General features: G+C 37.0%; 4 protein-coding genes and 5 long non-coding RNA genes across 10 annotated transcripts; 4 read left to right on the top strand and 5 right to left on the bottom strand.

Moving 5' to 3' along the window:
- Positions 1–11,346: 11,346 nt before the first annotated feature.
- On the top strand, positions 11,347–14,334 carry LOC136278119 (uncharacterized). Its single transcript, XR_010716205.1, has 2 exons — positions 11,347–11,517; positions 14,064–14,334. It is a non-coding gene; the product is annotated as an uncharacterized lncRNA (long non-coding RNA).
- A 394-nt stretch (positions 14,335–14,728) lies between these two features.
- Positions 14,729–15,614, bottom strand: LOC131797234 (uncharacterized). The gene is made up of 2 exons (XR_009341202.2): positions 15,359–15,614; positions 14,729–14,912 (listed from the first exon to the last, which is right to left on the bottom strand). It is a non-coding gene; the product is annotated as an uncharacterized lncRNA (long non-coding RNA).
- A 13,302-nt stretch (positions 15,615–28,916) lies between these two features.
- LOC131797233 (uncharacterized) lies at positions 28,917–31,337 on the bottom strand. Its single transcript, XR_009341201.2, has 3 exons — positions 31,080–31,337; positions 30,014–30,262; positions 28,917–29,046 (listed from the first exon to the last, which is right to left on the bottom strand). It is a non-coding gene; the product is annotated as an uncharacterized lncRNA (long non-coding RNA).
- A 7,664-nt stretch (positions 31,338–39,001) lies between these two features.
- Positions 39,002–39,846, top strand: LOC136278124 (uncharacterized). The gene is made up of 2 exons (XR_010716209.1): positions 39,002–39,247; positions 39,635–39,846. It is a non-coding gene; the product is annotated as an uncharacterized lncRNA (long non-coding RNA).
- A 2,179-nt stretch (positions 39,847–42,025) lies between these two features.
- On the bottom strand, positions 42,026–60,040 carry LOC131797179 (QRFP-like peptide receptor). Of its 2 annotated transcripts, XM_059114803.2 has the most exons (3): positions 59,890–60,040; positions 53,610–53,684; positions 42,026–43,514 (listed from the first exon to the last, which is right to left on the bottom strand). In XM_059114803.2, the coding sequence occupies exon 3, from the start codon at positions 43,372–43,374 to the stop codon at positions 42,313–42,315; it is 1,062 nt and encodes a 353-aa protein (XP_058970786.1). In that variant the 5' UTR covers positions 43,375–43,514; positions 53,610–53,684; positions 59,890–60,040; the 3' UTR covers positions 42,026–42,312. The 2 variants fall into 2 exon arrangements, with proteins under 2 accessions (XP_058970786.1, XP_058970787.1); XM_059114804.2 differs by lacking the exon at positions 53,610–53,684 and having other exon boundaries at positions 59,890–60,029.
- Positions 47,176–48,465, top strand: LOC131797217 (neuropeptide FF receptor 2-like). The gene has a single exon (XM_059114842.2). The coding sequence runs from the start codon at positions 47,309–47,311 to the stop codon at positions 48,437–48,439; it is 1,131 nt and encodes a 376-aa protein (XP_058970825.2). The 5' UTR covers positions 47,176–47,308; the 3' UTR covers positions 48,440–48,465.
- Positions 57,333–58,785, top strand: LOC136278188 (uncharacterized). Its single transcript, XR_010716237.1, has 2 exons — positions 57,333–57,568; positions 58,542–58,785. It is a non-coding gene; the product is annotated as an uncharacterized lncRNA (long non-coding RNA).
- A 3,673-nt stretch (positions 60,041–63,713) lies between the features above and the next one.
- Positions 63,714–64,877, bottom strand: LOC131797218 (zinc finger MYM-type protein 1-like). Its single transcript, XM_059114843.2, has one exon. It carries the CDS (start codon positions 64,875–64,877, stop codon positions 63,714–63,716), a length of 1,164 nt encoding a protein of 387 aa, XP_058970826.2.
- Positions 64,878–65,691: 814 nt separating this feature from the next.
- LOC131797183 (short-chain collagen C4-like) lies at positions 65,692–69,695 on the bottom strand. Its single transcript, XM_059114812.2, has 5 exons — positions 69,465–69,695; positions 68,067–68,125; positions 67,301–67,390; positions 66,637–66,828; positions 65,692–66,295 (listed from the first exon to the last, which is right to left on the bottom strand). Exons 1-5 carry the CDS (start codon positions 69,650–69,652, stop codon positions 65,910–65,912), a joined length of 915 nt encoding a protein of 304 aa, XP_058970795.2. The 5' UTR covers positions 69,653–69,695; the 3' UTR covers positions 65,692–65,909.
- Between the last annotated feature and the right edge of the window lie 1,893 nt (positions 69,696–71,588).

Below are 71,588 nucleotides of genomic sequence, written 5' to 3'. Positions count from 1 at the left end.
GTAACTGTGTTATAATTAAGTCGGGAAACGTGAGGAAAAGCATCATTCATTATACATTGAATAAGCTTGGGAGTTAGGTCTGCTGCTCATGACACACATCATATCCTGATCGTGGACAGTCGCCATACAAGATTTAAGTTTCCATTTGGAACTCATCACCGCTCACAAATGTTATGCTGAGTTGAGGTGTGGCGCAATAAGAAACTGTAAACACATCTTTCCATTTAAAAAAACTCTAACTAAAACGGAGAAAAGATCATTTTAATCGAAATATTTCTCGGCGTTGCGGTTCTGATTGCTTAACATCTCTATCGATAACTCAAAGAAACAAATTCTAGTTAAATACGCTTGCGAAATTGAATGGCTCCTTAGAGCTCAGAACAGGTGACCATATGTCAATATTTGGTTAAGTAAAGAGTTAAAGGATGTATCATCAGTTAAAAGAAAATACTAATACTCAAACAATCAAATTGCGGTGTTTTTCATTACATCTTCCTTCGACAGGTTCAGGAGTGTGATTGGCCTTAAGCAAATCTGAAAATTTGTGAACTTGAGAATGGTACTCTCACGTGGGCACGCATGAATTAAATATAGAGTTAACCAATATATCATTGGTAGACTACCGATAACGGAGTCATCTGAAGGGCAAATCAAAACCTCTGATATTACACTTTCCAGGCTGTTTGTTCCATTAAAAATAACATTTCTCCTACATCTAGCATGAGCTTATTATTAAGAGAGTGAGGTCAGACTAATTGCTTTTTCCATTGTGGTTCTACTCTCTCAAGCCAAGAAGGATGACTCGAAAGCTTACTGCTTGTGCTATGGGTTTCGTTTTCATATCATCTATAATAGTACAGAATTCAGCTTATTTAACAATCATAGAGAGAGGACTTCGCGCATGTAAAAGCAGTGCTAATTCAAACGAAGATGACAGCAGAGTTCGAAGATGGGGATGGTGGCCCCCTGTAATAACTCAGGTTTGAAAAGTTTCTAGTTACCCTTTCCTTCGACAGTTCCAATGGACTTTAATGTAGCGAGGCTCACACTTCAATTTTGTGTAAGCGTCCTTTACGGAAGTTTCGAACATCTCTAATTTCGTCATTTTTAGGATTCTAAACCCTACATGGGAAGAAGATGTACATTGCATGATTAATTCTTCACCGACAATTATCCTCGTTTCAAAGAAGTACTGAAATACGACACTCTTAATACCACTAAGCCTGCTTTATTCGTGGCCTTATTTTGGGTGAAAAAAAAAAAAAGAATCGCAGAGGGAAGAAAAGCCGGCGGGGCAAGTGACAAAAAACCAGGTCCCCCCTTAGCTCAAAGTCTGGATCCGCCACTGCTCATGTATGGCAATATGTTGATTTTTCTTATTGTGTTCGTCAAGATTAATCATTTATTAAGGATTTATTGCAACTTACAAAAATGCACAATAAAAAATCCAAAGTTATCCATTTTGGAATCGATTTTTCCTATTGATAAAGCTTGCCATGCAGGTGCAAATCTGAAATGTTGAATCTTCATAGTCATCTAGGTGATTTGGTCTTTATAGTAAAGTGAATTTAAAATAGTTCCTAAGCTATAATCAAGCTTTAGAGTGTAAGGGAAAAGTTACTCCTATTTCTTTTCTTTTTCCAGTATTGAAGTTAAGCAATGGTTAGAGATTTTGCAATTAGCAATTATTTGACCAGGCTTTTTTCGACAAACTCTCTGACAAGACCAATATTGCTCATTTTCCAAAGATCTTGGACTGTCAGTGACTAAGTTTTACAGTTCTGAGAGAGAGCGGGAACCTTATAGTATGAAGTCTTTCGAACTTCATGACTTATTCCGGCTGTCATTTTTTTTTTGCCCCATTATGTGTTATCGTGGTATAGCATATTAACCAAGACAATACCCTCTTAATACTGACTTTCCTACCGAAAAAACTAATAACAGTCACTAACAAAATATGATTTTGTTGCATCCTCTTACACTTATCCAACTTCTTTCAGCCTGTATTTGTATTGAATCTGACGAACAAATTTTTTTTGTTAAATCTCTTGTAAACATGCATCATTTTTTTCTGTTTTTCTCTCATCAGCGAGATTGTGACATATACCGAAATATTCTCTGTAATAGTAAAATATTTCAAGGTAATCTTGGGAAGGTTCCCTCAAATCCTACTTCTTCTCCATCTTCACAACCACCTGTTGGCCGTCTTCCGAGAAAGCGTCGTTCAAGTTCCTCGATCAGGAAGGACTTCGAGGCCATCAATATGGTGGAAAACAATTGGGCAGTTCCCCAAAAAGACGACTGAGTGCATAATAAACAGGATTTGACTTAAAATGACGATGTTGACAAATGCTTCCATGAACGCACAGATATGTTTAGAACGTTTAATGTATTATTCAGTACTTTGACTTGGCTGCCTTACTCTTGCGTTACCTTCAGAATGTGACATGTACACTGATTGCTTTAAAATCTCGACCTAAAAATAAAATAAATAATAAAAGAAACAAACGAAAGAATGGTTTGCCTAACGATTATTCTGGTAGAACTGGGAACGAAAGACCAGGGGAACCGTTTTTTGCAAGGCCCGAATAATTACTCGTCCTGAAAGCTGACTTCTGTTTGTGTTGACATCAAGAGAATATCAATAGTTACCTCTACCGAGAGTCAAGATCGACATATCGTTAGCTCTACAATTATTCCAATGAAGATAACTGGAATTCATACAGGTGTACCAATTTTGGAGCTATGAATCACCGCACTCCTCCCTAGATCTAGATCAGTTTTATAATATCCTTGCGTGCCCGCACAACTATCAAGACTCGCGAGTAACGTGTCCCGGGTTGCTCGTGGTGGGCGTAACGCACTATTCACATTGCCCCCTCCACTTGCAATTATCGCTGGAACAAACATATCACGTGCATACATCTTATATGGGAAGTGTAGCTATAGAAACTATATAAGCTCTGACAAGTTCGTAATTAGGGACCTTTAGCAAACGACGACGGCGACAGCAACGAGAACGTGGCAAAACAACAGATCTAATGAACAGAACTATAGCTCAGCACGTGCGTTTTGAAACCGTGTACATTTCTAAGCCGTCTTTCTTAGCCGTCATGGAGGTCACAAATTACCGAGCAGACAAAATTAGAAGCTCACTAGTTTTAATTAAATATCATATGCATATAGTACGATTGCATTCTGAGTAAGTAACTCTGTCAGCTCTGAGAGGAAAATTCTTCAAAAAATCAGAAAAAGCGAAAAAAAAAATGAGCTGTATTTGAAGATGTTAGTTTGCTTATTTAAAAAAAAAATGTCAAAAAAAATTTCATTTTTCCTTAAAAGCTGGTAGCGTTATCCGATGTCTAGAAAACAGTCTTGATCGACTCAGCATTAAAGGCGCTGGTCTACAAGACACCTTGCAAGTGCGCTGAGATGGAGGAAAATTATCTGCAGCTGTTCTAATGAGAAAAGCTATAGCTCAGCTTAATGTAGAGAGCAGCGTTGAGTTCCAAATCAGTGGAAACTTAAATAATTTGCCGTCGTGTTTCCTTTCTCAGACCTCGCAAATTTTGGTGATTTAACGTTGCTGTTTTGCAGAGGACGACTAAGAAATGTACACAGTTTCAAAACGCACATGCTGAGCTTGCAAGTGCGTCTAGGTGGAAGGAAAATTATTTCCAAAAGACGAGCTACAGCGTGGCAATGTTTCTGATATTGATGGCAATCCCCTTCACTTTGATGTCAATATTTTTTTCCATCATAGCGCAATCGTTTATATTCTAAATTTTACAACCTTTTTCAAGATCATAATAATAGCGAAATTTATTAAATTTGTTTTCTACGCGTTTTCGTGAAAAAACAGTTACAATTCCATCGAATTAACTCAAAAATTGAAAAGCCTTATTTCCTCATGGATAATTTAAGATTCTGAGTCTAGGAACCAAATATTTTCAGAAGCTTTTGAAAGAATAATGTGTTTCATTACCGGCTCTCAAACAAACAAACATAATTTTTGCGTTGAAAGGGTAGAGACAAGTGAACAGACTTTGTCGGTTCGCGGATGGAACTTCGTCGTTCAATCCATTAAACCTAAACCAAATTCCCATTTTGACCGAGCACCCGCGCTAAACATTTTAGTTATATTTCTGTAATTACTTAAGTTAAAGCGCGAACATTTTTCTTCGATAGTAATAATTTCTGTCATATTGGTCTTTTTTATGGTAGTCAGTAAAAAACCATTGGTCGCTAATGCGATCCGAGTCTAAACGACGTAGTTATTTGGGGCACCTGCATCCGGCGAGAGGAGTACAGCTGTTCCCCGTTATTAGGAAAACACGCTACCCTATATTTATTTATTCGAATTTAATTTTTCTTTTCCTTTCTATGAGCTTTTGCTTGGCTAATTTCCTTGACAGTGTCGGAAATGTGCCGAAAGTCCATTTGGGGGACGTAGAGTACCGATACAATTAGAGACCCTTTAAATCTACTTTTGTATCATCTGCACGTAGCACTCTTAAGTAAAATTCCAATATAGGTAAAATTTGGATCAAATTTGGATCCAAGGCAGATAAAAGCTGTTTGAAAAGATGTCAGTTTGTCACATTATTTGCCGTTCCCTTTCTCTTGTCCGGCAGCAACTACCGCCAGCTTGCTAACTTTCACATTCTTGGTTGTTTTGTAAAAGAACAGTTTAACAGGATTATGTTACTAACATTTTGCTTAAGTAAGAAAAACTTGGCTATAAAATTGTCTCTATTATAAAAATGCAACATACTTCATGGATATAAGATAAAACTTACATTCGCAGTCACTCTTATTGCTTATCGCCTTTCAATGCATTCGCTCTTTCAGAACCATTATAATGTATGATAAGTTTAACAGAGTGACATGGAGTAAAAAAATCAATTTCACAATTTTTAAGGCGAAATAACCTCAGATACAAAATAGGAGAGGTTTTTTGGTTTTCGTTTTGTTTTGTTCTGTTTTGTTTTGTTTTTTATATTTGGTCCTAAATCTCTCCCAGGATTGTTGCTTGCTTTTCATTTTGAAGCCTCAGGAAAATGAAGCAATTTCGTGCTTGTATCTTGAGAAATGGCAAAAATTGTAGATAATGTCTTCACAACTTGAAATGCAAATATTTAACCTCCCATCCATTAGTTTAAGATCCGATGGGACTCTTTAACAGATGCATTGTCTGTGCCCCGAATCAAGCCAATAAAACGGGCTCGATCTTCTGGTTCAATGAGTGGGGTCGATGAACAACCATGTACAGTAGATTGAGCACGATACTGTTAGTGTTGGGTCTTGTAATCACCTTCCAGTGCCTCGTATATACCGAGGCATTAACTGCTAAATGGCCGCTTCGTAGACGTAAAAGTGGAAAAAAGAGTTTGAGAAACAAGCTGGTATGATTTCTTAAATTAATGACTAAGCAAAAAATTTAAAAAACCTTTCATTTAGAATGTCTATTTATTCAGCCTTTGTCACAAAGAGATTTATTCATCAAGTTGAACTTGAAAAACCCAAAATGTTCAAGACGAAAAAACGGCAGTCAAGACTTACAAAACTTCTATAACAAAAATGATAGCAAGGTAATTTAACGCTTATCATGGAGAATTTAAAACAGAAAATCGGAGCTGAAATTCAAACGATGTACCAAGTGTTGCAAGATACGTATCAAGTATTACAAGATTAATAATAATTACTTTATCAGAGCCGCAGAACGTACGAGAAACACTTTTTAATGCTCCAATTAGGAATAAAAGTCATTCAAACCAAAGCAATGTAATGATTGATATTGGAAAACGTAACAGCACTCGGACAAAAAAAACGAAAAAAAGAAAACATTCTTTTAACAGCTAGACGGAATGGCTTTTTACAGTCGAAACTGTATGAGGCGGGGAATACAGGTTGACCGCGAAATGTAGATTCCAAATATTAGATTTATTATAAAAACTGATTAACAAAACTCTATGCCATTATTGACCATTTAATGAAAAGAATCTTGCTCGACAACAGAGAAAAATGGATTTAAAATTACTTCAAAATTTTTTTTGGAGTGGTTCCGCTTTCATCTACCGTCTATACAGGTTGAGAGCACAAAAAAAACCCCGGCTTTTGGGACTCTGGACTTTGACGACCGGCCACTATATACAGGTTGACCATTAAATACCGTACTGCTTAATGCAGGTTTCTGTACAAGAAACAGAACTAAACTGACGAAATATGGTAGATTTCTATTATAGTTCTGTAGGGATAATTAGCTGTATTCTTTCAGGTAATTAGGAATTTTAATTGGGTGGTGATAAGCGGTAGGACCATTTTAATTCTTTTCCAATCGATGGAATATAATATTTTTGCTGTAGACTGATAATTATTTTATTTGTTTTTCTTAATTCAAAGGAGGCCAAAGATGAAGAAGCGGGCCGAGCCGGGTTATATATAGGTCGAAGACTTTGTCGTGATTCTGAAGCTTTCGAATGTGAGAGTGATGGCTAGTTCCTCTATACAAGAACACATAGAACTATCATGAACTTCAAATGAAGTTCAGTTGTTTTTGGTAAAACGCCTTTGACTTAAAGTAAACTGCGTTCACAGTTAGATCTGTCAAAAATTGACATCGTGTAAGCAAATAAAATATATGTGCATGTAATTTGGCCCGCACTTAATTTTCAATGTAGTTAACCAATCACTTGCCCTTTGTCGCTTTTTCCTTGTTATATCTGAATATTTTTTTTTCTTGTATTTCCACTGGATGAAAGCTTACGATGACTACAAAGCATATTTTTACTGGAGCGTTACCTAGTCAAAAGAAATAACTATAAAGCAACTATCTAACAGTTTTTTTTATCAGGGAGAAAGCAAGGAGAAGGGTTTGGGATAAAAAAGAGGAATGCTTCTCATGAACTTGAAGTTGAAAGCGTGTTCATTATTACGGTGCTGGCGCTAAGACGTATTCCTTCCTTTTTGGTTCAACCCATTAAACTTCAACCAAATTTCCCTTCTGACCGAGCACCTGAGCTAGCCCGATAAAAGTCGAGACGCCGTAGTTTTTTGGGGCACCTGCATCCGGCAAGTAGAGTGCAGCTCTTCCCGTTATTAAGAAAAGATGCTACCTTACATTTATTCATTTGAACTCAAATCTAGTTTTTTCTTTTCCGCTCTATGAGCTTTAGCGAGAGTGTTTTCCTTGACAGTTTCGGAAATTGGTTTTGTTTTGTTTTGTTTTGTTTTTTATATTTGGCCCTAAATCTCTGCCAGCATTGTAGCTTGCTTTTCATTACTTCGTGGATGTATCTTGAGTACGTTATAGAACAGATGTTACGGTATTCTCTGCAATTTATTTTTCTCACGTTCTCTGACAGCGAACACCTGTAGTAATACTTCAGTTAGGAAAAAAAGTCATTCAAATAAAAGCAGTGTATTGATTGTTATTAAAAAAGTAACAGTACTCGGACAAAAAAAAAAAAAGAAAAAAAGAAAACATTCTTTTAACAGCTAGATGGAATGGCTTTTTACTTTCGAAACTGTATGAAGCGGGAAATACAGGTAGACCGCGAAATGCAGGTTCCAACGATAACAGGTTTTATAAAAAATGATTTACAAAACTCTATGCCATCATTGACCACTTAATGTACAGAATCCTTCTCGACAACAAAGAAAAATGGATTTAGAATTACTTCAAAGTCTTTTTGGAGTGGTCCCGCTTTCATCTACCGTCAATACAGGTTGAGAGCAAAAAAAAAAACCCGGCTGTCGGGACTCAGTAAAGGGTGAATATGACCGGTTAATTGAGGTGAAAATGACAATGACTGAGGGAAAACAAAATATCTGGACTTTGACGACCGTCCACTAAAAACAGGGTGACCGCTAAATACCGTACTGCTTAATGCAGGTTTCCGTACAAGGAACAGAACTGAACTGACGAAATATGGTAGATTTCTATTAAAGTTCTGTAGGGATAATTAGCTGTATTCTTTCAGGTATTTAGGAATTTTAATTGGGTGGTGGTAAGCGGTAGGACCATTCTAATTTTTTTCCAATGGATGGAATATAATATTTTTGCTGTAAACTGATAATTATTCTATTTGCTTTTCTTTATTCAAAGGAGGCCAAAGATGAAGAAGCGGGCCGAGCCGGGTTATACATAGGTAAAAGACTTTGTCGTGATCTTGAAGCTTTCGAATGTGAGAGTGAGGGCTAGTTCCTCTATACGAGAACACATAGAACTATCGTGAACTTCAAATGAAGTTCAATTGTTTTTTGGTGACGCGCCTTTGACTTAAAGTAAACTGCATTCACAGTTAGATCTGTCAAAAATTGACATTGTGTAAGCAAATAAAATATATGTGCATGTAATTTGGCTCGCACTTTATTTTCAATGTAGTTAACCAATCACTTGCCCCTTGTCGCTTTTTCCTTGTTATATCTGAACATCTTTTTTTTTCTTTTGTTTTCAATGGATGAAAGCTTACGATGACTAAAAAGTATATTTTTTACTGGAGCGTTACCCAGTCAAAAGAAATAACTATAAAGCAACCATCTAACAGTTTTTTATCAGGGAGAGGGTTTGGGATAAAAAAGAGGAATGCTTCACATGAACTTGAAGTTGAAAGCGTGTTCATTATTACAGTGCTAACGCTAAGACGTATTCCTTCCTTTTTGGTTCAACCCATTAAACTTCAACCAAATTCCCCTTCTGACCGAGCACCTGAGCTAACACGATAAAAGTCGAAACGTCGTAGTTTTTTGGGGCACCTGCATAAGGCAAGTAGAGTGCAGCTCTTCTCGTTATTAAGAAAAAGCTGCTACTCTACATTTATTCATTTGAACTCGAATTTAGTTTTTTCTTTTCCGTTCTATGAGCTTTAGCGAGGATGTTTTCCTTGACAGTTTCGGAAATTGGCTTTCGTTTTGTTTTGTTTTTTTTTATATTTGGCCCTAAATCTCTGCCAGCATTGTAGCTTGCTTTTCATTACTTCGTGCATGTATCTTGAGTACGTTATAGAACAGATGTTAAGCTATTCTCTGCAGTTTGTTTTTCTCACATTCTTGACAGCAAACGACAGTAAGGAATGGCAAAAACTGTGGATGATGTGTTTACAGCTTGAAATGCAAATATTTAACCTCCCCTCCATTAGTTTAAGATCCAATGGGACTCTTGAATAGATGTTTTGTCTGTGCGCTGCATCAAGCCAATAAAACGGACTCGATCTTCTGGTTCAATAAGTGGGATCGATGAGCAACCATGTACAGTAGATTGAGCACGATACTGTTAGTGTTGGGTCTTGTAATCACCTTCCAGTGCCTCGTATATACCGAGGCATTAACTGCTAAATGGCCGCTTCGTAGACGTAAAAGTGGAAAAAAGAGTTTGAGAAACAAGCTGGTATGATTTCTTAAATTAATGACTAAGCAAAAAATTTAAAAAACCTTTCATTTAGAATGTCTATTTATTCAGCCTTTGTCACAAAGAGATTTATTCATCATACACCGAGGCAATAAATGCTAAATGGACGCATCTTAGACTTAAAACTGGAAAAAAGAGTTTGGGAAACAGGGTGACCGCTAAATACCGTACTGCTTAATGCAGGTTTCTGTACAAGGAACAGAACTGAACTGACAAAATATGGTAGATTTCTATGAAAGTTCTGTAGGGATAATTAGCTGTATTCTTTCAGGTAATTAGGAATTTTAATTGGGTGGTGGTAAGCAGTAGGACCATTTTAAATTTTTTCCAATGGATGGAATATAATATTTTTGCTGTAAACTGATTATTATTCTATTTGCTTTTTTTTATTCAAAGGAGGCCAAAGATGAAGAAGCGGGCCGAGCCGGGTTATATAGGGTTATACATAGGTCGAAGACTTTGTCGTGATCCTGAAGCTTTCGAATGCGAGAGTGAGGGCTAGTTCCTCTATACAAGAACACAGAATTATCGTGAACTTCAAATGAAGTTCAATTGTTTTTTGGTAACGCGCCTTTGACTTAAAGTAAACTGCATTCACAGTTAGATCTGTCAAAAATTGACATTGTGTAAGCAAATAAAATATATGTGCATGTAATTTGGCTCGCACTTTATTTTCAATGTAGTTAACCAATCACTTGCCCTTTGTCGCTTTTTCCTTGTTATATCTGAACATCTTTTTTTTTTCTTTTGTTTCCAATGGTGAAAGCTTACGATGACTAAAAAGCATATTTTTTACTGGAGCGTTACCCAGTCAAAAGAAATAACTTTAAAGCAACCATCTAACAGTGTTTTATTAGGGAGAAAGCAAGGAGAAGGGTTTGGGATAAAAAAGAGGAATGCTTCACATGAACTTGAAGTTGAAAGCGTGTTCATTATTACAGTGCTAACGCTAAGACGTATTCCTTCCTTTTTGGTTCAATCCATTAAACTTCAACCAAATTCCCCTTCTGACCGAGCACCTGAGCTAACGCGATAAAAGTCGAAACGTCGTAGTTTTTTGGGGCACCTGCATCCGGCAAGTAGAGTGCAGCTCTTCCCGTTATTAAGAAAAGATGCTACCCTACATTTATTCATTTGAACTCGAATTTAGTTTTTTCTTTTCCGCTCTATGAGCTTTAGCGAGGATGTTTTCCTTGACAATTTCGGAAATGTGCCAAAAGTCCATTTGTGGGACGTAGAGACCGACACAATTATTGACCCTTTAAATCTACTTATGTTTCATCTGCATGTAGCACCTTTTAAGTATAATTGCAATTTAGGTAAAATTTGGATCAAATTTGGATCCAAGGCAGATAAAAGCTTTTTTAAAAGACGTCAGTTTGCCACATTATTTGCAGTTGCCTTTCTTGTGTTCGGAAGTTACTACCGCCAGCTAGTTAGCTTTCACATTCTTGGTTGTTTCGTAGAAGAATTATTAACCAGGATTATGTTATTAACATTTTGCTTAAGTAAGAAAAACTTGATAAGAAAAGCCGCTACTTTACATTCATTCATTTGAACTCGAATTTAGTTTTTCTTTTCCGTTCTATGAGCTTTAGCGAAGATGTTTTCCTTGACAGTTTCGGAAATTGGTTTTCGTTTTGTTTTGTTTTGTTTTTTATATTTGGCCCTAAATCTCTGTCAGCATTGTAGCTTGCCTTTCATTACTTCGTGCATGTATCTTGAGTACGTTATAGAACAGATGTTACGATATTCTCTGCAGTTTGTTTTTCTCGCGTTCCTGACAGTGAACGACAGCAAGAAATGGCAAAAATTGTGGATGATGTCTTTACAACTTGAAATGCAAATATTTAATCTCCCTTCCATTAGTTTAAGATCCGATGGGACTCTTGAACAGATGCATTGTCTGTGCCCTGTACCAAGCCAATAAAACGGACTCGATCATTAAGTAGGATCGATTAGCAATCATGTACAGTAGATTGAGCACGTTACTGTTAATCTTAGGTCTTGTGATTACCTTTCAGTGCCTCACACACACCGAGGCAGAAACTGCTAAATGGCCGTATCATAGACGTAGAAGTGGAAGAAAGAATTTAAGAAACAAGCTGGTATGATTTCTTAAATTAACAACTAATCAAAAAATTTTAAAAACCTTTAATTTAGAATGTCCATTTATTCAGCCTTTGTCAAAAAAAGATTTATTCATCAAGTTGAACTTGAAAAACCCAAAATGTTAAAAAAAAAACAGCAATCAAGACTTACTAAATTTCTGTAACAAAAATGATAGCAAGGTAATGTAACGTTTAAGATGAAATTTAAAACAGAAAAACGAAGCTGAAATTAAAACGATGTATCAAGAGTTGCAAGATTAATAATAATTACTTTGACATAGCCGCGGAACGAACGAGAGACACTTTTTAATACTCCAGTTAGGAATGAAAGTCATTCAAACCAAAGCCATGTATTGATTGATATTGGAAAAAGTAACAGCACTTCTGTCAGAGAAAGAAATGAAGAAAATATTCCTTTAACAGCTAGATGGAATCAACGTCAAATAGTGGAGATTATTTCTATTTAGAGGGCACGGTAACGAATCCTGCAATCTGATTGGTTCTTTACCCGGTCAGTATTTTCCTATCTATGCCCACGGGCCACGGTAACGCTTTCGTGAATCGCCGAGTACATCCCAAATTTCGTTGCCATTTTTCATAAATATATCTCGTTTTTCCGGCTGGGCAGTATTTTCAAGCAAACACGTCGGTCACTACTTCAGGCCGATAAATAACTTATGAATCCTCTCTTTTCTCTCTCTCAAATCACTTTGGTGGACAGAAAAATATTGGTCTCAGAATGAACTGTATAAGCAATAGTGTCATTACGTTGGTTGACAAGCGGCCTAAAAACCGTTCACAAAAAGTACCTAGAAAATTAAAACGTGAGGTATTTGGTTACAGTTAAACTGAAAGATGGAACTTTCATTCATTTGATATCTGAATTTTCTCAAACAATTTGTTCGTAGTGAAAGAGCAAGCGAAGTTTTAAATTCATTTCTACAACAAATATAAGCTTTCGGTGAGTCTTTCTGAGTCCGTTCAATTTGGACACTTGTACCAAAAATTGCACAACAGAAACTGAAGGAATTTATTGAGAAAAGGCCGCATTAAATCCCCTTGCGTCTCGTTGGAGTGTGCCATTCGAATTTAGTTTTTGTGGAGGAAGACCAGATCTACACACGCCATTGCAGCAAACAAACGAGCAAACTCTCAACTTCAAAATAAAAAAATTGAATTTACTCACAATTACTTTCCTCGCCGTTTACTTAATGAACTGAGGTAAATCTTCGTAAATGAATGAATCATCGATGAGAGTGAATAATACTTTCCGTTAGATCATTGAATGTTTTTGACGAAAACATGGTTGTGACAGACCTCGCCAAACTAGTTCCGTTGTTTTTCAAATGTTCTTGCGCTTTTTTTTTTCTTACGCGCTCTCTTATTGACAGGTGTCAGATTGTGACAGATACTTGTAAAAATAATGTTTCAAAGCTTGTTTGAAAACCTATTAAATCACCTTTATTCTTACGCAAATGAAAATGTTTCGGTGAAGCATCTCTCTTTAATTTGCATCACCTCTATTTTAACTACCATTTACTTGCTCAAAAATTTTTCAGTTTATGGAAGATCTTGCCGTATTTACAGCCCTAAATCATTCAGGTTCTTTCGGAAAGAATTTAATCAAGTTTAAAAACAATAAAAATCTTATTTACCGGCTAAGGGTCGGTCCGTATGGTGAAAAACTGAGACCTCGGTCTTGAAAATGCTGCCCTCGGTCCACGACCTGAAAGAATACAGCTAATTATCCCTACAGAACTTTAATAGAAATCTACCATATTTCGTCAGTTCAATTTCCTTGTACCTCGGTCTTGAAAATGCTGCCCTCGGCCCACGACCTCAGGCAGTATTTTCAAGACCTCGATCACAGTTTTTCACCATACGGACCTCCCAGCCGGCAAATATCGTATATTTCATCTCCTGATTTTTTTACAGTCGAAATTGTATTAAGCGGGGAATACAGGTCGACAGCGACCGCTAAATGCAGGTTCCAAAGAGGCGGGGTATTATAAAAACCGATTTACAAAAGTTTATGTCATAATTGACCATTTAATGTATAGAATCTTGCTCGACAACACCACCTTCTTTTATTTTGGGGTAGAAAAGTGGATTTAAAATTACTTAAACGGTTTTTTGGAGTGGTCCCGCTTTCATCTACCGTTCAACACAGGTGGAGGACAAAAAAAACCTGGCTGTTGGGACTCAGTAAAGGGTGAATATGATCGCTTAATAGAGGTGAAAATGACAATGATTAAGGGGAAACCAAATATCTGGACTTTGACGACCGGCCACTTAATACAGGGTGACCGTTAAATACCGTGCTGCTTAATGCAGGTTTCTGTACAAGGAATTTGAACTGACGAAATATGGTAGATTTCTATTAAAGTTCTGTAGGGATAATTAGCTGTATTCTTTCAGGTAATTAGGAATTTTAATGGGGTGGTGGTAAGCGGCAGGATCATTTTAATTTTTTTCCAATTGATAGAATTTAATACTTTTGTTGAAGACTGACGATTATCCTGTTTGCTTTTCTTCATTCAAAGGAGGCCAAAGATGAAGAAGCGGGCCGAGCCGAGTTATATATAGGTCGAAGACTTTGTCATGATCCTGAAGCTTTCGAATTTCAGACCGAGGACTAGTTCCTATATGCCCGAACCCATAGTATTATCGCGAACTTCAAATGTGGTCCAGTTGCTTTTCGGTAACGCACCTTTGAGTTAATGTAAATTGCGTTCACAGTTAGATCTGCTGAAAACTGACACTGTGTAAATAAAATTTACAAAGCAAATAAAATACATGTGCACTTACACTTTATTTTGAGCGAAGTTAGCCAATCGCTTGCCCTTGTCGCTTGTTTCTTGTAATATCCGAGCATTTTTTTTTCGTGTCTTTCTATTGAATGAAAGCTTACGATGAAAGTGTATTTTTTACTGAAGCGTTACCCAGTCAAATACAATACATACAAAGCAACTATCTAAGGTTTTTTTTTTATCAAGGAGGAAGCAATGGGGAGGGGTTGGGATAAGGAAAGAGGAATGCTTCTCATGAACTTGAAGTTGAAATGGGGTCATTATTACGGTGCTCACGTCCAGGTGTACATTCAATTGAGTTCGATTCTTATTCCTTAAAAACGTATTCCTTTCAACCTATACTAGCCATATAAAAGTTAATTCATATGAAAAATTGGCATTGCTAAATTAACAGTGAGTACAGATTCAAGATTTTAATGAGTTTTGTTTAGTTTACAACGCATTCTTTAAACTTTGAACATTTATGGTTCACACTTTGGTCGACAACTTTAAATTCTATCGGTCTCGCATCACAGTTCGGCAACCCATACGTTCGGCGACGTCACACAACCGGCGCTTAGAGAGAAGAATTCGCTCATTTCTCTATGGGAAAAAAAAGACAACAGCAAAAACATTCGTGAAAGAAGGTAATGAGCGCAAGTGGCGAAAAGCCCAATAGGAACGACAATAAAGAGATCAGTTACGATAATCAAGTTGTAAGAAATAGGAGACTTTCTTTGATGCAAGAAACATTCCTTATGCCACAGCTTTAAGAGCCCTCGACCTCCTTAATAACTGACTTTTCCAACGACTTTAGCTATATCACGGGCTATTGTTCCCGATGAGATGAAAAACCTTCATGAAAATAATTAGACCAACCATATTTGCATTGTTCACTGAAAATGTCTATTAAGAATCGAGCTTTCTTTTTTTCTTCTTCTGAAAATTCGGATTTAAAGGGCAAAATTTATTTAAAGGCAAAATAAATTCTGGTAACTCATAGTTAATTTAGGAATTTTCACCTTTCAAAACTTGGTCATGATACTTACTCCTGCATTTGATCTCCTCCTTCGTCCACAACCGTTTTTGGGGCAAAGCGATGGACCACTAATGATGGTGGCGTCAGAATCGGTTGAAAATGACATCAAGACAAGAAATACGCAGATCAAGCAAATGAAATTGGGTGCCATAATTGTAGGTTCAGTTTCCTTCTTTGCTTTTCCCTGTGGATTGTACTCAGCCGATATAAACAGGCAACTTCCTAAAAGGATGATGATAAGTCAACAACGCGTGCGAACAAGTGTACTGAGCAAATTAGAAAGCGGTTAGAATATTCCTGGTGAAACTGTAAACGAAGCAATAAAAAATTAAATTGGTACAACGCAAGCTAAAGAACCATTACCTTTAATTAACTATGTCTTTATAACAAAGAAATCATGCGATCTTTTATCTTTAAGGGACTTTAGTTAAATTCATTCCTTTTATGCTAAAAAAAATAAGATTATGGGGAGGAATAAAGACTTTCAAAGCAATAAATTGTTACACACCTGTCGTTTAGAGGTTCGCTAAAGGTTTTAATAGAGAAAAAGAGAAAATATGCCTTTGCCTTTGTATCAAATCGTAGAACTGCGATAATTTTCAAAGCTATCAGTTGTTTTCTTTTTTTGATCAATTTTATCCTGAACGGGTTTCTTGGCAGACACCTTTGAAACGCATTGTTGTTTGGCCATTTTAGGTCACGTTTCATTTTCATATGACACTCATTGCAATTAGGTGTGTATGCATTCGTGATTACTATTTGCAGCTTAAATAAAAACTTCCTGTTGAAATTTCTCAATTTTTTTTTTTTAATGGAAGCCGTGTTGATGGGTCTTTAGAGCTCAAAACAATTAACTTTAATGAATGTTAGAAAAAGAAAAAGAAAAAAATCAAGAAATCAGTAGAAAATGAACAAACTCCTATCTACAGTTTTCTACATTAGACTTGATCAGAGATGTCTCAATATTGTTGCTTATGTCATCGGAGCTGCCACAGAGATCTTCCAATTGCTTTTAGGTTAAAGAACTAATGGACAAACCAAGGGTGTAAATAGAAATGACTCATTACTCAATTTGCCGGGAAGATCGTTCAACTATCGTCGCATTTTTCTGATTATCTTAGTAGTTATTGTTAATCCTGTGGATTATTTTTGCAAGCATTAACTGCGGGGGCTTTCAGGAATCCAAGTGCATTTAGAATCGAACACAACTGAATGTACACCTGGACTTAGAGTGTGTCTTTTTCTGATGATAACTGAAAGACCCTTAAAAAGGCCTCGCTCATCGGGATGTTATGATGGCTTTTGAAAACGTGAAATAGTGGCGCCAACATGTAAATAGCGATCCAAGTTCGCATGAATGAATGAAACTTTAATGCTATCTTTCGATCTCAAACCTAAAATATGCTGGCACTCCCATTAAACAAAGCATTTTTCCATTTGCCATATGGTTTTTATTTAACGACGTGTAAGAGTGGTCCATATTGAAAACGGTTATTTTTCATTTGCGCTTTGCTAAACTGACTCTCTCTCTGTTGAAAATCGGAGTTTAAGATATTTTCCAGATGAATCGACTCATTGCCATGGCACGATCATCCTTCAATGGCTATGAAAGAGAAAATAACTGTGTCATTCCTGAGGAATGTATTCTCTACTTTTTACAGAAATGTTGGGATATTTTCCACACTTGCTCTATGACTAAAAACGTGCAGCTTGTCTTGTGAGGTTCTGCACGCTTTAAAACTTTCTTCAGATCAAGACGCAGACTCCAGAAAGCAGGTTATCACACAGATATTAAAAATTCACGGGAAGTTATTGAAGAAGGAAACAAGTTCACAATTTTTTTTCTCTTTTTTTAAGAATAACAAAAAGCTACTCGAGTCCTTTAAAGCGTCCCGCTCATGCTTTTTCCAATCAGCCATGCTGTTGCAAGATATTTTTGTCATAGATCTTAGCAAGAAATCATGCAACGACAATTTATTTGGAATGTGGTAATATCTAGCCCGGTATACGTCATTTAAATGACTTCAGTAAGGTAAATGAATAAAGGGGGTAAGTTTCTAAAGAAGATTTGGTGCTGCGTCGGTGGAGGAGTATAACATGGTAATTTAGTTTTATAAACTGAGTCGATAACATAAAATCGCCCCCGTAAAGGGTCTAAAAGCTTCGAGCGTTAGCCCTTCGTCAGAGTGATAGACGAAGGACTAACGCGTCTATCGCTAACTATTCTGTTAGGTAAGCTATTTTAAGATGGTAATTTAAGATGCTCGCTTTTATTTTACATGACTGTTTCACCGTTTCCACGCAATTTGGGTATTTTCTCTGAGTAACCACACAAGTACTTTACATCAGAAAACCGGCTAACTGGCACCTGAGGGAGTACTTAAAGAAAATATTAAGTCATGGCTAAGGAATATATCGCTCAACTCAACGCGGTTTAAATACAGTCAATGCCTCTCTGTTTTTTAATCAGCGTGAGGTGATAAATAACTGAATCTACCACCGCTCAACTGAACTACAAGCGGAATTTGACGTGAAAAACAAAAATGTCGACTCATAAAATGGAATTCCGATCTCGATTAATTGAGGCTCAAACAATACGCAAATTTTATATCACGTATTTTTAATAGGACATTTTACAATTGTGTACTTGGTTGCCAAGCCTTTGACTTAGAGTGAGACTGAAGTTGACCATGTTGTGGTAGAGACCAGTATCTCGTTAGCATGATAACAAAGCTATTTTCATTTGAAGAGCAGCAAAGTTTGTATCACAACAAGATCACCCTTAGCCTCACTCCTGTTCAAAGGCTTCGCAACCTTTCAAAACGGATCTCAGTGTGAGAGTGTGACTTGTTTCTATAGAATAGCATATTGGTACATGGTGGCATCAGTTGTGGGACACATGGTTTTTACCACTTATTTTGTGAGTGACGAAGAAAGCTCACCTGGAGCGATTCACACTCACCTTCTGTTTCCGGCCTAACCAAGCTGCTATGAGTTGACCACTGCTACCGAAAGTAAAACCTCTTCCCCACTCAACCTGGTGGACTGTTCAACCTGCGATAGAGTGGAGGTTGTGGCAACACACCTGCCTCGATTCCTCTGTTGTATTGAAAATTTCAGTTGTGGTTACTTTAGGAAAGAAAGCTCGACTTACAGGCCGAAGATCAAAAAGCAACGCGACTCATCTCTAGGAAATTGGCGCATGACATAACCATAGTAATGGTAATTTGAAATCAAATAATAAAAAAAAAAACCAGCCAACCGATCAGACTACAGAATCAAATGCTGCCCCGAGTTCAAGCCATTTTCTGTATGGGATTTGAACATATAAACTCCGCGACATCAATACAGTGCTCTACCAACTGAGCTAACAAGCTAACTGGGAGTTGGTCATTATGTTGGTGTGTAATAAACCCGTGAAGTGATGAATAAATGATTGTGAATACATGAAAATCATGTATGTGAACTGTGGGTTTAGAAATGAATATGAAAGCGATCTTCGCACTAATGAACACTACTTAGGCAGTTGTGAAAGTAAAAAAAACAAAACAAAACAAAACAAAAGCAAAAACAACAACAACAACAAAAAAGACGGGATTTGAACCTGTAACTGAAGTCACGCGTAATTGTGTTCATCGTTTATCTTAAAACATCCACTTGTCTACGTTACTAAATAAGATTAGAAAAATACATACGAAAACTCGCAAATAAACTCACCGTAAAGAAGAAAATTTACCTTAACGGTGCATAGCTTTACAGGCAAAAAAAAAAAACAAAAACAAAGACGACGACGCTGCTTCTTAAAAGTCGACAAAACCTAACAAATTACTCGACATAATTACGTAACATTACTACCAACTGAGTTAACCAACCAACTGGGAGCTATTTGAAATGGTAGTTCCTAATAAACCCTTGAAGGGATGACTGCGAATATATGAAAATCATATATGTGAGCTGCGGATATTTTCCAAGTCTTATTTCCACTACGGCATAAGTAATGTTCATAACTGCGAAGATCACTATCATGCGATGTTTTGATCGACAAACGAGACCGAGATGGTACTGAAGGCGATAGAACAAACACAAAGTGAACATGGTGAGGCAGTATTGTGTACTTAGATCGATAAGGGACCAACATTATTCATAGCCTGGGTAGGGGAGGTTGGGGAGGTCACTCGGAGGATTTGGCTGTATCACATTGAAAATTCACCTGAACCGCCCCTAAGGTTCTCTAGTCAATAGAATGCTATGCAATGTTACCTAAACTCTCTTTAGTCCTTGATCCTTTATAATCTGTTAGCGACGAATGATCCCCATTCATACCCCTTGAAAACCACGTGATCCTTGAAATAATAAAAAAGCGGAAGCAAAACTCAGTTTTCAGTGGTTTTTTTATTTACGTAAATTTCTCTGCTACAAAATCTTGAGAGGTCTGTTTGGCACATTTTTGAAATCTTAAATTGCTCAGAAATAAACCTAGAATTCTACTTTGATTACAACATGACATTAAAAGAAGTTCCAGGTTTTCAAAGCTGCCAAATTGCTATAAGGGCAGTGGTAAACCAACTTCATTCAGTATTTACGCTGCCTATTATCTGGTGGTTAACATATGGGAAAAGATTATAGCCGAGGCAATGGCCAGCTTGGTGCGAAAGCGCCATGCAGCTGCAAATAACGTCGCCGAAGGTGAAACGGGTGGTCGGAAATGCATTAGAACTTTCCCAAAATCTACGCAGCGGGATCATAAAATCCGGAAATATTGCAGCTGGAAACCTTAGCATTATATTATGTAACTAGCTTCATACGAAAAGGGTTACGTATTTATCGCTCTTCTGAATTCTGCAGCGTATTTAGGAGTGAGCATAGTAGCAAAAAGAACAACAAACAAACAAACAAAAAGGCAAATCACGAAACTACCGTTTTAAGGGGTTATTTAGGGGTTCTTTTTCAATTTCAGCAACCAGCCCGGTATCAAATGAATTTATTTCCAGATTAATGACTAACATCGACTATAACAAAGATTTAATTGAGAAAATCTTCAGACGACTGAAACAGATATTTCTTTAATGCTAAGAATGAAAGCTCCTACATTTGCTGATCAAAGATACAATGCAAAGGAAATGTCTATTAATTACATTGTCCCTGCATCTCGAAAAGAAAAAGCACAATGGACATTTTCACCTTGAGGTAGACATATTTTAATTCATCAGACAAAATAATTTCGTTTAAAAAGAGTTTTGCTCGGTTGAATCAGACGTTTCTTCAATGCCAAGAATCAAAGCTCCTACATTTGCCAGATTTCGATCACAATTAAAATGCAAAGGAAACGTCTATTGATTGTATTGTTCCTGCATCTCGAAAATAAAAGGCAAAATGGACATTTGGATCTTGTGCTAGAAACATTTTAAATTATCAGAACAAATATTTTCGTTCAAAAAGAGTTAAACTATTCGGAATGTTTTATAAATTTTGGTTCTAGACACGTACGTCCAGCGCCATTAAGTTTTTTGGTAATTAAGAAAAACGAAGGAAAATCCGAGATCCAATTAAAAAATGTTATATTTAGGCTCCATGAAGGTAAATTTCCTGACTCCGGAGTACACAGAAGACGAAGAGCCATTTAACGTCAATTTCCTCAGAGTAAGTCCTTAGACTTATTTAAAAAACAAAAGCTAAGCACTACGAATTTAATCGGATATAACTTTTAGTCCATTATTTATTTTCAATAGTTATTTTGTCGTCTATGTGTTAAAATATATGAAAAAGAAGTCGTCAAATCGGAAAAAGTGTTGACTCTATAAACCTTTCGAACCGAATTATAAAGAGAAGTGTCTGTATGAAATAAAGACATCAGCTCGTTTATTTCTTTATTTGGAACATGGTGCTAAGTGCCAAGGCTCTGAGGAGTTTGAAAGTACACTTTGCTCTTCTAAGATAACCTTCGAACTTCAAAGGGAAAGGGCTGGTGGTTGATGGCAAATTCAAAATGTTAATGCAATGTCTTCAAGAAGATTAAAAAACAAACAAACAAGCAAACAAACAATAAAAATCAGCGAAAGCTCAATGAAAACGGTTCACTCCCTCGTTGGTCACGTACGCCGAAATTTTGAGACATGCCTGATCCCGTTACGATTTGGCACAATAAGGGAACAAGAATGACTTTAAATAAACATGTTTTTATATCATCAAGGCTTATTTTAATATATTTCATCAGGTTTTTATCGATACAAGTAAATCAGAGCGACTACTCGTCTGAAAATGCATCGAGGAATTTAGAGTTAACGAGAGTGTGCAATTTACTTTTTGTAATATTTGCTTGAAAAATGTGCTTGAAAACCCGTGTAAATCCAACGTTTTTAATGAATATTAGAATTCCTAGGTCATTGTTACTCAAAACATTTCTGCGTTCAAACAAAAATGTGTATGATCTTAGAGATTATAGTAATAGACAGGTGCTAACCTCAATAGAGTTTTAGCATTTAACCACTTCTTAGTTTAAATCGGTTGACGTCCAAGCTTCATTTGGAATTCCAAATCAGAGCCCGGCATTCTGCCTTAAATGCAAGATATCAAGGATGGAATGGCGGAGATTTCTTATTCGCCAGCAGTAAATCAGCGGGTTGAATAGCGAGCCTAGCGAAAGGAAAGTGAAGCACCATGATGAAACAACGTACAAAACGCGAGGCTCTGCTAAGTCATCTAAAAATGAAGCGGAACAAAAAAACACGGTTACAGGCAGATATGAAAACATCAGAGCTGCTAAAATGATTCTCAGGGTTTTGGCTGCCTTGTTGCTCCTACAAAGTCTTTGGGCTTCTTCGTCGGGTAACTGCTCACAGCGTAGGCGGCGCCTGTGGTTTCGAGCTTGCAAGAAGATAGATATGTTGACACATATAATAACAGTAATGTATACAAGAAAGATAAAGCTCAGTAGCAGGTCAGAGGCAGTCAGCAGCGTCGAGTACATATCTGACTCGCCAGTTGTGGAGACCAGAGTGATCATCAGAGTTACTAGGACTGTTGGAACAGCCCAGGCCGTTATTACACCTGCAGTTACTCTCCTTTTCGTGACGATTTCTTCGTATCTCAGAGGAAGCTTGATAAAAATATAGCGTTCCATGCTGATTAAAACGATTTGGCCAAATGATGCCATGAAGATCCAAATGCCTCCTATCCTTGATATGGTATCGAACTTACAAAATGGACCGAGATTAAGAACATGCCTAATTTCTGACGTCACGAACAAGGGTTGAACGAGCAGGCCGACCAGTAAATCAGACCACGCCAAATTTGCCAAGAGGATGTTGTAACATGTTCTTAACTGCGGTTTAAACGCTATGACTGCGACGATTAGCGCGTTGGATAAGGAGACGGTGATCGCCGAGACAAAATTGATACAGGCAACAGCGACCAGATTGTCGTAAACATTGTTTGTGAGATATCGTCCCTGCCAGGCCGCGTAGCTAAGGTGATGACAAACCTCTGATGGCCTGATGTTTGAATTTGAAAACCCGTTCAGCATTTTCCGAAGATAGTATATAACATTCAAGATCGAACGATGGCCACTTATACCTTGCTATGCCCAAAAGAGACTAGAATATTAGTGGGCGGCTAAAATACGTTCTAGGTGTCGTTCAAATCACAGCAGCTGTCTTAACAATGCTTATTATGTTCCATATATTGTATTCTTTTTGAAATTATCCCTTTTTACCATGACCATGAAAATTTTATGTGGATGGTTTCGGTTAGTTTCATACATCACTCAGAGGGAAAAAAAAAAAAAATTAACAAAAAGGGGTTTTAAAGTTGTTTGCTTTGCAATTCCATGATTCCAAAAGCATACGATTATACTCCAAGTTTCTTTCACCAGAAACGAAATTAGCGATTGCTCTTTTTTCGTTATTGTGTTTGTTCATCGTCGGATCTGATAGCAAAATTTCAGCGAGACTAGACTATATTTTCCATCGTTAGTTTTTCCTAAAAGGTTTGGCAAATGAATCTTCTCGATTAAGTTCTCGTCACGATTTTATTTTGCTTTTACTACACTATACTATATTTGCTATACTTGAGACCTCTATCACGTTTCCCCCGATGTTTTCAAGGTCTTTTTGAAAATTTTTGATTTATCTGTTCTTAATTAAAAATAAATCACCTGTGCCTATGGAGGTTCTTAATGGGGTAGTGGCTTTTACGGCTAACAGTTAAAATCTTGGCCATGATAATTTACGGTTAACTGTTAACCAAAAATGGCACGTTGTAGAAAGAAAACTAATTTACGGTTAATTTTTTTATATCATTTTTTATTGCCGCATAGGTACATGTATGTATCATTTTTAAAACGCCTTTTTGATATTTGTCCAAGATTGTATCATTGCAATGAGTCTTGAACTAATAAAAAGCGGAAGTAAAAGTAATTTTTTTAGAAAGGTTTTTTTTATTTTTCGCAAGTCCATCTATTGCAAAATCTTGAGGGGTCTGTTTGGCTCACTCTGATAAACCTAGAAAATCTACTTTAAATACAGCACGACGTTAAAAAGGGTTTAAGGTTTTATCGAAGCTATCAAATTGCCGGTAGGGCACTGGTAAACCAACTTTATTATTACTTATGCAGTCCATTGTTTGGTGTGGTTAGGGGTTAAATTGTTGTAAAAGCTCCAACCGCAAATAACGTTGCCGAAGAGGAGGCGGAAGGGTCGGATATACGTTAGAACTTTCTCAAAATCTACGCAGCGGGATTATAAAATTACCAAATATTGCACTTAGCATAATATTATATGACTAGCTTCATATGAAAGGGGTTTTGTATATCACACGCTTCTGAATTCTGCGGTATATTTATGAGTGAGAATAGTGAAAAAAAAAAACTAAACGAACAAACAAAATTACAAATCACGAAACAACTGTTTTAAGGGGTTATTCAGGGGTTCTGTTTCAATTTCAGCAACCAGCTCGGTTTCAAACGAATTAGTTTCCAGATTGCTGACTAACATCGATCATAACATGGTTTTAATTGAGAGAATCTTCAGACGACTGAAACAGACGTTTCCTTAATGTTAAGAATGAAAGCTCCTACATTTGCGGATCAAAGTTGCAATGCAAAGGAAATGTCTATTGATTATATTGTCCCTGCATCTCGAAAAGAAAAAGCAAAATGAACATTTTCACCTTGTGGTAGACATATTTTAATTTATCAGACAAAATAACTTCGTTTAAAAGAGTTTTCCTCTTCGGAATGTTTTTTAAATTTTAGTTTTAGACATTCATGTATGTCCAGTGCCATTAAGTTTTTCGGTAATGTGAAAAAGGGAAGAAAAATCCGAGACCCAATCAGAAAATGTTATATTTCGGCTCCATAAAGGTAAATTTCCGGACACCGGAGTAAACAGAAGAAGAAGAGCCACATAGCATCAATTTCCTCTGAGTAAGTCTTAAGATTTATTTAAAAAACAAAAATCTTAGCACTATGAAATTAATCGAAAATAATTTTTAGTCCATGATTTATGTGCAAGAATTATCTTGTAGTGTATGGGTAAAATATTTGAAAAAGAAGTCGTCAAACTCGGAAAAAGTGTTGACTCTATATAAACCTTTCGAACCAAATTACAAAGGAAAGTTTCTGTATGATATAGAGATATCAGCTCGTTTATTTCTTTATTTGGACCATGGTGCTATATGCAAATGCTTTAAGGAGTTTTTAAAGTGCACCTTACTCTTCTAAGATAACCTTCGGACTTAGAAGGGAAAGGGCTGGTAGTTGATGACAAATTCGAAATTTAAATACAAAGTCTTCAAGAAGATTTAAAAAAAATAAAAAATGAAAGCTCAAAGAAAACGGTTCACTCTCTCGTTAGTCACCTACGCCGAAAATTTGAGATATTCCTGATCCCGTTACGATTTGGCACAACAAGGGAACATAAGAATGACTTTTAATAAACATGTTTTTGTATCATCAAGGCTTATTTTAATATCTTTTGTCGGGTTTTTATCGGTACAAGCAAATCAGAGCGTCTACTCGACTGAAAATATATCGAGGAGTTTAGCGTTAGCGAGAGTGTACAATTTACTTTTTACAAAATGTGCTTGAAAACCCATGTGGATTCTACGTTTCTAATGAATACTAGAATTCCTGGGTCACTGTTATTAGAATTAGAAATCTCAGCCATTCCATCGTTGATATCTTGCATTTAAGGCAGACTGTACGGCTCAGATTTGGAATTGCAATTTTTAGCGGAATACCCGGCCAGTCCCAACTAATGAAGCTTGGACATCAACCGCTTTTAACGAAGAAGAGGTTAAATTGCAAAACTTTACTGAGGATAGCATCTGTTTATTGCTGTAATCTCTCAGATCATAAAAAACTTTTGTTTGAACACAGTTACAATGACCCAGGAACTCTAGTATTAGTTTGAAACGGAGAATTTACACGGATTTTCAGGCACATTTTTCAAGCAAATATTGCAAAAAGTAAATTGTATACTAAAGCCAAATTTCTTGATGAAAATTATATGTGTAGGCTGCGGTTTTTTCTTATATCCATATCCATATAATATATATATATATGTCCCTCATTGAAGTTCGCAGAGATAATCTCTGAGATTCCAAACAAGGGCAATAAACGTATAGATTGACATTGGGGAATTGAACCTTCTTATAAAGTATTTGCTATCTCCATTTGGTTTCTACGAAAGATTTCTCACGGCGGCGAAAGCTCGGAGTGAATAAAGAAAGAAAGAACCACAGTAGCACTAAAAGGCTTCATTTGATCAATATCCCACATCATTACGACATACTACTAAAGGACACGTTCAAACGTTTAAAGATTTCTCAGTTCTCGTTTAATGGCTACACCTTATTCCCTGAGATGTTTGGATTGACACACGAAACCAAGATGGTACTGAAAGCTTTAGAACAAACATTAAGTGAACATGGTGAGGCAGTATTGTGTACTCAGATCGATGCCGGGATGGGAGTGTCAGGGAATGGCTGGCATTGAAGAAGGAGGACAATTAATGTTCTGTAAGAGACAGTGACGCGTGGCAGCAAGGACCGTCTTCTGATTCTAATAATGACGAAGGAGGAGCTTTGAGTTATTCATCGAAAACGCGACTTATTTTCTTATTTGAGTTTCTTTTAAGCTTAAGTCATTCGGTGAAAATTTTACTACAAAGAGTAACTTTAGCCTTAATTCTTTGGTAAACAGGAACAAATTGATAGCAAACAGTTTCTGCACCATTATTTTTTGCATTAAAAATCTCATGCAGAACAGTTTTAAGTAATGCTGCTGTGAGACCATTTCAGCGCTTATGAAAATTACTCCACCAAGAGAACCTCAGGTATCATTTATTTCTATGTTTTTGCTACTTTTGGTCCAAACTATCTAATGAAGTATTCGTAAAATATGTGTCGCTGACGTAAATGTATGTATCATTTTTAAAACGCCTTTTTGATATTTGTTCAAGATTGTATCATTGCAGTGAGTCAACTAATAAAAAGCGGAATTAATATATTTTTTTTCAAGGAAGGTTTTTTTTTACGTTAATTTATCTGCTGCAAAATTTTGAGAAGTCTGTTTGGGACATTTTTGAAACCGTAAATTGCTAAGAAATAAACCAAGACTTCTACTTTAACCACAGCATGACGTTAAAAAAGGTTCCCGGTTTTTTATCTATCTAATGCTATCAAATCGGTGGGAGGGCAATAGTAAAGCTACTTCATTTATTAATTATACATGTACCGCCCATTTTCTGGTGGTTTACTCATGGAAAATGATGATAACCGAGCCAATGGGTAGCTTGGTGCGAAAGCACCATGCAGCTGCAAATAACGTCGCCGAAGGGGAGGCGGGAATTACCAGATTACTGACTGACATCGATCATAATACGGTTTTAATGGAGAGAATCTTCAGACGGCTGAAACAGACGTTTCTTTCATGCCAAGAATCAAAGCTCCCGCATTTGCTGATCAAAGTTAAAATGCAAAGGAAATGTCTATTGATTGTATTGTCCCTGCGTCTCGAAAAGACAGAGAAAAATTGACATTTGCATCTTGTGGTAGACATATTTTAAATTATCAGACAAAGTATTTTCTTTAAAAAGAGTTTTGCTCTTCGGAATGTTTTGTAAATTTGATTTTAGACATTCATGCATGTTCAACACCACTAAGTCTTTCGGTAATGAGAAAAAGGGAAGGAAAATCCGAGACCCAATTAAAAAATATTGTATTTCAGCTCGATAAAGGTAAATTTCCGGAGTACACAGAAGACGAAGAGCCATTTAGCGTCAATTTCCTTTGGGTAAGTCTTTAGACTTATTTAAAAAACCAAAATCTTAACACTACGAATTTAATCGGATGTAATTTTTAGTCCATGATTTATTTTCAATAATTATTTTGTAGTCTATGGGTTAAAATATGTGAAAAAGAAGTCGTCAAACTCGGCAAAAGTGATGACTCTATAAAACCTTTCGAACCGAATTACAAAAGAAAGTGTCTGTATGATATAGAGATATCAGCTCGTTTATTTCTTTATTTGGAAGACAGCGAAGAGTACATTTTGCTCTTTTAAGACAACCTTCGGACTTACATGGGAAAGGGCGTCTGGTGGTTGATGGTAAATTCAAAATATAAATGCAATGTTTTCAAAAGATAAAAAAAAAAACAGCAACAGAAAACGAAAGCTCATAGAAAACGGTTCACTCCCTCGTTAGGCACGTACGTCGAAAATTTGAACGTTTAGGTTTTTTACAGCGTTAACTACTTACCTCGTTGACCACTCCCTATGATCAGGTTCGCTTGATTGCATACTTGGCTAGAGACAAAGTTTATTCGTTTCGCTACCGTAACCTTTTAAAAGTGTCCGCTTATTATGGGTGTCGTAGAAACATGCAATTAATAAAGGAATACAGGAGTTTGACAGGTGTTTGTTCGATAAGCGGTATCCGCTCTATCGGTGGTCAGCTCAATACAGACTACCTTCTCCGAAACTTGCGCAACAACTGAGGATTTAGTCAGGCAACCTGAATCGGCGTACTGCTATCGGCTACGAGAAGTACATGTACGCAAATCAATCGAACAAGGGGGTATGAACGCCTTGAGACTGAAACAGAGATTATGGGTTCAATTCCCGTACAAGCCTGAAGTTTTCTCAAGCCTTATTTACATTATCGTTCAAGTAGTGTTCATCGTTGCGAAGGCCGCTTTCATACCTTATCTGATCTATTGACCAAAGGCCATTTCTCTTTGTGGAGAAAAAGGTGAGAATGTGCACAAAAAAGACGCAATTTCCTTAAGAAGACAAATATGGTTGTCGTTGGCTCAAGTTTTGAATCGCAATAATGACTGAGTTGGTACAGTCAAGAGCACAAGCCTTGTAGCAGTGATTAGAGAGGGAGAGTCAGCGTTATACATTAAGATTTGTACATTGATGAACGAAGTTAACCCAGAAGATGAAGTTTATCTTAAATTCATGTACAGAACTATTTCAAGATATGTATTTACTGAAGATAAACCCTGGCTTGAGGACAAACAGTTTAGTTATGGTGCTCTTGCAAAAACAAAACCAAAACAAACCAATCAGATACAATTTTTATTAACTTTAATGAATTGACATAGTATTTCGCTATTTCTTCTTAGAATTTTAAACGTTCAATATCCTAGAGACCGCAAAGTCCTATCAGCTCGCCGACTTTGGATTCGTCTCCCCTAAAAATAGCGAAAAGGCATCTTTTAGTTCAGAATTCGAACCACTCCAAAAATTTGAACTTGGAAATATTTTCTTGTTTGTTGCTTATTGGTTACAAGAAAGAATAGTGCGGAATTCAAGAGCGCTTAAACGGTTAGAGATCAATCGGTAAAATATACGTATAACCAGCAAACAGACAGAAAATAATTACATTTAAAGAAGCGGAAATTTATAAGTTAAGGCCTTGTTATTCCAGTTTTCTGGCACGCTCTTTTGAGTGACTGACCATTATTTATCGCCCTAGGAGACGGAGGATTTTATTTTGTGACACGATGATATCTACCTGATCCCCCATAGGGCTCTCTAATATTCTGGTGATCTCCCTCCCCCTCTTATTAACAGTTAATTGGCAGTCAATTTTCTATAGTTCCCTCTTTATACTCTGTTAGTTACGAATGATCCCTCCATCTGTTTCCCCTGAAGAGCATGCGATCTCACCAAAATCATCTCTCGCGGCAACAAAAAATGACTGGTCCCTAATGAAAATGTCGATTGAGTTACAGCATTACGGAAGATTTGCATGTAAGCACACTCTGCTGAGTAACTTGTGTGGCAGGAAACCGATGAGCGGCGTAATGTCACTTTTTGGACAATAAATTTATTTTAGAGAGTGAATAATTAGTTATTTTCTGTATTTGTTTTTCTTGGATTTTTGGCCTAAGGAAGCAAAACGCAGTTGAAAAAGAAATATTTCTTCTAATAATATCTATATTGATTTGTCAGCATTTTCCTCCTAAGATAGCCTCCGTCTTTGTAAAAAGCGCGAGGTAGCCTTGTGAGGATAGTTTTTCCATTGAGTTTCAATAGTTGATGTATGAATATGATTATGTTAAGTAGAAATACTCACCCTGTACTCGGCTGAGTGCTCTTTACAGTAGAGCTTTTAGCAATTATTGTCAGAGTGATAAATAAATGTAACAGACAAACCTTTTGAGATAATATCTTGGGTTAATATAATTTAGAAGTTCTATTTCCGCTTTCCACAGCCATATCGTGCGCACGGCGGGATCATGCCACCTTCCCTTCTACGCTGCAATTGACGAATCTTAGTTTCCAAGAAACTGTATGGTTCCGTATCTCTACCAATGTGCACAGTTCGCTTACCACAACCATACCTAGCACATGGAGGGATCCGTGGAACAAGCGAACGATCTTTGATTGGTTTTACAACTGGATCTTTGATAGAAATTCGTGACATGTAAAATCAGTTTTACCTTACCGATTGAATAAAATTGGCGTGAATAAGCGAATTCTTCAGTGACGAGCCCAAGAAACTAAGCCTCAAGTCAACAATAAGCTATCGATAACAATCTTGAAAAGGACCTATTGGAATTCTTGTGAAGACTTCGATTAGACTGAACCTTCTCGAAAGTCCATTAAATGATTTTATACCTTTTTTCCAGCTAATACATCAGGAACACAAATTCTCGACAAATACAATAATCGTAAATATATTAAGGTTTTAAGATATATATTGGTCTTTTGCTCAGTGCCTAAAACTTTACTCGATTTATATCCTGTTTTGACCATGCAAAATAAACTCAAAAGTAGGAACAGCGAAAGCAAAGAAAGTGCAGTTATACTTTTAATTCTCTGCGTTATAAGACTAACTTGAATTGAGCTCAATTTCGACGATGCTCGATCCGCTTTCTATCTTCATTATATCAATACCAGGAACTTAGAAACTTCTCAACCTACATGGCTTCATTCATTTGGCTCGTTAAAACTCGTCTCAAAAAAAAAAACTACCCCATGCATCTGCCCTGACAAGGAATGGCAACTTTACAGAAGAACTACCAAAGACTATGGAAATTATAAATGGTATTTATAAAAGAAAGAAGACATTTTTTTCACTTTTTTTAAAAGCCAAACAGGATAAATTCATGAACATGCAAGTCGTAATATGTTTCTTGTTTTTCAGTTCTTATCGTTAACATAAAAAAGGAACATTTCTTTTGATCGTCAGCGCAGTTTCTAAAAAATTATTCCTCACCTTCGAAAATGGATTTCCTTTCAGCTATAGCTCTTTGTACTCGATCACTAGAATCCTTTAGCAATTGGTCGCTCTCGTTTTCAAGGGGCAGGCCATAGGCGCTAAACAGCAAAGAAACGATTAAGAAAAGTGCCAACGAAGATGTAGATCTCATTGCGGTGGTGATGAGGCTGTTGTAAATGAGATTACTGTAATTTTTTTTTCTGGAATCATCCATTTATGTAGTGTGTGGTACATCCGGCTCACTCGTGGGAATAATTATTTTTGTTTTCCGCGTTGTTTAAAATCTCTTTGTTCCTTGATATATGTATAAATCGAAAACGAATTCATAGATTATTGAGTTGCAGGTCAAATTTCATCTCAACAAAAGCAATTGGCCGAAGATTATCAGCTGGAAGTTTGAGATATCGATCTCGTTTGGAAATTATGAATTGTCAGCTCTCGCTGAATGCTAACGTCAAAAAAATGACGGTTAAGGAAAGTACTGTTAAAACAAACGTATAAGCCGAGTTTCGGAAAGAAGATTTTGATAATTGCATTATCCTGGCATGTGAAAGAAACTAATAAGAGCAAAGTAAACAAGTGGAAATTCTCGTAGCTTGTTAAAAAACTACGTCTTTTACTAAACATATTGCTAATTTTTGATGGTTCTTGCGAGTTTACACGTAAAAGCCTGATTGCCAACACTTTTCATGACAATTAGCCATTTTTTTCTACGAATTTCCTCAGTCCTCGATAAAATTTCTCATCTTTCGAAAAAATGTGTATTGCATTGTTTCCTTCTCTCAATTTCGGGTATAGTTGCATAATACAGTTTGAATTAGTTCAATTAAAAATTCCAAATTATAAACAAATCACTTTAGCTGACGTACGGTCTCCTTTTAGGACAACAGTAGGTGAGTCTGTAACAAAATTTTGGCCTCGTAAGTGCTTTACTGCGGTAATATTAATACCAGCAGTCTTCCTACGGTTTTTTTTTGTTTGTTTTTTTTTTGTATCGGTGCTTTAAAAACATCTTAAATGATTTGATCTACGCAAGATGCTATCATCCTGCAGAGACGAAATTGTGACGAAGAAAAAAAAAATTAATCGTTTATTTTATGCTCCTCTCGACAAGACGAACATCCGTATTTCATTTCTCTTCTTTCATTGTTGCTCTGAACATGTGTCAAACTATTTTCCTGAAAGCGCCAAAACTAAGGAAATCAGTATTTTCCACTGTTTGGTAAGCGGGAAGTTTCATCGTTACACCTTATTTCCTTTTGAAGCAAGGCAATAAAGGCAACCCAATTTGGAGAACTATGAAAGCCGTCAATGTGCATCCTCTCTTTTCAACAGCTCCTTTATAAGAGTAATTTGGCCAGAAACTCTTAACGGTGACCAATTTACATTATCAACTCAGTCGATAAAAACAAATGACACGTATTATCATGTATTACCTTTACCCGCCCCCCTCCCCCCCCCCCCCGCTCCAACGACACACCACCATGGTTTCTCTAGAAACTTACCCCTTTCATTAAGTGTTGCGTTATAATGGTTCACCTGGAGGTAAGATATTATTAAGTCCATAAATATGGCAAGGAAAGTCCACGAAGAATTAAATGTAAAGGAAAAAAGAGTTGGATTTTTACAACTTATTTCCATGTCTGGTTATTTTAACAGTTACATGATTTTTAATCAGGTGATTGTGATTTTAATGTAATGATATTTAATGTAATGTGTTCCTGAAAAGCCTGAATAATTATATAGTATAATAAAGATATTTACGAGCTACATTCAGTTAGGGCGGCTGTTATAATCCTACAAGCTTAAAAACATTTGGAAAGCTGGTTTTCTCTGTATTTACCAAAAAAAACATGCTGGCTCACAAAACGCCTACCCGTTTTCAAACTCTTTCCCGTTCTATTTTTTTCAATTCTGTGCACATTTGTTGATGCTTCTGCTGTTGTTGTCGCTGTTGCTGTCGTTGCTGCAACTCTTTCGCTTCTCTCGTGCTCTCCAAACTTCCAGCGTGCATCCATGATTCGATGTTCGCACGCTAAGGTCTCGATGAGGTTACCGTAGCCGCACAATGGCCAAGAAACTGAACCGTTAGGCGTAAGAATTAACTCATTAACCTTTAGCTGTATTAAAAATCAACCGTAAATTATTTTACTTTCTACAACGTGCTATTTTTGGTTAACGGTAAACCGTAAATTAAATTGGCCAAAATTTTAACTGTTGGCCGTAAAAGCCATTGCCCCATAAAGAACCTCCATAGGCACAGGTGATTTATTTTCAACAACAGATGAATCAAATATTTTCCAATTTGTCTTACAGATCTGAATTATTGGGAGTGGACATTTAAAAATAATTCGATAGAACTTTATTTTGAGCTAACGATGGTTGAATCCGATGACTGAAATTCGTTACCGAGGCTTACAATGCCAAAAAAAATAAAACCTTGAAAAACTTAAAGGGTGCACTTAGAAACGGAAAGATCCAAGTTATTAAAAACAAGCATACAAAAACTACAAGAAGACCTTGAAAACGACGGGGAAAACGTGATAGAGGCCGCAAGTATAGCAAATAATAATTAAATAATATATTATATATAATATAGTATAGTAAAAGTAAAGCAAAATCGTGATGAGAACTTAATCGTGAAGATTCATTTGCCAGACCAATTTGAAAAAAAGACTAACAATGGAAAATAAAGTCTAGTCTCACTGAAATTGTGCTATCAGATCCGACAATGAACAAACACAATAGAAAAAAGAGCAATCGCTAGTTTCGTTTCTGGAGAAAGAAACTTGGAGTATAAAGCAAACAACTTTAAAACCCCTTTTTCTAAATATCCTTTTTTTCCTCTAGGTGATATGTGAAAAAAAAACAAAAAAAAAACGAAACCATCCACATAAAATTTTGATAGCCAGTGAAGGACATGTTACAACATCCTCTTGGCAAATTTGGCGTGGTCTGAATTACTGGTAGGCCTGCTCGTTCAACCCTTGTTCGTAGCGTCAGAAATTAAGCATGTTCTTAATCTCGGGCCATTTTGTAGGTCCGATACCGTGTCAGTGATAGGAGGCATTTGGATCTTCATGGCATCGTTTAACCATATCGTTTTAATCAGCACAGAAAGCTATATTTTTATCAAGCTTCCTCTGAGATACAAAGAAATCGTCACAGAAAAGAGAGTAACTACTGGTGTACTAACAGCCTGGGCTGTTCCAAAAATCGTGATAACTACGATGATCATTCTAGTCTCCTCAACTGGCAAGTCAGATATGTACTCGACGCTGTTGACTGCCACTGACCTGCTAATGTGTTTTATTTTTCTTGTATACATTACTGTTACTATAAATATCAACATATTTATCTTCTTGCAAGCTCGTAACCACAGGCGCCGCCTACACTGTGAGCAGTTATCTAGACGAAGTAGCAAAACGACTTTGTACAAGCAACAAGGCAGCCACAACCCTGATAATCATTATAGCAGCTCTGATGTTTTCATATTTGTCTGTAACCGTGCTTTTTTGTTCCGCTTCGTTTTTAGATGACTTAGTAGAGCCTCGCGTTTTCTAGGTTGTTGTTATCATGATGCTATACTTTCCTTTCGCTTGGCTCACTCTTCAACCCGCTAATTTACTGCTGGCGAATTAGAAATATCCGCCATTCCATCCTTGATATGTTGCACTTAAGGAAAAATGCAGGGACCAGCTCTCAGTTAGCTTGTTAGCCCATTTGATGGAGCACTGCACCGGTACCGCAAAATTTCAGCTCGTTTTGCACATTTTAACAGGACAGCTTGCTTAGTTTTTTTGTCTAGATATATTGTTCTTTTTACCAAAACGGATATTTTTTTATAACGAAATCTTGAAACAAAAGCGTTGGGTTACAACAATTTATTTTAATTTAACTCCAAAGTTGAAGTCGTGCCTTCTGGTAAGTTTAAGTTCCTCTCTGAAATTGAGAGGTGCGCTAATAGCTTATTGACAAGGAAGCCGAAAACTAAAAGTAGCCTAATTGCGATGTTTACATTATATAACGTTTGACAGCTGTTAAAAATGATCAAAAATTAATGCAAGAAAAAAAGCTCAACGACGTTTTGTGCATGATATTTTCATTGAAAATCCCTTTTTTTAGTGCTACCTAAAGTTCAACCAGCCTTGAGCTTTTCCTTTTTTTATTTTTTATTCATTTTTTTTTTTCGTTTCTTCGGGAGACGAGCTGGAGCTTTGCAGAAAGCTGTTGGGAGAAGATCATCCATCACTGAACCATTTTAAGCATCTCTCCTGGTAGTCAATAATTTTATGTTTTATAAATTTGTTTTTAGAATAATTCAATTTCACTTATAGTCAAATCGACTTTACATGTATGCTCAGACAAACGACCCAGTTATTCACTGTTTACCTTAAATACACTTTAACTATCATTTTAAATTCACCACGGATGTCTACCAAGACACTTCGCTTTATTTTTAATGTGCATTTTTGGGCCCCTGCTGCTACTTTTCCCATTTGTGTCCAAATAAACGACAACAACAATAACTGAAGTTAAAATGTCCAAAGGATATTCGTTTTTTACATCACTTATAACTTTCCTCGAAAACCGGAAAAGAGAAAGACCCAGAAATAGCTTTTATTAACTCAATACAAATAATCTAGCAAAAGTCTTGAAAGCCAAGTAGGTAACCGACAAAAGCAATTGTCTGTACAACATGATAAAACAATGAACTTGACTTTGGAAGAAGGGTCTGACGTTCGTCGTTGTTAAGAATAACACAGCTACTTAAATGAATGGGAAACGAGAACGAAAATAGCTGCCTCAACTGCAAGTGATCACATCATGAAAATGATTGAAAGCGCTTTTCTTTCCAAGCTTCCCGCGCAGTTAACTGAGTAAGTACTTGGGCACTGATACGTTTTGAGTCCTTTTCAGAGTCATTTAGCCCAAGACATCAGCTTGGGCGGAGGGAAGGGGGTAAAAATGACTCTGAGAAAGGTCCTAAACTATTTATGCCCAAGAACATAAACGTTATTATTATTATGACTTTGGGGGGCATCAAGACAATAAAACACTAAAAATCACGACCAAAATACGGTTAAACAATCACGCGAGCGAACGGGCCAAAAATACATTTTAGCCCGCAAAATATGTGACAATGGCCGACTAAGTGAAAGGAATTTCTCTTTTTGTATATACGTAATAAATAAGCCTTTGTCGCGTCATCTGCACTGTAAATTGTAAGCATCAACCATTGGTTCTGAGTCCCAACGAGGAGGTGAAACTCAGACCTTCGGATTCCGCACCTCGCTGCTATGGTTTTCTGTTTTCTGAGTAAGCAGCGTCAGCTGCTGCGGTTGGTTGTAGTATCCTCCCAGATCTCTGTGTTGATGTCCAGAACTTTCATGTTGTGCTTGCAGACGTCTTTTTCTTTGTTTTCTCTTTGTTTAAAAAAAAACAAAAACAAAAAAAAAACAGGCAGTTTTTTTTTTTCATTTAAATGAAAATTTCCCTTTTGCTTTAATGATCTCTATCCCTACCTTAAATATGAGCATTTGAAGAGCGTTATCCTACGCGCTCTAGCTTTTCCCTCATGGCTTAAATTACTTCCCCAATAGAAAACTTCTGTTAAATTAAAGTGTTCAATTACTGAGGAGTACACACGTACGCCTCCTACACACACAAAAAAAGTCATTAATGCGCATGACACAACAACAGTTAGTCAATCATTCGAGAGATCTCAATTATTTTTAAAAGTTTCTGAAATTTCCCTGGTTATATACTTCGCTCTCATTGCTGCAGTTGTCCCTGATATCTTTAATCCTTTCTGTGTTATTAATGACGGTCATTTAACAATTTATAAGCTCTTCAGACAACGTCCACCAATTATCTATTCACTACTCAAAAGTCAAGATCCGCTTTGCTGACCGACGGTGAGAGTGCATTTTTAGTAAGCTATCTGATGTCATTGAATTGAAAAAATAAATATACATTTTTTATCATATGACCCTTTCGACCCCGATCTCGCTTTCCATGAAAATATAATTATTTTTTGAAAAGAGGGCTACATGCAATGGCAAAAACAGAGCCGAAAAAACTGTACAGCCCTGCACAAGGCCCCGCGGCTAAGATGAGAAAAAAGGAAGAGAGAAACGGAAGGATGTGTAGTGTTTGGTCTGTGCATGGTGATCCTGGCTACGTGCATATTTTCGCATCCGGCCCTCCCACTCAGTCGATAAGTACAGGATGTTTCCTTTAAGTCGGCTCGATAATGTTTCAAGTCGACGTACACTTGAATTTTATTCGTAAAGGCTAATTTTTCACTTAAGGTCGGCTCGCTAATGTAACAATTTCACGCACATTTGCATTTTAATGATTTAGGGTAATTTAACAAAGTAAAAACACTCTGTCTTATGCAACAGGTAAAATTGTGAGCGGAACTTTAATCATTTTCAGTCCCCGGAGGTAAAATGAGAGATTTCTTAGTTCTGCTTCTTCTTCTTCTTCTTCTTCTTCGACGTCTTCTCATTTATTTCCTTGGCTATTTTTGACCAGACAACTTCGATTGTACAAGAAAAAAGTTGTAGTTTTTATTTATTTCAGCTGTACAAATTACCTCAGAACATGTATAATCAAGTCATTTTTTTCTTTTGTTTCCTGAATGTTCAAAGTTGAGAAATCGAATTTGGATCCTACTGGAAAAGTGCGAGAGTCACGTATGTCCGAAATGCTTAGGGTTGCAAAATCAAGTGTTTCAAAACACCGTGATAAGAAATCTAAATGCAACTGTGTAAGCAGTTTTGTTCCCTTTATAGTTATTTTCATACCTGTACTGACTCGGACAACAGCACACCACAGTGTGAACATTCATAACGAAACTTCAATAAGTGAGTTTGCGTGTAAAAAGCTTGAGAAAACGTTAATAATAATAATAATAATAATGATAATAAATGTGTGTAATTGTACTAGACTCTTTAGAGTTTACCTTTTTCTTACTGTGATAGTTGTAATAGTCGTGACATTAAAAATTCTGATTATTTTTTTACCCTACGTGACTTTCGTAATTACTTTGCAACAGAAGACAAATGTCTGCAGCTTGATTGAATGACACATTATTTATGTTTCGCGAAAGAGTTCTTTGAAGAGGAAATTTATAAAATTGTGCCCTTAAAAGCAAATTTTTTTAGTACATGTACGAGCTTTATCACGCACAAATTTATATCAGTTAGAACGTGCTATACACAAATATGCCAGCACACATATTCACCTGTTCACTAATTTTCAGAGCACTCGTCGATCCTAAAGGTCTCACTTTGTGGGTAACAGGTGCAGTTGTGTGAGCTGACTACACGCTGGCTTTACTCGTAAAAATATAATCTTCATATCAAGTTACATTTGTCTCCGAAATTATGCACCACATAAGGCCATTGTTCATTGCTTACGTCAAAAGCAGGCCATGGTTGTTGCTTTCTTTTTAAATCGAAGCTTTTGCTATAATTTTTTTATGGTGATTAATTTTGTGCTGCCTTCCTTTCGTGTTGCTGGCGGATCAAGTGGTGGCATGCTAAGTTAAATTACTACCAACAGAATCAGCAGAATTTCCACTGCTTTATCTGCTCTGTATCAATTATGTAGTAATTGGCCAAAATATATTGCATTAGAACTAATTTAAAGGAGGCCACGCAACGTATTTAGCGATGATAATAAGGCTTCAATAGAAGAAACGAAGACAATGGAGACTGCATAACTTTTACTCGTTTGGTTCTGTGGACTAAGTGTCGAATGTAATTAATTGTCTCCGGAAACTATTGCTTTTGATAATAGGTTAGCGTGTTTGGAGACGTGGTTCTTTTATTGGTTATGTGCCAGCTGGACAACCCTCTCATAATATATATTTTTTTAAATATTATTACGTACTTTTAGTTCGACCAATGGTTGCGGCTGCCACCTATATAAAAGCAGGAGCAATGGGATGCTCGAACAGTTTGAGCTATTAATTTTGAGCTGTTGGGTCTCCAGCTGTAGTAATGACAGCCAAATTGATTGTGTCGATTCTATTTCTTCTTCTTATCCTGGAAATTCTCCCAAAAAGATCTGAGGCCATTGCCAATGGACCAGGTCAGGCGTGTAAAGGCAATTCTGTACTGTGCCAGAAAACGGGGCTAATGGAGGACGATAAGGTACATACCTATAATACTATCCACGTTTTAGGCCTCTGTCTCTCATTGTCAATCGCTGTTGTTCTAGGACATTTAAACAAAAGACTGATAAAAGTGCAATTTTTAGGTTACGTAAATTTTTTTTCCCTCAAGTATTCTTGTTGGGGAACAGAGCAAAATTTTCAAGATTTACCAATAGAAGCATCCGTTACTACTTTTGTTTTAATGGTCGATATTTTCCACCTTCCGTGATCACTCATCTTTTAATAAATTCTTCAGTCGAGTAGGAGTGCAATTTCGGTGCTTTGTTCCCCCAAATTAAAAAGCCTTTCTGGAACTGTTTTCTCGTCGAATATTGGTTTTATTTTCCAATCTTCTACCTTTTTTATTCCTATTTTTTTTATATAGGGCTTTCCAGAGGATGTCTTTGCCAAAACCAAACGCCGAATTTGTGATACTGCTCTGCGCATGGGCTGTGGCCAACCTGAACGTCTAAGTAGAAATAATCAGCATCAATGAAAAGAACTGTTTGTTTTTTCGAAAAAATAAATGTTAATTCCTGTATTAATACTTAATTCGTAGGGAATGATGTGTCAATTAAAGCTAAAACATTGCTGTCATGATGTTCGGAATGGAATTAGTTGAATTTTAAGGAGGCACTTTTCCGGAGCATAATGCGAGATAAGATATCTTCTCTTGAATGACTGTTCACTGTGCTAAAATAAGTCCTCATTTAGATTGATCAACACATCCTATTTAAGAAGAATAAGAGGTTACGTGGTGCTCCCGAAATAGTCTGGTCCTAAAATATTTTTAGCACGAGTGACGCAAGTTAGCGTGTTCTGCCCACACGTTCACCATCCTGTCCATTAAGAATAAACATAGCGGCTAGCCATTGGTTCGCGAGTGTGTTCCCAAATAGAATAGTATTATTTTAACAACCGTATGTTAGAAGAAAAAAAAAAACAGTTGTTCCATGGATTAGGAAAAAAATAATTCCTTGCTGAGGAATAGTGAATGACCTGCGTTACTTTCGCACATTTGCAGTTCTCTCTTTCTTTCTCTCCCTCTCTCTCTCCCTCACTTCCCTTTCATGGATCAATTATTCAAATTTTTACTCCCAAGCGTACGTCTACTCCTTGTGTTCTCGAAAAAAATAAATTTTTCCTGTTTTTCAAAAGAGAGATGTTTTCCAATTAGTCAGCACTCTTCGCTTAGCACAAACAAAACCTTGAAAACAACGATAAATAGTTACTTCCTGAAAACTTTCCTTTCGGCAGAAGACAGGTAACATTTTAATTGTTGCCAAATTTGAATGTCAACTTGTGGCATTCCCACATATATAAATATTATACCTCGCGTAAACCAATATACGAGTGTTGCATATCAAATTCAGCCGAGACATATCCATCCCGTGAAAGCAGAATATCAGTCATTCAATTTTTTTTTTGTTAATCAAAGCCTAATATCTCTTCTAAGTACATTTCTGTGTCCACATATAAATTTTCCCTAGTAGTCAGCGTTGTAAAAGCTAAGGTCCTATTTGGACTGCTAATAAGTAAATTAAAATCTTACATTTTTCAAGTTAAAGTTTTCACTCCATAGTAAGCTACAAGATTCTTTTGCTAGGTAATAAAGCTGTAGTAGGCTCACATCACGAATCGTTAATTACATAACAATTCTTTATATCCTGCCTTAATGATGTAATTATCGTTCATCAAAAATGACGTTTAGACCAGCTGGATCCAGTGCAATAAAAGCATCATATTTCCTAAAAACAAAGTGTTTTGAAGGTCGATTTTCGCCAGAATATTTACAGTAGTCTCTCGGTTTTTCGGCTTTTCGGTTTGAAAATTCGACCAAACGAGTGTTGTTATTTGATCTAAAGAAAAAGTCTTAAAGAGATTGGAAGACACGATAAGCGCATCGCAAGCGCTGCAGGGTCAATTGAAAGAACGATCGAAACCCGTCAGTAAAATTGCTGTTACGGGAAATTGCGGGTTTTCGAGGAGAAAATGCGACCAAACGGAGGTTGTTGCGTTATGAGAACTCGCAAATTGCTTTAATCAGATGGCCAAAGAAGCATTTATCAGGGGTGTTTTATTCCTGTTCAAGTAAAAGTTAGGGGAGACATTTGTTAGTAACGACGCCTCTTTTATTCAAAACCGCCTTTATTATTCACGATTCGTATATCCAACACGTTCGAACCTACCGGAATTGTGCCGGCTGCGGAAACCGTTGATAAAAGGCAACTTGGAATTGAATCTTTACGTGGAGATAGTGACTATATTTTAATAAAAGAAGAGGTTGGACTAGCACCCACGATAAAAATCGATAACAGATTCAGCAGCTTGGGATAAAAATTTATTTGCTTGTTACTAAACCCCATAATAATACAGCTTTACGTCTGAAATATCTAAAACAATGCAAAATGATTAACCTCAAATTTGCTATGGAACGACTTTAACCAATGATTAAAAAGAAATTCAACATTTAAAAAATTATATTTATCGTGGTGTAACGCGATATTGGATTCCCGGGAGCTTTATTAAACTGTGTAAATATCGATTATTTTCATCACGAAGAGCAGACATCACGTGAACAAAGCTGTATGGAAAAAAAGAGTTATCGCGCAAATTCCAGCAGTTAAGGTGAGAGTACACCCAAACTTCACTGAAAAATTCTACTTTTTTTTTTACTGGGATTTTGCATCTTTACTTTTTAAAGCCAATAGCACAGAAAAGAAATGATGCTTTCATGATCACATTCTGTCACAGAAAACTCAATATTTCGATCTTTTAGGTTGAAAAACCTCCCTCTGCATATACTCATCATCTGAATTCAGTAAATTTACAATACACTTACATGTATCAACTACTTTTTTCGAAAGAAAAAGATCCTATTTTCTTTTTAAAAGCCGCTAAAGCCTTAACTGGGGGCAAAGCATATTTATAAACCATGGATAAAGGTAATTGCTTTCTTTTCGTCATTTTTACCTTTCTATAATGATCTATGTTGGCATTCTGTTACTGGAAAAATGCTCCATAACGTGCTTATGATTTAAGTTTAGTTGCTGAAAGAAGGGTTTAATATTTCTTCTGCCTTTGCGAAGCTGTTAGGCTTATATCATCCGTTTTACGGTGAGAGGAACGCTGATTTCTTCGAACAGAATCACGATTATTTTGCCCTAGAAAGGCTTTTTTCAAGCCTTGACGAAAATTTTGATTGAAAATAAAATACAGGAAGGGACTTATGCAGCCATTTGAATAAGCGATAAAAATAACCCAAAAAAATAATAAGCGTTCATAGCAAGGAGCATTGTTGGGACCCCAGTGAAAGATAAGGATGTAAACTGATACGTTGACAGGCAGCCAGCAACAGATGAAGACGACTACAACTACCACAACCATCTTTAAAACGCTGCGGTTACGTCTAGCGACCCTTTTCTTGTCTTTGAGAGACTGGTTGCCTGGGAACTTTTGCCGTCGTAGTGTGTTGATAATTATACTGTATACAATTATCAAAATGGCCGCAGGAAAGAAGAATAATATGGTTGATAGAAATAAAAAGTAGAACTTAGACGCTTTAGCATGATCAGTGAGTGGATACCAATTGTACCTGCAAAACTTATCGTCGACGAGTTTGTAAGCGTAAAAGTAGGGTAGGTGGAGCAATGCTCCCAAACACCAAGTTGCTGCTAAGGAAAGCCTTCGAACTCGTTTTCCACTCATGAGACCGGCTTTCATTGGGAACACCACGCCATAAAATCGGTCAACAGCGATGGCTACCAAGCTGAGAATGGATACGGCTGTCGACACATCTTGAATGAAGTGGTCGATCTTGCAGAGCATTGAGCCCACCATCCCGCCGATGAGCCATCTGTCAGGCATATCTAGCTGTAATATGAGGCGAGGAATCACAAAAATGGCGAAAAGGATATCAGATGCTGACATGTTTACTATGAAGTAATTTATGGTCGATCGCATGTTGCGGTTCTTGAAAATGACAAAAATAACAACGGAGTTTCCGCACAGAGAACCGAATGCAATGAAACAATAGGCAAATGTTTTCCATGTTATGTCAGTTGACGAGTGTTCAGGTAAACCACAAGCATTCGACACGTTACTCGTGGTGTCATTGGCAGACATCTTTGGTTACAAATAGCCTCTTATTCTGGAGATTTTCGAAGAGGAATATCAGAAGTTCTTGACAGAGAGGAACAGAAGCCTCACCAATCCCAAAGCTGCTAATAATACTAACAGCGATTCCTCTTAAATGCTTGGGTTTTCTGCCAAAGATAAAAATAGCACTTTTCATTAGCTCACTGAAAGTAATTAAAATTCGCAATCTGTAGTTATTCATCATCCGAAGCAATCAGCCGACACAAATGTACTAACGTCGTGAAAAGCCATACATTCGCTGTGCGATCCCCGTAAACAGAGTGAATTGGTTTTTTTTTCAAGACTGGCCAAAGTTTGGTTTCGTTCACTTGGGAGCCAATAAAGGAACTGGTGAAATTAACATCAAATAAACGTGTTGAACAATAATTTGTTAAACTGTGCATAACTCAGAGGATCAAAACTTGACATCTATGCTGAGTAACTCAAATAGAAAATTCGGAAACTTTGAGCAATAAACAAACTTGAAAAGACTGAATGACACTTTGTGACCTAATTGATGCGCTCACAAAATTTCGAGGAATGCTAAGAGGTTTTTCTTTTACAGTAATTCAATGTTATCTCAAATGTGAACGATTGATCTTCCTTTCTGCCAAAAACTGTTTCCTCCTATCCGGAACTTTCGCTATGTAATTGATTTAAACAATTAATTTCACAGCAATAAAGGAACTATTGTTGCATTAGTAAAATAAACGAAACACTGAAAATAACCGGCTATTTCGAAAAAGCAATTCTACAGCATTTAAGGTCACAGAGATGCCTTGAGAGCATTACTTCCATATTTCATATCTTCCCTGACTGTCCGTCAGTACCATATCGCTTTTAGTCAATACTGATGCTACAACGTTGGAAGTTGTTCGAGGACAGCTTATTACAATCGTCAAATTAAAAATGTCTTTCGCGAGTGCGATGGTTATTGATGATAAGTCTTACTTGTAGAAACTTTGCAAGAATTCGTCACTCTTCTTGACGTTCACAAACCGTCGTTTGCTTGAGGAAAAGTTCTATTCAAGTGAAAATTGGCGTTTTAAAAAGTTAGATAGAGAATGCTATCGATACCTCATTCAAAGGGAGGGCAGACACATCAAAGCTTTAATTTGTAGCGTCTCACTATTGTGTTTATTGACATATTTTCCTGTCCAAACAGTGCAGTTATCGATAAATTTCAATAAAATGTGTTAAGCGACTACAAATAAGGGTCAACATGGAGATTTGAAAGCGCATAGCTGTTCCATTTTTACGATTTTGAATAATTTTTGGAAACAAAGGTTTTGTTTTATGTAATAGAAACATTACATCTATCTCTTGATAGCCATTTCTCCTTGATCTTGGACTATGAGAAATTAAAATCGTCACGTTTTAACAACAAAAACCAAAACAAAGAAAAACGAAGGAAACAAAATAGTAAAGGAGAAAGTTTCCATAGTAACTGTGGTATTGCGTCGCTGAAGAAACAACAATATAACAATGGACATCGAAAATACTTTTTTTAAAGCGTACCTTTTGAACGTCAGCCCTCCGTCAGAGTGAAGGGAAACAAGATCAAAGATGGCTCAAAAGCTCCTAATAGTGTACGGTCGTTGTAAGAAAAGCGCCATTTAACAAGAAGTCCGAATACGTAAGTTTACCTTACGTCCAGATCCACTTTTGAATTTTCTAAGAATGCTGATGCTTTTTAATGATAAAAATAATTACTTTTATGTCATCGAACAAAGACAATGTTTTTTGCGTACCGATGCTATGTTGATTGTTGGTCAAAATAAATAATTGCGTTTGGATGCAAGCCTCGTTACTCTTTTTGCTGTCATTTTCACTTTTCGTATAAAGGCGTTAAAAATTTTTTTATAGAGGTTTAATTGCATATCAGTTAAGTGAAGATTTTAAATTACAAGTTTTTGGGATCAATTTTTTTCTTATCTTAAGCACACCAAAACTAGGTAAACACAGATAAGAGATGAGAGAATCTCATGCGAGAAAGCACCTGGGGCCCAAAATATCGCTTTTACTTCGTTACCTTCGGATTCATTACTCAAATCGTCTCTTGGGATATCGAAAAGCATTTGAATTCTAAGGATAACTCCAACACTGACTTATTGCCATAAAGCAACGCAGATCTAGAATTGATAATCTTGTAAGTGTAGATGAGCAAATAAAAACAAAATAACGGCAGATAAATACGTGACGGAATAGAAAATCAAGAACGAATTTTCCTTACCTTTTTTTGCTAAACGAACGATGGAAAGGTCTTTGTATTTTATGAAAAGTGAATCAGTTTCGAAATAAACTGCCCAATCTGCTTGGACTCTATAACATTTCAGCAGTACGGGTAGTGGTGCACAAAATGGCAAATTAGCATTGGCTAATGGGTGAATTTCTTTGGAAAATCACTCGAAAACCAATACCGTTCCCGTGCATTTCAGAATGAAAACTATGAAAAATTAACTCTTTAACTAAAATAACTTGGCACTTATCATTGTTTCACGTCACCATTCGCCCCAATTCCTTTCCTTAAAGTGAGTGGAGTAGAAAGTAAAAAAATAAGGTTTCAAATAAACTATAAAAGCAGCCGCGATATATGTATCATTATTCAAAGCCTTCAATATTTTTTTCGATAACCCTGGAAATAATAAGAAATGATAAAAGAAAGAAACATCGAATTTTCCCAAGATATAGTCTCTTAAAATTTTGAGTAGAATTTCTTTGTCGTCGCAAAATAAGGTCAGATTCGTATTGGGGTGGTTAGGTAATTTCCTAGAGACTGTCATTACTTTTCTTGTTTGACTTTGTTGGTATCCTGTTGACATCTGATTCGTAGCACTGTTTTCATCCTTTCTGTATCCGAGTAATGTAAAATTATGAAATTATTACTGTTACGAGTAGTTGTCTTTTGTTGTATGATTTAGTTGGTCAGTGTTCACAGCCCTTTGTAATTCAGCTTATGTAAAAAACGCGAAATGAGTCTTGTTACAAGTAGCACTCGTTTGTTCTATGATTTTTGGTTAGTATGCTCTTATCGCGTCTTCGATTCGTGGCTTGCTCAGCTACTTTTCAAATAACACTGTCGAAACATTACCTTTTCATATGAGTTTGTTAGTTGACTTTGATCGACAACTCAACTCGACCCATAAAAAGGAACACTTTTCCTAAATTCTGAGTACGAGTAAAACATTTTGTTTCACTTTCATTGATTGAACCTTCATATAATACTTGAGTTATGGTAATCCTCGAGTTAGAGATCCTATCACATCCTTTTTTTTTTTTCGTTTTAAAGTGAGTAGAATCAAACGACTTCCCACCCGTCTAATGATGCGTTTTATACCGTTATAAATCATAATCAAGACTTTTTCATTTGTAACTGGGATGAATGAAATAAAGTTAAAACGCATTTTGGACTTTGTTCTGATTCATGGAAGACATAATGCATTGCATCTGGTAATTTCTTGAATTATAGAAATAAAAAGAACTTTAAATTGCAGAAAATAAATTATGTTTATTGAGTCACACTTATCTGTCATCTGTATTTACCCATATTTCCTCATTTAAATTTGTAAGGCACTATTGTTTGCTTATAGATATTGATCTTCTTTTAAAATGAAATTCACATTTAAAAAAGTGTTGCTTTCAACCTGTTAATATTAAGATCTATTGTAGCAGTGGCAAAAAGTGGCAGAAGTTTTCCCCTATCCGAGAGCAAGATTTCTCCAATTTCCTTCCAAACTTAAATAATCAAGGCAACCAGATAAAAAAAGTGTTCGGCGATTAGTAGAAAAACTAATTGCTATTTGATCAAACATTTTCACCGCTCAATATAAATTCAGCAGGATTCGACCACCCGGGAAATTGTCGATCAGCAACGTGTTTTGTGAAGTAAGACGCTCGTGCACGGTGTTTGTAACGAACCAAGATGGATATCGATCAAAATATTTCGTCCCCTTTTAATTCATCTAACGAGAAATGCGACTCGGACTCTTTTCATTTGGATAACGAGGCTAAGCTTGGCCAAAGTTTGGCATATGCTGCTATACTCGTTTTCAGCTTCGTTGGAAACTCTCTCATCGCGATAGTTTGTTACAGGGAGAAGAACTTGCGCACTACAGTAGACTTCTTTATTCTCAACATGGCGTGCTCCGACATTCTGTTTGCCATAACAGTCGTACCTCGCAGGATAACAGAGACACTCTCCGCCCCGTTTGAATGGCATATCAATGGATTCCTTGGAGAAGTACTTTGCAGGATGACACACACCGTCCAAGACGTGTCCACTGCTGTTTCCATTGAAAGTTTAGTCGTAATAGCTTTTGATAGATTTCGATCGATCATGTTCCCTTTGAGAACCAACATTGTCACGCCTTCGATAAGGAAGATCTTCATTGTCCTTACTTGGGTTGTGGGATTTGGATTCCACGCACCTTACATATATGCCTGGCGCCTATCCTCTCATGAAAATAAGACGTTTTGTATCTACAGCTGGGGACCGTTTTATGAACAGGATAATGCTAGCAAGGAATATTTCCTTGTGTTGTCTTTTTTTTTATTCATTCTCCCTATGGTAACGATGATTATTCTATATTCTCTCGTCATTTCTAAATTACGACAGCGCAAAGTGCAGGTAATTAATCATTCAAGCATCCAGAAGAACTCTTGGAACAGGCGCACTAGGAATGTTCTCAGAACTGTCATTGCTGTTGTTGTTGTTTTCGCTTTGTCCTGGCTTCCATTCAATATTTCCATCTACCTGATTCTCTTCTACTGGGATCTTAACCCGTCATGTGTTGCAAGAACCATGGTTAGGTTCATCGTCATCTTCGCTCACGCGAATAACGCCATCAACCCGTACGTCATCTTTGGTTTTAGCACAAATTATCGAAGTGGATTGAAGGCCTTATTTTGCTCTTTGAAGATGAGAACTCGAGTAAAACGAACAAAGGCAGTTGCCATGTTCGATTTGAACAAAATATCGGAAATTAATCTGGGCCGCCCCGATGGAAATCCACCTGAAACTAATCTCCATTATGAGTACATGGATAAGCTTTAAGCCGGACCGTTTTTGAAATCATTCTTGTTTTAAATTTAATCAGCATAAAATTAAATCTATACATAAATTTTTGTTAAACTGAGGATAATGGTACGAGCGAATGCTATCCGTAGCCTCACTTTCAAAGTTGATTGTACAGCGCTACAAGATGTACCATCCGGACACTTATTTTTGCAGTAAATAAGAGGTCAATATTCACAGAACTAATGAAAAACAATCAGGAGTTAAAATTCTCATTTTGATTTTCGCTGGCATCATTGCTCTCTCTCTCTCTCTCTCTCTCTCTCTCTCTCTCTCTCTCGACATCGTGCATTCTGCGCGATGTCGATTTCGATAGTCTTTTAAGTCCTTTAAAACTCCTAAACGGTTGAACTTTTAAGAAGTTGACACATACATTCGATTTCATAAGACACAATAAAGCCACAATTTTCATTATATATACCCTTACTGCAAAGAAATATGTCAAAATGAACAAGACCCTGCAACGAAAGTTCTTGGCTACGCATCTTGGATTGAGTTTGAATTCCCGAATTTGTATAGTAGCGTCAGTTAATTTTAAAGCTCGCTGACTGAACCCAATTTATTTCCGCAATCAAGGGATGATAATTTTAATCATCCTATTTTTTACAGGTTGGAAAAGAGAACAGCACTACTGCGTCACATTGACATTGGCAAAACTAAAGGAGGATCGAGTTGATTTAACTTTGATCGAGCCCCTTTAACGATTAATTCAGTTTTAATATGTATTAGCCTACTGTTCCACCTATGATACGGAAGATATTTATTGTGTAGAAGTTTGTCATAGTTCACCGACAGTGAATGACTTGGAATACCAATAAGAAACAACGCTCCACTGAGAAAAAAAAACTTATGAGGCCCTAGTATATTTATTCAAGAATGGAAATAGAAATTCATGAAACAGTTCGGTCTGGTCTGGCACAGTTTCACATATAAAATTTCATAAAGAACTGCCTAAGGTATGAACGAAATCATGAATCAAGAATCTTATCGAAGACGACGGAATGTAATGTGAATTACCACATATTACAACGATACATTGATGTAGAAATGGTTGTATAAATAAATGACGCATCTTATTGCCTTAATTATTTCATTCAAAAAATAATATCATTTTATCGCTAAAAATTATTGCACGTTGAAACGTAGTAACATATCAAAATGGGTATCTAAATGATGGCAAAAATAGAAAGTGGACATTACTGTTTAATAATGTATATCGGTATAATTGGACAAAATTATAAACATCCTCTCTATTATTCATCGGATTCATTTATAGTTTCTATTTATAGTCTTACAGTGTATTTACGAGGATGTGAAGACTGAATATGACTAAAAACCTTCTTGAAGGAAAAAATCATAATGTTCCCTCGATGAAATAAATTGTGTACAATTATCTTATCATGGACTTACTTTTAATAGTTTGGATCATCTCAAAAAGAGTCTACCCTGTCATAATTTGAATATGATAAATATCTCAATATGGAAAAATAAAAGCTGCTAGGAGAAGAAAGGTCCCCAGACACATATTTCAATAGAAGCTCTATGACCGGCAACCTTGCCGTGAGCGAGAGTCCCAGCAATGGAAAGAAAACAAATTAACTTTTTATCTATTTTTCTTTTACCTAAATCTGGCAGAATCAATTCGACGGAAATTTAGACAAAACCTCCTACTCAGAGCAAATACAAATATTTGCACTTCAGGGCTCAAGCAGATTATGCAGAATTGAAGGCTCCTTTTGCCGTTCGCTGTTCGAGTTCGCTGTCAAAGTCACGGAATGAAACCTTGGTTTCCCTCACGCCAAATTCCAAGTCGAGCTTCTCTCTCTGCATTTACGTAAAATAATCATAACAGAATCATACATACCATTCCCCAAACGTTATTTGTAGTAAATTCTGGGGGAAATATGTTCGAAAAAACGGAAGCTGTTTCTCGCAAACAGTTGACCTTACTAGAATGTAACTGAATTCTTAAAATCATCGTGGTATTGTTATCTATTGTAAATAAACGGATATTTCAAAGGTCTTACATAAGTCGTTTTGTGATGCAAAGTAGACCTGAGAAGAATGTACTTATGTACTAAAAGACTCACCTTAGTTCCTTCGAATATTTAAAACGAACAAAATTTTCTTTCTTTGGAGACCCTTACACACACAACTCTTTTAAGCGTGTGCGCGTAGATTAACCACAAAGTCATATTTACCCTATCGCGCTTAAAGAAAGCGGTTTGTTGAAAAACATTCGTGCATTTGATTAAAAGCTATTGGAAACAACTCACCGTGCTTTTGTTCTTTTGAATGGGCCGACGGTGTGCAAAATTGAGTTAATTTTTTCGATTAAATTGCCTGCGAACTATCCGTTCTTGGATTAGATATTTATGGCAGAACAATCGACCACTTAACAGGATTAAGTTCTTTGCTCGAATTAATACGGACATCAATAATATAAAATCAGGCGAAAAAACTCCGCATTCACTTAGTACACTTACTGAGTAGTAATTCTAGTCTAGTGGCAAATATCGATCCTTAAAGTAGAAGTGTGCTAGCATCTTTTTTCTTCTACACCTACTCTTTTTTATGTGCGGCAAAATCTATAAACAAGTCAACGATATTTTAATTGCACCGTTCTGCAAAACACACCATTTTAATATTCGTTTACCTCCCCTGTAATATGGAAATGGGGAAAACCACAAATCAATAATGTCACTTTTGATTTTGCAGTTCTGCAACCGAGAACCTCGTTTGCTTGTCATATCGGCTTTTATTAGCATACTAAGCAAAGGGAAGAAGGGTATTGCGTAGTGAAAATTGTAACTTTCTACTCTCCAGTATTTTCCACCAAGTTTTGTCGTTTAAAAACCATAGACGAAGGAGAACTGTATCGGAAAAACAAACATCACTAATGCAGTTGAGCGGCCTCGAGGCGGGCACCCGTTTGAAGACATGAAGCCTTTAAACCGGCTTTTTTAAAAAAGGATGAACAACAGTGGTCTACTGGACCCCCCACCCACCCCCCCGAGGAAATTTTTTATTTCACTATATTGTCCAAGGGTTGAATTGAAACCTATCAACTTTTACTCTACAGTGAATGACACAAATTGTTTACAATTTTGACCGCTTAAGGGGGGCCGAGAATAGCAGCAATATTTAAAGATTGTCACTAAAGATTAGACAGTGCCTGTAAGAATTACAAAGTGTTTAAAATACTCGCGACAAACGTAATATCCGGGTGTGAATATGTTCCAAATATACTAAAATGACCAGAACACTCAAGTCTCTCAGCTCTCGTACCTCGTAAATCCGCTAAGGGGCTCAGGGAACGGTAATTGCTTTAACTGAAATTGCTATCGTAAGTTAAGACACAATAGCCGTCTTTTAAAGTGACGTCCCTAAAAGCTAATCTTATCAAACTTTACCATGTAAAAAGAACCCTGTTATGTTCCTGTTCCACGCTAGATATGATATTAAAGTTTCCTTGTGGGGTTGCCAAAAAAGTTCCCTACACGATGTGATAAGAAAGACGCAAACCATGAAGGTGATCTCATACTTAAAGATAAAAAGACGAAAAATTAATCAATTCATCCATTGTCAACCTGGTGTCCCTCTAAGAGCGAACATTGAGTAAATGAAATCGATTTATCATGGCAATGTTTACTACCAGCTCTTGCTTTAAGTCCTCGATTTCCATCCAAGTTCTCAAAAACAAGACATGCGAGGCAGATATTGATACCAGGAAGCTAAAAGGAGGTGAGAGCCACTGGCAATCTTCGCCCATGGTCAATGTTAGCAAATTGTATCAGTTTCCTTTGAACCAATTTTCTCTGGATACATTTCACCGACAGGTTGTCAAATTGAGGCACGCGTCAAAACACATTTTTTCCCTCTAGAAGTGAAGTGCTAATGTTATTTCCACTTTGTGTCGAGAAACCTCTTCCGTGATCGATATAATTACCGATTATTAAAGCAGTGTAGTTTGTTTACATCATGTGGTTATCTAACATTGTGCAAGTAATGAGAGTTATGCCTGTATCTTGCTGATTAAAAAATTATCGAAATATCAGGTTAAAGAACTCAACATCAACCTTTCCATGCTGACTAATGCCCTCTCTCTGAAGGTCGACATATCAGTATTAATATGCAAAAGAGAAATTGGAGGAGAAATAAAATATATATAGCCTCAAGCTCAGTGTTCAAAACAATCCCTTTTCAAATTATGCACGAGTCACCTCGAAGAAGTTAAACTCTAAGTCACTTAATGACGCGTCTGTGTAATACAGATAATTCGAGAGTTCACTGGTAGATTTAAGATATGACCTTTACGCTTTTGTTATCATTCAGCAAGACCCTCTGAGGGTGAATTTTTCTGACCTCGCTTGAGACGGTAAATACCTTTCAATCATGCTTAATGGTATAAAAATTAAAAAAAGGGGATAGCGCAGAGTTACTCTTTGCTGTTGATGTTACAAACAGACTGCCTTGCTGTTGAAACAATCGATTCCATATAACATGATTTGTAAGCTGTTGACAGATCGTGGATTGCAAGGCACTTAAAACGAAATTACATGACAGATGCCGGGAAACCAATTTACCCCTCAAAACAACTTGAGACTTCAATTATGGAATGTTTTTATATGCGAAAAGTCCTTAAGAAAAGCACTTTTTTCAGACTGCTCGGATTCCAAATAAAACTAAATGTAAAAGATCTTACAACTAAACAAACAACAGTAAGCTGCCTTGCTCAACACTGATAGTGCATGTTAAAATAGCGGCAAAAAAATATATCACTTAAACAATGGATCTTCAACTCGGAAAAACCTTTTTTTACCTCAAAGGCTTCTCTATCAGTCTTTGAAGTTTCAACTAGATGACACAAACAATCTCAAATCAAAGTTGTTTTCTCACATTCGTTTTTCTAAGCCACGCCATTTGAATTAATATGCTGTTTGTCGGAAAATCTTCCCGATAATAATTGTTATAGTCGCTTTTCCTTTAACTACTATAAAAGCGTCTCCTTAGCGGTTTCTTCACATCTCAGTAGGTATAACAATGACTACGATTCCAGAGTCGAGTTCAAGTATCACCCTCTTTCGCGAACAGTCTATCATAAAACAGTAACAGCTGTGAACAGTCAATTTACCCCCTAAGCACTTACCAGCACAAAGCCACCAAATTGAAGCCAACCATGCATATATCATGTCCACTGCTCTCACTTGTGCCGGAAAAGCAGCTGACAAAAAGAAATAATTGTATCAGCCATACAGATCTGAGGCTTTACGAATAGCTTAATTGGTTTACATCCTCTCCCCATGTTAACTCTCATTTACATCATATTAAGGTTGTAATAGTTTTCACCAAATGTGACATTTGATCAAGACCCGTTTTGATCTTTCTAACCTGTAATTCGCTGCATTAACGAATTAATTCTTTTGCTGCATCGATGAGCCTAACAATCATGCCCCTGCCCATCAACCTGGTTCATTCACCCTTTAATCGTTACCTTGCATTTTGTTGTTCCTCGTGCAAAGGTGTATTTGCTGTTGACGTCATTGGACTAATATGATTGGATAGTAACTTATCTCGTTAATTTATCTGTTTCCCCAGTGTCAACTGCTGCTCCTGAATTAGTTTTGGTAGCTATGATACTAGAGAAGCTTTCGTGAAAAATCTTTCCTCTGATCCTACAAATGCCCCGTGTGGAAATATTTCCAGTTAACAAAAAATCTGCCAACTAATCTTAAATTGTATTTCATCAGTTCATTTTTACTTGTGGTAAAAGCTGCTCCGCTTTCAAAAACCAAAGTTTTCTGACTTAAGGCATCGCGAGTCATTCTGAGTGTAAGTCATTGAATTGAAAACACTTGGTTATCCTTAGCCGAGAAACACGAGACTATTAATTTAGAGGCTAACCAGGTAATTAAGTATTATCAACTGACTTGATAATCCTCCCACCGACGCAGCACCACAGTTTCTTTAGAAACTTACTTCCTTAATTCAGAGGCTAGATGAGCTGGTCTGAAATGAAGATGCCCTGCTTAGAGTTCGAGAAAAAACACAGCGGCTTAGTTCCGCTGATTTCGATCTGGCGGAAGCTTTGGAAAGATTAGTGCACATGTACAATTATGAACCTCCTATTGCCTCAGCGGCAGACCGCATGACTTTATGAGACCACTCAACTGGAAACTCGCACGCAAGTGCACTGTACTTGCCACTGCTGAAAGGCCAGGTCCAAAATTCGACTCTAGAATTGAATTGCCTTTTTTATGGAACTTTTACTAAAAAGCAAACGTAAAATTTTCGGTCTGTCAAATTTTACACCCCGATTGCCTGCAAATGTTTTCTTGAGAGGTGGGCTTCCTTAGAAAGTTGACAACAGGTTTCATGAAGGCAAGATGGAGTTGAGGTAACTGTCAATCTTTTGCGGTAAGAGCGTAGCATTTGCTTTTGGGAAACAACGAAGACTAAAAATTTACCTCTGGAAATTTCATTGCCGAATAGTGCGAACTTATCAGCTCGGAAGACTTATCTTGATACACCACAAAATTGTTTCACTAAGGAGGAGGTGCTGATCAGATCTTTGGATAGGTGAAGAGATAAAAGGAAAAGCTTGAGTAAAACTTTGCTTCCAGTGATGAAATACATGGATTAAAAAATGCATCCAAACGATAATCAAGGTTAACGAGGCTCCCGGTGGGAGGATTTGTTTCCGTAACACGTGTAAAGGTGCATCATGAAACTCAGGGTATAATTGGAACGATTAGTCAGTACGCGTCGATGTAGGTTAAAAAAAAAAAAAAAATTGGCTACGATGGATGTGGAAGAAATAAACCAACATGCTTTAAAGTAACCAATAGAATATCAACTGTTGATATTCTCTTGGTGTAACGGTATTACAGCAATCGATAGAAAATATCTCTAGACTGATTTGATACGTATGATTCACTTCAGAACCGCTTGAAAAATTCATAATTATCATCACCTGCATAACATAGATATCTGAAGACAAGATAAGATTATGATGTTAACCTAACTGATTTGTCAATCAACCTTATTTCGTGATCCATAACTCAGCTGCTTCTAAATCTTGATTAATCTTTTACACCCCATTTACATACAATTTGCCAGGATTGGTCGTGTCGTCATAAAATTGTCGATCATTCTTCGTATTAATTCGCCGAAATTAGTGTCCGCATGAATGCAGATAGTTTGGGGGTGATTATTAGCGAGCCAGATTCAGAAAGTTTCGGGAAATCGGCAATGATTTCTAATTGTCATGTGTTTTAGTGCTGAATTGTGAGCGGTAGAGCAAAATGCAGGCTGTGATATACGACCTTGTATGCCAATCATGGCATGCCCTGTCAGAGAAAATCATGAAATGATGTGTCAGTGGGACTCTTCGAGCATTCAATTCGCTTTAAAGTTCCCTTTGAGATAAGCAGGTGTGAAACTATCCATAAATCAGGTCTGGAATCCAAGGATGATTTATCCAAGGATAAAATAAATAATTCGCCTTCACCTATGAGAAGAGGTTTTGTCGTCGGCTCTGAGTACAAATTGGAAACGTTTTGGTTGAGAAGCCAATTGAAACGGAATATTGTCTCTATCAAATGGCAGAATAACTGGACTGAGAAAAAAAATAACCCCGGGTAACTCACGATTACCTGTCGGGATAGAATTCGCAAGGATTTCCAAAGAAGCGATGGAGTTGCAATGATTTAAATAAGGAAAATCATGACACAAGTTGCACAAATTTACTTTTCCATCTTCATCTGCAACTCTTAAATGGTAGTAGTGGTAGCTGGTTTTCGGTAAGCCAGAATACAAAAGAAACGTTTGAGGTTCCATCCTTAGTAGTTCAAAATTGCCCCTAACACATGAAACGTGTGTTCTTTCCAAGCACAACGGTGGTTTTGATTATGGCGCACATTCATTTTTGTTTCAGATTGCCTGAGGTCTATTTTCCGCAGAGGTCAAATTCATTTCCTCTTCAAATAATGAAAACATGAAACTGACACCCACTCATTCATGCTTAAATAAATCTGCTTACTTTCGCATAGCTTTCAAACTGTAACGTGAAAGCAAATAAAAGGTCATATTTTCCATTAAGTAGCCAACCATGCACCAACAGTAATGAAATTTCAAGCAAACGGAACACTTTTTTCGCGTTGACAAATAAAAACAATTTTTGTAACAGATGAAATAACACGATTGAGCAGGTGAGGAAACACAGAATGTAAAAATACCGACTCTCGCGTCTTTTAATTATACAAATTATTTACATTGAATTTAACTGTCAGGATGCGTAATTTCCTGTTTTTTTCAGACAAATGATATTACAGTACGTTCTAGGTTTGACAGGGCAGATAAATTAAGTCCTTGTGAAACTTTAATACACTGCGGCACTTTAGACGTTCGCCGCATGAAACTGAGGTATTTCCATCCAAAGGCAGATCTAGATAACTAAGGCCAGTTAAACTTAAAATACACTTTCATAACGCTAATGTTTTTTGGAGCTCGCTTAATTTGTTGTTCAAATAACCAACACGGACACCTGCTTAACCTAAGCCATTTAAAACAAACAATAATGAATCTTCTTTAGCAGGTAAAACATCTGTAGAAACTAATTGCGTCAAACTGATAAATGAAATAATCTTGGTCTTAGACATCATAAAATAATTTTCTATAATACAGAATGCAAAACCGGAAAGAATCGATAAGGATGAACTCTTGGTTAAACTGTCCTCGTCAGTTTCGAAAGAGTTTTATTAGTCAAAAGGATTAGCAAACTTCATAAAACCAATAAATCCTTAAGCAAACAAAACAAATAGCCAGTTTATGTCACGTCTCAGTAAAGATATCCCCTTGCGTAAGTGACAACTAAAACCAATTTCCCGTCGAGTGGAAAACCACCCATTCTAAAAAAGAGTTCCTACTGTTGAAAGAGAAATAATAAAGTCTGCTACGAGAATGGAAATCAAGATCTTTCCAGTGCTCTTGTGTGCCTTGATTATTCTTTGGACAACTACAGAAGTTAACGGATACACCGCTCCGTGGACTCATGGGAGCGGTGGCGAGAACACGGGTAGGAGGAAGAAAACTGAAATTTGGGCGAAAGTAAGTTCTATGTAACCTGTCTCAAAATAGCTTCGCTATCTTTGCAAATTAAATGTAACCTGTTTTGGCCTCTTGGAAAAAGTCCCCTTAGCTTTGCAATTAGGTAACTTAAAACAGCAGTCGGCATATCTCCCTCAACATGTAAAAGCCAGCGTTTTATCCGCTATATTTTAGTTACTTGCTCGTTAAATGTAGAAGTGAACGCAGATCTAGCACAGTTTTCCATTGTTCTGACTTCATTTTTCGGCAATGCAAGGATTGCCCTCACTATTTTACAGCACATCGGCAAAGCTTTTTAAACAAAAGAATAATATTACTCTTGAATAACTCTGAATTTTAAGACAAAAAATGTGCGAGAAAATCATTCGCGACTCAGCGCTCGTTATGGCAATTGATGGCAAAGGCTGAGACAGGTTGAGGCATGTTAACAAGAGAAGTAAAAAAGTGTCAAAAGGCATCTTACATTGAGAAAAAAATCTACCATTGTTCAACTAGAGCTTATCAGTAGCTCCAGAAATGACTTAAGAACGGGTGGGCTCCCTAGTTCCTATTATTTGTAGACATTCTTTATTGAGGTAGCTCGGCTTGGCAATGACATTGGAAATAGAAATCACTTATTTGATTAATTCATATTTCGGTCATCTGGCAAAAAAGATGCTTTGGTTTACCATTGCATTAATTTCCTTAAGACCATGCAAGATTCCAAACTTTCATAATTTTCAATCCGTCCCCTGAAACTCAAGTATTTATCAAATTATGCAATTAATTTTTATAAGTTTATAAAAATTAAACGTAACTGTTTATTAATTCATTGTATTGTTCTGTACCCGTACTGACATTATTCTTTGTTTCCACATGAATCTGTATGCATTTATTGCAAAATATCGAAAATGAAGAGATCGGGTCTTAGGAAATTTCCGGTGCTCTTTTCTTTGAAAAAGATAAATTTTATTTTACTTTAACTATTTTCTAGAGCAAGATTGCAAGAGCACCAGGGACTAAAACCGACTTGTGTTTGACTGCAAAGATGCTTGGCTGTTACAAGGAATTCAGAAGAAGTTCAGAAAATGTAGAGAAATGATGTAACCCAACAATTACTTCATTGGAATTAGAGAGGCAAAAATCGGCTAGAGGATCGTATTTATTCGAAAAGACGCGCAAGCAATATGTCATTTACATGAAGAAGTTTAAATAAAATCTGACACGTGGAAATTTAAGCCTGCCATTTTGTAAATCTGTAGGGTACATCATATTATAACATCTGCAAAATCGTTTAATGATAATTATAAATTCAAATACCTTTTATTTCAACCCAAACGCTAAGGGGAATATTTTATTCTTTAATTCATTTTGTTTTTAATCATGGTTTCATTGGAAATTTTACTTTGATTCAGACAGTGCTCGAGATTTTAAACGCACTTGATTTTCTCCAGAAGCAAAGATAATTTATCAATGTGGCAAAAGCAAAGCCAAAAGCGCCGGGTTTGCAAAAAGCAAAACTGGTGTTTGCAGACTTGAAGAGCACTTTTCCAAATTTTTGAGAAAGCAAAGGCCCGTTCGATATCACTGTTTGGTCTTTATTCATCTATAACTGAGGTGAAATAAAGGTAAGAGAAATAGATTTACATAACGGAAAGTATTAACAGTCAAACACTCCAGGTGGATTCCCTTGCCAAAAAGGCGTAGCTCCAAACAAATTACAACAGTAAAAAGGGGGAAAAAAAGGGAGAGAGAGAATAATAAATTAGCAAGCAAACGAACAAACACAGAAAATAAAAACAATAAAAAAAAGAAAAAATATTTTGATTAAAAGCAACGCTGAAGAAAATAATGGAGGACTTTACTTTGTCCTACAAATAAAACTATGTTTACCCAGAATTTAATTTTTTGGTCACGAACAGAATGCTAAAGTGTATCTCTGGCAAATAAGGATTAAGAACTGGCCTGGACAAAGCTGTTACTTATTCCATACGAATTAATGCAGGCTGTTTTCCGCGCTTTATAATTTGTCGTCAATACGTAAAACATAACAGCAGGAGAGAAGATGACAATTCTATAAAACCTCTGTACTTCATCTTTCTTTCGAGCAGTTCTAATGTGCCTTTAACGGTGTAGAAATTCAAAATCAACAAGAATAATATCGATAGACATATGTTGTTTAGTTTCTTCTATTGGAACTAAGGAAATTGCTAGTTTCAAAGCTGCTTCTACTCGAATGAACCGGTTTTAATTAAAACGTAGCACTTCTTAAATCGAAGAAGACATTAACGTATTTAATAAATTCAAGTTTACTTTCTATGATTAATATCCAAGTGACTTACCTTCTAAGCGATCATGAAGGAGAAAAGCAATTCTTAAGTCTTGCCCTACTGTTTTCTCCTCAGCTAGAAGCGAATTTTCGCCGCAGCAGAGTTGATAAAACAAACAAAAGACAGACTTATTATTTAAAGTAAGGTAATAAATGTCTCTTGACCCAACAGCTGTTGAACTGCAGCTGATTAACTTTCTTGACGTAATTACGAGCGTCACCGAAACGAAGCAAAATCCAAATCAGATAGTAAATGAACACCTCTGCGGTTACTATCTTCAGAAAACTTTAAAAAACTGCTCTTTCAACTTCCTCTATTAAGCAATTGACCGAGCATCACAAATGTAAACTCGGTTTTCGGATTTTATTTACTTACATCACCATTAGTTCAACTAAAAGTGTAGGTGTTGTGTCAGTGAAAATCAATCACACTTTCCCACGCAAGGGGCCATTTCACGTCACTTACTAATGACTGTGAAAGTCACTAACTGTCATGACAAAATGTTTTGCACCTTGGATTCGTGGCCAAATTTATTATTTCTTATGGCTGTTTCAGTTGTCATGTTGAGCGACCCCTAACAAATTTCAAACAACAGAGAAAACAAACGTGATATCAGCGATGAAATTGGGATCCTTCAAAATACTTCAGAACCAAATGACTTTTTATTATAACAGTTTTTTTCTATTCCACAGAGAGCACGATCAGAGAGCAATGTATAAATTTCACGTTGAAAATTGAATTTTGTTCCTGTTTACAATAACACCGAAAGTAAACCTTTGAGTTATCTTTCAGAAATATGTGGGTTAAACGGACGGTTCGATTGTGGTGTTTAGCGACAGTTACACTCATTTTTTTTTTAATTTCAAGCTTTCGCTGTTCTACGGCATCGCCAGGAAGTGCTTAGCGTCAGTAAAGTGGTAAATGGCTTTTTCCCGCATAAGGCAGTTCACTTGATCACTAATGAGTGTAAAACCGTGATACTAGATTGACACCAAAGATAATAACACGTTTTAAAGCAGTTCTGAAAAACGCAGTTTGAATTTGTTATATTGAGAGAAGTTGCTTAAATTTTTGTTTCTCGATTTTTTCCAATAACAACACAAATTCGTGATTACTTGAGGCCTATTCAAAATTCAATCTTTCAGTTTTCTTCAGCTGATTTTTATACGGTTAAAACTGGTTCAACTAAACATGTATTGATGGTGTTAATAGTCTCAAGTCGTTTTCTTGAATAATATATTATGCATAATATTGACATTTTGATCAAAGATTTACGGACTGAGGCTAGACAGTTTAAAAAATTTAGAAAAGCTTAGTTTTCCCCAGGTCATTCAAAATTGTTGATACGACAATCAAGATGCCATGCGGATAAAAATTGAAAAATAATCATTTTTTACGGTCGTTTTATCGTTTTTCTGTATTATGTTCTCAGAAAGCATCAGTTAACTCCATTTGCTGTCATTATAATTTTCCTTTGCTCAATTAGGCGAGAGGTTGCATACTATTTATAATCTCTCGATAAGCTTTTAGAAACTCCTCAGCTTTCAATTTATATTTCTTTTATATAAATATCTTTCTTTCAGCCCTTTCACGGTTAAAAGTTCAATTAAATTTTAGCGATTTTAACGGTTGGCCATTATAAGGAATATCATTCTTGTCAGGTAAAATCAATGTTGACCTTTTCAGTTTTCTAATATGAGTCAAATTATTTTCAGACTCATTCAATCTTTCTCTGAAGGAGTGACGTGAATGTGTGATAATCTGTTGTTAGTTCCAAAGTAACACCTTGGTTACCCTTATTAAAGGTGCAAACTACATTATCATTATCGCAGTATGCAGAACGCTTGCCATATATCAACACAGTAGCAACTTAGCTCTCTGTAGAGTCTTTGTGGCTCAGTGCGTAAAATACGGAGGTCTTAGTTTCGATTCTCGTCTTGGAGGCTCTAATTTTTGGTGCTAGAGGTAAATATTTCAAAATGCGTTAGCCTGCAATGCAAGCGTCTTATTGTTATTTCACTCCCCGACCCCCATCCCTCCCCTTACTTTTGATCGTCGACCGCCCCCTTGGTACAAATTTATTTCTCTCCACAGCCTTCCGCTGCCATTAAAATAAAAAATGGCGGCCATAATATTCGTTATGAAATTACTGAGCACTCGCTCGCCAAAATTACGTCTGCTCTACAGGCTAAGAATGCGTTTCACCGTTTCACTTTCTCTCACCGTCTCTAGGCAACAGTTACAGTTATCCGAGTCAAGATGTTGTTGGGTAGCTTTTGTGTAATTTTCAGTATTCCCATTAGGTATTTTCATTAGCCGGTATAGTGTTCTGTCGCAAAATGTAATAAAATTTTTTCACTTTTTAAGACCAGGTCCCGTCGCTCTTGGTCATAAAAAAAACTGTCGCACTTTATAATGGTTTCTTGTTAAAATGGTGTGACAGCTTTTGGATTACAAAGTGCGGTAAGTGTCATTTCAAGGCACGGCAAGTGTTATAACAGAGTAAGACAAATGTTATTTCAAAATGCGGCAAGCATTACAAGGTGGCACGATTATTACTGGTGCGACAACAAATACAGCTGGAGTTCCATTGAACCGAGCCCGAATTTGGTGACCAAGTCGTTGATATCAACTAAATCAATAATGCGTTGGCGAAAACTCCCAATTATCTTTTAGTATTCCCGATAGAAACTCGTTGTGTCTTGTGTCGCTCAATAGGTTCGCTTTACGAGAGAATATGCGGACGGCTGTCAGGACGATTAACAAGGTCTCAAAATGCAACTTGCTCTTAACTGTTAGAGGGTCTGACGTTGGGAGTGGCGCGATGTGGTTTGATCAGAACTAAATTATCATTATAATAAAGCTCGGATATAACACGTACTGTCCTTGGTTGAAAGAGCGTGCTCTATGAGAGTATAGAGCATAGAACTGAGCTAAAGCTGTCACGCCATCTGCCAAATCGTACTATGTCCGACCTTTTCTGGGACTTCTTTCTAGCTTTTCTTTCGTTAATTGAAAGTGAAATTTCGGAACAAGCGAGCAAGGTTTGCAAAAATGCCAGACGCAGTAATTTACGTCACTGTAACGTGAGCAGAGACAAAAATCCTCAAACATGAAACAAGATAGACAGTCCGAGTTTTTTAACGGTTTTCACGCTCAGTTAGATTGCGAGTTTACGTACGGTAATAAAAATCAAACACAGCTAACACTTGTATAATATATAAAGTTTCGATTTCAAACAGAAAAATACAGGAATGATGAAAAATATAACCTGGCATAACTGTTAAAATTCATACTAATCATGACGGTGTCAGAGCGACTTAAGGTCTATCGCGGCTAGCTAATCATGGCGATCTTCGGTCATCGCAGTGGAGCAAGCCTCAGGAACTAAATCGACCACCCTTCGAGTGAAAAAATAAGAGCTTGTCCTGATTTCATTTCCGATGCGTTGAGTGGAAGGGCAGATCATTCACTGCAACCGAGTTTTACGGCGCTGTCATTCCGAGCGATCTTCATTTCTTAGTGAATTCGGCTGTTGTTCATTCATAATACACTCGCCTTGAAAAGTTTGTTTTCTACTTGTCATATGAAATGACTTGCGTATTTTTGTGAGCCACGATTGGGCCGAATTTCACTGAACACATAGGCGTACGGGCATTTTTTTGCCAGGGGGGGCAGTGAACCGTTTGCCCAAAAAATTCTCACAAGTTGCCCAAATTTTTACGAAACAGTTGGAAGGAAACGAGGGTCATACGATGCACTAACAATGGCCTACATATGAAGTGAATATATTCTTACCTATGAATCTATCATATGAGCTCAAAAAACACTAAAACTTAAAAGAAATAACTGTCTCTGCCATTTCGACGACCGAAGATATCAATGATACGATCCATGTCATTGTTGACTACAGAGTTGGCATACGCCCTTTCAATGTTGATAAGTGCAATGTTACTGACACGTTGTTGCCCCATGGTGCTGCGGAGGTAAGTTTTCAATCTGCGCAACGCACTGATGAATGATCGCTCTGCTGAACACGATGTAGCAGGTATCACTGCAAGGATATGCGCCACACTGGAAAACTCTGGAAACCTATCGAATAGATCATTCTCACGCATTGTCTCTAGCATTTCTGAAACAGTCGTGTAGCCCAATCCGCGCACATGACGAAAACTCGCGTACATTTTCTGCTCGGCTTCCAGAATCTCGCCGTCGATGTTGTAAAACTTAGCAATGCGGGAGAAGCTTTCTTTATCAGGTGTTTCACTGTGGCAGATATTTCCCAAAGCAAAGAGGATATCCTGGTCATTTCTGCTAAACCTGAGCTCAAGCACGGACAGCACCTTGTCGATGGAAGCATAGTAGGTGTTAATACAGTGGTGCGATTCCGGTGTCAGCTGCGTTTGTCGTTCATCTACAAAGGCTTGAAGGCGGAGCGATGGCGTCTGTCTGGGTGCCCTGGCCTCTCGTAATTCAAACTCAGAATTGGTCAGCCACTTCTTAATTTTCAGACCCATTGCTGATGCTAACTGCCATACGCTGTTGAAACTTTCTTCATTCCGACACTGGCGTAGGGTCTGAATGGTCATGTCGGCATTTCTACGAGCGGAGATGACGTCAACCGTCTTCCCCTGAAGATATCGACACAAACTACTGGTGTTGCTCAGGATTACTTTCAGCAAACACAGTCCGAAGATAAACTCCAAGTCACAAATGGCGGTCAACAAGGCTCTGCTCTCAGAGTAGGTTTTCGGATCTTTGTCTGCAGACAGCGTGAGCAGGGCTTTTACAATACGTTCTATTTGCCCGTATACGGCTTTTACGGCTTCCCACCGGCATGACCATCGCATGGCACTCAATGACTTCAGCGTCAGTTTCAGATCCTCGCCTTGTACTTCTGTGTCACTAAACAGGGCGTGTCGTTTGGGACTCGCATCTAAAAAGTTGTGCAGAGCCTGGATAGTCCCCAAAGCGTTTTGCAGTGGTTCAATCTGTGTCATAGTATCCTGAAGTGCGAGGTTGAGCACATGCCCGTAACAGTGGACGTAGATACCGAACTTTTTGGTATGTATAGTGTACAAAAAAGCTCGTCACGTGCTAGGCAACCGCTGTCTCGTGTGAATTTAACAGTTTCCACGGTCGCGTAACTTTTTACGAAACTACGGGCGTAAATTTAACTGGCTTTAGGCACTTAAAGCCCATGGTAGAGCCAGTTAAATTCACACGAGACAGTGGTTGCCTAGCACGTGACTCCGATCTTCTGAGAGTCTCCAGTCGATAATCTACGATATTATTTTACAAAGCTATGCGGAAATTGATTCTAATTAATTTACAACACCAGCTAGTGCAGTGCGGTACAGTACAGTACAATGCCCAAGAACAAACACAAAAAATAGAAATACGTATATCAACTTATAACCCCCCCTTACTAATGACCAGAAGCTCGTCACGTGCTAGGCAACCGCTTTCTCGTGTGAATTTAACTGGCTTTCCATTTTTAAATTCAGGTAAAAATAGAAAATATCTATCTATTTCAATAAAAAACTTGAAAACATCTTTAAAAACTGGCTTTGCCCAAATTTCTCTTGCTGCCCAAAAAATCTGAATTGCCCAAAATTTTGGGGGGGCTGCAGCCCCCCCCGCCCCCCCGGCCCGTACGCCTATGGGTATGGAATAGGCTTGGGCCGTAGACAAGTTCAACAGCTGGTTGGCAGAGTTAGAGAGAAATCAGAGGTAATAGAGGCAAACTGCTGACAAGGCAAAAGACATACAAGTGCCATGGTTTAAGGACTCATTAAAATTTAGCCATCGCTTTTTACCTTTTATTCCTACAACTCAGTACAAATACCTTTTCTTTGACAAAATAATCGCTACAGTCTCTAGAATCAAGACCCCAAGGTTTAATAATGTCCGCTTGTGAACAAGAGGAATCTGCCCTCCTGTTACTTGGTGCATACAGCGCAGGTCAACTCTCTGCCGGCGACATATGGATGACACGGGAGTGAACCACAAACACCTTCCACGGGGTACAGTTATGCACCATCTTTGCTTACCGCCGTACCTGGGCGAGCCTCTGCGTCCTTGTCAACACATACGTAGTCGCGCTGCTTCTTGTGGTCGTAGTATGCAGTCATCAAGTACCCATGGTACTCCTCGGTCCACCCAGATGGACAATCATTCCTTGCAGGCATCATAAGCATTGAGGCACGTGACCTGACAAAACATACAACGCACGGTGCATCGTGGTCATCGAGGGATTTCGTAAAAGGGTTGAAAGAATTTACTTCATACTCAGTTCCATACACGAATCCCGCGCTCTGACGTCCATCTTTGTACTTGTCATACTTTGGGCTGCTTGGAAGACAGAGATAGTTTACTCCACCGCCTTGATGATTGTAACGTTCGCCACCTATCAATCCTAAAATGAAAATTGTTGATGACCCTTGTTTCTCGACTTATAAAAGCAAGATTCAATAAAAAGGGAACTCTGGTATGTTACTCGACTATTTGGGAGCACTAAAGTTTTGTAAAAAAAAGATTAATCTTTCATCAACACTCACTGGTGTTGCACTCAGTGAAATAACGATTTAGTAAGGCATTCTGGTACCTTAAATCCGTTTATATAGGGGGAAAAAACCCTTCGATCGGGAATTTCGAATGTGACGCATGATTATGACGCTACTACGTCATAAAATTGAGTAGTGTACTTCTCAACCTCTTGAAACTGACGTGCAATTCTAGTTATTTAATGACCCTTACCTTTGTAGACAATCTGAGCACCACTGGGACACGTGGTTCTTCCCCAGCGAACATACTTCACACCGGACCTCCCAGGTTGCCCTTTCTCTCCTTTAGCCCCTTGGGTTCCAGGACTTCCACGTGCTCCACGTTCCCCCTTAGGACCTGGAGAGCCTGGAACAGATTTTATGGTTCCTGGTTTTCTCTCTTCTCCTGTCAAAAATTTAATTGAAACGTCGGCTTTTTGGTTGGAGAAATTTGTTTGCTTTGTAATAAACTAAATGGAACATTTTAAACGAGCACCTTCGAAGATGATCGCTTGAATCTGCTGAACATATTTTGTCATTGTGGTGGATTTTTGTGCAGTTTTTATGAACTGTTGGGCTTGTTGCGACAGAGCCTCATACCACTTTCATATTGTACGTTAGGAATATTCTTCGTTACAACCATTTGCAGCATAAAATGATTGACATTGTAAACAAATGGAGATTTTTTCCTGTTCAATATTTTTTTTCAGTTCTCACTTTAATCAGCTCATCTTATTCAGAGATAAAATTGTCAAGTTACCTCCACCATTATCATAATCATTATTATTATGATCATTATCATGATTAAAACAAATTGCTCAGCTACTGATATGCTTCTCTTCTTTAGTTTTAGTCTTTGGTTTTCCTCAATAGCTCACCTTTTTCTCCGATTCGTCCAGGTTTTCCAGGAAGTCCAGGTGGCCCAGGTGGTCCCATTAAGCCTTTCATGTTACTTCTCCCATGAACCCCTACGATATAGCGACATATATCGTACTACACATTAAAATAACACACTGAAACTCAGTACGGCTTGCCGGTTTTAAATAGAAACTATTTTCCGTAAATTATTTCAACACTGCTCACCCTTTGTCATTTCAAGAGTCTCTCTGCATCTCTGTTTACTAAATTTTTCATTATATTACTTCATTTGGTCTCCTATCTGTTTGACTCACTTAAGCCTCAATACTTCTGTCTTTCTGTCTGTCATTAACCGACTGATTGTACAATGGTATATTTTGATCCTTTCCCACCTTTTTGAACAAGTTTTTCTTTTCTAATTATGGGCTCACCATCTCTGTTTATTTCTTTGTAGGTGTTTATACTTTGTGTTTATTTTTGTTTGTATCCTCTTGCCTCAAACTGACAATCTCTGGTTGGCCTTTCATAATTGTCAATCTTTAATAAATTCAGTAAGTAGCGTTGAGCCATCACAAACCTGCAGTTTCTATCTTAAATAGTATTTCGCAGATAATCTTTTAAGATTAAGATTAGCATTGCTGGAAAAATAATGTATTTAATTTCCAAAACGCCTCTTTTTCCCTGAACGAAGCCCTAACTTTCTGCGATACTTCGCGAACAGCTTATCTTGCACGCTATTAATTCGAATACTTTACACAAAGCCAAAGGATCCGTTATTATTCAAACCTAAAAGGTAGGCCAAAAGCCACGAGTCTTGAAGTCTTGGTTTCAGTAACGCATCTATCCTGTGCAAAAAAAAAAAAAAAATTAAAAATAGTCACAGTAAAAAGTAGACTAATTTGGACGAAATTTGCAGAGAAGAAAATCTGATATTAAATATCATCAGGTTCTGATGGCATCATTAAGTAAAGCCTCTTAAATAACCTCGAAAAATTATCATCAGCTGAAATCATCGGTTCACGAACAATCATGAAGCTGACAATAAGAGTCAGTTATCAAAATTGCAAATAGCGAGGAGACTGCCTTTGTAACCCCTTTTTTTCTGTTTTTAAATGATCGGCAGGAAAATTTTCACTAATTGTGAAAATTTTGAGATATTTCATTAAAGCAAATTGAAGAAAATCAAAAGCAAACCCAAATTATCGCTGGCGAGCGTCTCCCTTCGTGGAGCCTTAGCTTAATTTTATAATATTTACTACAGCAAACGATAGTCCGAACCTTGCTCATTGCCTTTTGATAGTTGTTAGTGACCTTGAAAAGTGAAAACATAATTTTTTTTTAGAAAAACATGACGCTGGCGCGTGTGCCAACATTTAGCAAAAACTCTATGGAACCTCCTTAAGATATTTCAATTTTAGGATTGGTGTTTGACATCGAACACGAACTGAATTCTTGAAGTAAAATTCTTTCATCCTTCAAGCAATTATTTAAAACACTATAAGAATGATTATGCGATGACCTGAATTAATACAGAATGAAAGAAAATTATAACATTCTATCTAGTTTATTTTTCTCGGGTATCTTAGTGTAAACGCTGGTTTAAAATAAAGGCAAATAATGCAGGAGATATATAAAGGCTAATAGTGTGTCAAGTTAAATTTTTATGGGCATTTTTGAATGAACGCTTAAGTTAAATCAATTTTTTGCAATTCGAGGCTATCGAGACTGAAAAAGGCTTCTAAGAAATCCTTTCCTACGCCTTGTTTTGTCATGCCATCAATTGATTTAAAAACGTTTCTATAAAGGAGATACTGTATGTCCTTATCTAAACGGTAATGCAATAATTCCCATCATCGAATCGATCATAACTTCCCAAATTTGAAGAACATCTTTTCGTTCATTTCGTCCTACTATGATACTGACACCGGTGGTTTACGGTTCGTTATAGCCGTAGAAAGTGCGCATTAGAATTCAAATTTTGCCGTCTGCCTTCCAACCGTTTTGGTAATAATTTAATTCTGTATTTGTTGTGAATTACAGGTTTCTTTTTGGTTTTTTGTTTGCTTGTTTGTTTTTTCTGTGGAATGCGCGGGTTGGAAGAACAGGAACGGAGTTGAATTTTGCCGCTCGCGTTTTCAGGTGCAATGATTCAAACTCGGTTCTTAAGCAATCTCCAAGTCTTACTTTTCTTCCAAGGATTTCAATCGCTTGAGGACGTCTGGCAAACCCGTGGTGTTATCTTTAAACGCTCTCTGTCCGCGACTGAAACTTCGCGTGGTTTTGGCCATACCCAGGAGGCAACGGAAGGCCAAACAGATAAAAAAGGCAGTAAAGAAGTAAAGGCGAACGTTTTTCGTGGTGAGATGTTTCATTGTGAAACAAACTGGCGATAACTGTTGGCAGAACGAATCTCTAACCGTGACAGTGCGATTATGACGCAAGATCGAAACTCAACCAAGATTCATAGAAGGTGCGATGAATTGTCGCCCTTGTCGAGTTTTTTCACGCGTTTATTACCTCATCATTAGAATAACAATATAGGAAGGAATAATTCGGGGTTTTGTCTTTGAATAAAACCTGAATTCATTTCGCTTTTTCCTTCTTAAACGATAAAGGGAGGTTGGCATACATTTAAAGGACGAGAAGATGCAATAAAACTTTCTTCGCTCTCGATTAATTTTTTTCAGTACGCGGTGCTACGCAAGGATGGATTAATCATCATTTGAGTGTGCTGGTTTTATCATTCAAAACATATTTCTTTTGTCTCTTGAAGAGCGCGAGACAGGCAAATTTATGTAGCAATTAGTTCTCAGAGGAGCATTTCAGAGCTCTACTGAGCATATTTTCCTCCTATGTAGCGGGATAGAATTCTTACGGTAGGCTTAGGGATGAAAGTAACACTTATAAAACTTTATTAATCAGTGGCTGTTTATGACTGATTATAGTAAAAAGCCAAACCAGTTTTAGGCACCAGAACATCATACACGAAATTAACATTTTAGATAATTTCATAAAAAGACAATTATATTGCTATCAAAACAAAAAATATCTCGAGCCTTGACTGGTGATTTGGTACTGGTATAGCGAAAATCGTTAAAGATATTTCGAAATCTTCAGAAGTTATCTGACTTCAGCTGGCAGCAAAATCACGTAGTTACAAATAAAAATTAGTAATCATATGCACTAACAAATGAATTAGAGATAGAGGCGGTGAAAGAAGTCGGAATATATGTCAACCGAGATTGACTACCCGGTACTTCAAATCATTAGCTGAATCTCCAAACTGCTCGGCCATTAAACTAATAAATGTTTTGTTGGCTAACCCTGGAGAGTTAAATACACCTAGACTAGAATTGTAGACTAAAGTTTGAGGTCAATTACGGCAACAATTGCCTTTGAAAACAAAGTAGTTGTTGCCCTGGAAACGTCACTAAACCGGAAATAAGTATAAGGCGCTTTTTTGAAATAGGCTATACATGAATGAACCATGGCCACACTTATACGTTTTCAAAAGTCTTCGTTTTCATGTAGGCGAAAGTGAAGCAAAGTATTTCTCACCACACCAATGATTTCGCGGGGTCCTCAATTTTCAACACAAAGTGGGACATGGGATTGAAAATAATACCAATCTTTGCATGATCCCTATTCTTCTTCTGAAGTTGGCTCGCGAATTGTACAAGGCTATGTCTAGCTGAAGACATTGAACAAAGCTTATAAACAGCAAGGAAAACATCATAAGGTTATACACCATCTTAAGACTGGAACAGATCAAATCTGTTAATTTGTTCGTCATCGTTTTCAATAGCCTTCATTTTCATCTGTCCGCACTGAAACGCAGCGTTTTAAAATACGCTGGGCGGAATAATTTTGAAGAAACTATCTGAGCCATGGCTTGATATTTCACCTTAGGCAAGCTGAAAATTCCTCCAAAACTTTCTTTGATTTTTTTTCCTCCTTTTTTCCATCTCACTGTGATGGCTCCGTCAGCAGCTTTTTTTTAAAACATATTGCATCTGTAGCGGGTGGATGGTTACTCTTTTTAAGGATAGGGCCAGGTTTATTTACTCTTACTACTCAAGAAAGAAGCTAAAAACTCACTAATTTGCGGTTAAGAGTTGGTTAGAATGGATTATCTTACGTTCACGTGAAAATGATATCTATGCTCGATTGCTAAGTGTTGACGCTCATATGGGTCATCTTCAATGTGGGAGTCGATTCTCATTGACTTCTATCAAATTTTCTTAAATTTACATCAGTAAAGTAAGAGTTCAAAAATACTTAGCAAGGGAAAGAAAATAATAATCGTTT

Source organism: Pocillopora verrucosa, chromosome 14 (assembly GCF_036669915.1).
Source record: "Pocillopora verrucosa isolate sample1 chromosome 14, ASM3666991v2, whole genome shotgun sequence".
NCBI classification, from domain to species: domain Eukaryota; kingdom Metazoa; phylum Cnidaria; class Anthozoa; order Scleractinia; family Pocilloporidae; genus Pocillopora; species Pocillopora verrucosa.
Note: the sequence above shows the minus strand (reverse complement) of the source record. Positions and strands in the feature narration are given on the sequence as shown.

What these genes read in the sequence shown, in the direction of transcription:
- LOC131797179 (XM_059114803.2), bottom strand. Translation starts at nt 43,374, where the DNA reads ATGTCTGCCAATGACACCACGAGTAACGTGTCGAATGCTTGTGGTTTA.
- LOC131797217 (XM_059114842.2), top strand. Translation starts at nt 47,309, where the DNA reads ATGGATATCGATCAAAATATTTCGTCCCCTTTTAATTCATCTAACGAG.
- LOC131797218 (XM_059114843.2), bottom strand. Translation starts at nt 64,877, where the DNA reads ATGACACAGATTGAACCACTGCAAAACGCTTTGGGGACTATCCAGGCT.
- LOC131797183 (XM_059114812.2), bottom strand. Translation starts at nt 69,652, where the DNA reads ATGAAACATCTCACCACGAAAAACGTTCGCCTTTACTTCTTTACTGCC. An exon ending in GCTTTTGGCCTACCTTTTAG is followed by an intron (nt 67,391 to 68,066) that starts GTTTGAATAATA and finishes GCTATATCGTAG; the next exon opens with GGGTTCATGGGAGAAGTAAC. An exon ending in TGGACGAATCGGAGAAAAAG is followed by an intron (nt 66,829 to 67,300) that starts GTGAGCTATTGA and finishes AATTTTTGACAG; the next exon opens with GAGAAGAGAGAAAACCAGGA.